Genomic DNA, 72,089 nt, shown 5'->3' on the forward strand with positions numbered 1-72,089 from the left:
AGATGACGTGCAGAGAGGAGTCAGAGCACGGAGCCCGTTTAACCTCTGCGAGCAGGCCCCCCAGCCTCTTACCTCCTGTGCTACTGCCTTGTACACACACACACACACACACACACACACACACACACCAATGCACGCAGGCACAAACGCACGCACACGGAGAGTCTCGACTTACCTGTGGATATTTTGTGCTCAATAGTTTTAACTGCCTCACAATTACTATCATGTCGTACTAAAGCTTCAGGGATACAGAATCATTTCAATTATTCACACCAGTCCTCTGAACGTGTTTTCCAGCGGGGCTATTGCAGGGATCAATTTTTCATTTTATTTCACGGCATTGTGGAGCTTTTACGCTTGTTTGGGCTTATGAGCGATGGTTCCTAGATTCCCAGTTTCCCAAGAAATGGAAAATAGATAGGAGGGAGGGGGGTTGAGTTAGTAAGTGATGCAGTGGAGAAGCAATGCAGGGCAAAGGATTCCCTAACCAGGCTTCAATTATTCACAACGCCTGCTGTACCCGAATAGCCAAGGACTGGCTTTGCATGATGAGGTGAAGTGCTACCCAGAACATTTCCTTGAATAAATACGCAGCAGTGATGTTCACAAGCCCCATGATATTCGCCTCATTGCATTTCATTTTCTTCTCTCCAAGATGAAGCCAAAATCTGTAAATTTAACTTGTCTACACGGGGCTCTATTCATTATCTCGTCCCCCACATTTTGTAGGTGTATCGGGGGAAATAATTCTCTCCAAATATTATTTAGTGAGTCGACTCGTTAAAGAGAATTTTACGCAATTGGCTGCTATTAACCAACGTCTAATTTACGCAGTAGGTTTTGATTTACAATATAGTTTAGTAGTTTAATTATATATATGAAAATGCTATTGTGTTTTGTAGCCTATTGTCTTTCTTCAAAGTAGGACAGTAATTATGATTTTGTCAGGCTGATATCGTTACTCCAAAATAACTTCTGTTGGTTGACGAGTGTACAGGGGATGCAGCTTGTAGAGATGAATCAAAACTTTAAGTTGATATACCTTGATAATGCCTGCACCTTTCATAATAATAATAATAATAATAATAATAATAATAATAATAATAATGTAAAAGTTGTAAGGAACAACGCCAAGACAAGTCAGTTTTGAAAATAATGTCCCGGGTGGGACTCAGGCTTGGCCAAGTTTTCGATTGGCCTATAATTCGTTTGAAAACACATTTCGATTATTTATCACAATAACGCACAATTGGCTCCAGGTCCCCCATTTTAGTGGTTACCAAAAATGTCACTGCCTGCGAAAAACGGGAAAAGGTTTGCTGCGTAAATCTGACATTTGGTGCTTAATATTGCCTTATCCAAAAACCACAAACACGTTGGTTTTAACAGCTCGTATATGGAGAAATAAAGCTTTAAATGGATTTTACCACAGTTATTTTCGGTTAAGGGGCCTTTTACGATGAAATTAAAATCACTGGCTCGACAAATCAGCAGCGACTTGTAACAGCCACATGTAGCCTCATGTTAATCTGAGTAAATTTCCAACATTATTTTTTCAGACATCCAGAATAATTGCATTTTAAGAAAAAATAAAAAACAACACCCACAAACACTTTAACACTTTTACGCACGCATGCACGCACGCACATGCACGCACGCACACACACACACACACACACACACACACACACACACACACACACACACTTTGAAAGCATTTTCACTATAGGCTATTAGAATTGGTGAGATGTCAATTATCCCAAATCATCAAAACACGAGACGTGAGCACGAGAAACTCCCACGCTGCTGCAAAGCTGCCTCGGCCACGCACACCGGCATCATCACCGTCATTATCATATTTAATAATACTGACGAATGAGCAGAGAGAAACGGACTGGCCCTTCGCCATTGTCTGCTTCTTGTTAATTCTGACTCTGCAGCTCTGCAGCGGCGCTGCCAAGTGTCGATGTTTTGGCGCTGATAACCAACTTTCATTAAAAAGGTGAGTGCAATGCTCTAGACACATGGCAAATGCACGACATACTGTTTTATTCAGTCTGTTTGGATGTGCTTTTATTCTAACAGTTCGGTAATATTGGTGATCTGCTTCAGTATTCTCTGTTGCTCTCATTTTAAGTCGCTCCGGATCAACGAGCGTCAGTTAAATGTCCAAACTAATGCAAAGGCAAAGTGGCAAAGAGTTAGCCTTCATAAAATCTGACAACCTCAGTCCTGCTTGTTTCTCTCCTCCAGGCAGGTCAGGTTCTCATTAGGGCTGAATGGCCCATAGTCAGCCCTGTTTTGGTAATGTTAGACCGTTTAGTTCCAGTAAAGATTAACAATTTAGTGTCTTTAACTTTAAAAGCTCTCTTTAAAAGAACTCATCTCGAAAATCTTTTTCATAATTCAAATTAAAGCAAAAATCTACCTGTCATTGATCAAGAGGAGAAAACTCCATAAAAAGGCCTAAAGGACCATCAAAAAGCATGTGCTTGTGCCTCTTGCCCGGTAGCCTTTACGCGCGACTGGCGACGCACAGACGCAAAGCGCACACACGTGGAGCGGGTCTCGCACTCTAGTGGACCCTGTTTGTTTCTCATCCGCGCGCCGAACACACACAGACCAACAACAAGATGAAATCCATCCCCCTTCTCGCTGGTGTGCGCCACAGTCCTCCCATGTCACCTCAACACTCGGTTAAAAAAAAAAAACAAAAAACACTAGAGCGCACGATGCACGGACGCTTTACGCACAAACATCTTTTGCATATGTTGCAAATCTGTAGCTTCATTTGTGTTGCTCAATTCTGTTGCGCATGCTCTTGTTAAAATGTGCATGACAGACTCCCTTGTTGCAGTCCACCGTCAGGTCATAGATAGTGGGACGTGCAAATATGAACCACGGTAGTTTAAACTATAAGAATCAAGTTATTCATTCTCATATTCAGATTTAAAATCTTAGTTTAAAAAAAGAACAATTCTGCCAACTGGAAGAGATAATTACACTTATTTCCAATGCAGTCTCACTTGTTCCATCGATTTTTAAATATTTTTTTAATATAGTGAAACAATGCAGAATGATAAAGCTCCATTCCACAAGTATGACTCGAATCAGAAAGTTACCGAGGTTTGCTGATTTTGCAAACAAGTGCAACTGTGTGCAATTATCCCATCCCCACTGGATTAATTTCTCTCTTCTCTAAGGAAAAAAAAGTTTGAAGACACAACATTAGATTTCAAAACTTATAACCTAATATTTCTACATATTTTCTGAACACATATTATTTTGTATTCGCAAGATATTGGCCTATAGGCCGTGTTTCAGTGCCATTTGACCTTCTCTATTAGACACCATGCAGTGACATCTGTCTATCAAGTCACAGGTTTATCATTAACTGATATCAACAGTGCACTGCTGTTGTATTGACTCAGGGAGTCTAATAACGGGGGGGGAGAGAGAGAGAGAGAGAGAGAGAGAGAGAGAGAGAGAGAGAGAGAGAGAGAGAGAGAGAGAGAGATCATCCTTGACTTATTATTAGGCTACTGATTAACGTGTATCAGTGCATGGACTTCAACTTGGGCGGATTATCTGCGGGATGATACTGGCATGTCTGAGGCCTGCTGGGTATTATTAGAGGGAAGCTGCAACAGTGATAGCGGAGCGATAAGCTATTGCTGCACCAAGCAGAAATACTGTATGTAAACGTGGGAAAAGGAACAGACAAAACTCCCAATCTTTTTCATGTCAAGGACTTGCAGGCAGTTACTCATTATGGGCCCCACAGACCAGCAACCGCCGCCGCCACCCCCTTCTGTTCCCGCTGGGTGAGATTTTGTTGCCGGGATCCAAAATATTTTCGTGTAAAAATAATGCGATTTAGAAAATAACTGCATAACCCTTCATATTAGATAACGTTAGGCAGAGAGAGTAGTGCATTGTGATGTGACCTATCATGAGAGAAATAATAGTGAAATTTAACAATCTCGACAAATACACGTTGATGTGTCATTTTATTTGGGCTCCAAGCGAGATCGAGCCCACAAAAAGCCAGCACGGGTCAGATTAGTTTTGACGCCCCCTCCTCCTCCCCTTCGCTACCCTCTCTCTCTCCTCTCTCCTCCCCTTCTCCTCCTCTCCTCCCTCTATCAGTCAGTGCGCCTGCTGGCACAGGAAAGATTGAAAGTGACACACTCAGATCGGAAGCCGGCACCTTTACACCGATCGATCCCGCCATTGACTCAGATACTGGTGCGCGTTTTTTTTATTATTATAAAATAAATTTTTACCGAGGTTTTTGTTTGTTTTCCTCTCGGGTTTGCCAAGTTGCTGGTGTTTCCGCACGAGCGTCTTCCCGTTTGTGTTGCGTTACGCGCTTTTCTTTTTTCCCCGTGGATGAAGCCATGAGTTCAGGAGGACAGATTTGCGCCGTAGAGACGCTTTTGATCTGAAATAAGGACCAAAAACGTGAAGAATAGGGAAAAAAGAGTCCAGATTGCACCTTTAAAGCAAGTTTGGGTCTGCGCTCCGGTGCAGTGAGGAAGAATCCCGGCACCAAGACAAATCACTGCTGGTCCTGAGAAAGACTCTTTCTCTCTCTCTCTCTCTCTCTCTCTCTCTCTCTCTCTCTCTCTCTCTCTCTCTCTCGCACACACACACACACACACACACACACACACACACACACACACGCACACTTTTCTCACCACTATACTTCCCCACAGACGATAAGCACACACATCCTCCGTCCATCTTCTGTCTCCGACCATCTCTCCACTCAGTCCGCTGCTCTGCGCTCCGCGACGCCACCGGCAACTTCAAGTTTATTTCTAATTTTTTTTTTGTAATTTGTGGATCTCCGGTCCGACTCCAGATCAGCAGTCCCGTGTGATCCATACCTGAGAGCCGACCCAAGCCCAGCCCTGGATTCAATACTCCTGATCAATGGACAGAGCCTCGTCAGCGGCCAGCAGCGCTACAGACACGCCGTAAACAGTGAGTAGCTGCAGCTCCGGACCCCACACAGCCAAGGCTCCACTGCCTGCATGCTCATCTGCACTCACAGCTGACCCCCAGTCACATTCAACATACAAATCATATTAAATTACATGAGGAAATACACTAATCCAGTCATAGCGATACTGTCATACTGACTTAAATTCAAACATGACGAAAGAAGAAGCAAATTTTTTTTTATAGCAAAGTGAAAGATGGCCTACAGGGATCCCATTAGTCTGCTCCTTAGATGAAACCACTGAAATTATTATTATTATTATTATTATTATTATTATTATTATTATTATTATTATTATTCGTATATTATAATAATATCAATCAAATTAATAATTAACGGATAATATTGTTATTATTACTATAATAATTATCGTTATTAAACGGTAACATTGCTAATATAATGAATATAATAATTTATTTGTTGTAATAATATATAGTATATTTACCTGGCTAATTGACCCGTGTATGCTGAGGTTCAGCAGTGAGGGTGTACTGGCATTGTGGGCTGTGTTAATGTAGCTATAAGTTTTTTGTTTGTTTGTTTGTTTTTTAAACTAAAGCTTATTTGTGTTATAAATATTAAAAATAAAATGCACATGCAGCAATTAAATCAAATACAGATGCAGCTTTTAAAAGGAAATTAAAACATCAACCCTCGATGTTGTCATTAATAAGAGGTTTATATATTTTTCTTTTTTAAATAATAGTTTTTATTCATTTGACCACCTTCACAACCTTATCCTGGGAGGTTACAGCAAAAGTTGTATACGAATTTAATTCACACAGAATAAATTTCATCAAAACTTTATAGACTCTCTGTAGGTTGCGTGTATGTGTGTGTGTGTGTGTGTGTGTGTGTGTGTGTCCTCCCTTTCATAAAAGCAACAAAACCTTGTCAGAAAATCATGTTACAAAATGACAACAATCTGTCCACTGTTTAACTTTTTAAATAATTACTGAACCGTCACTGTGGGAGTGTGGGCTGAGGGAAGTTTCTGATTAACACACTCTCGGTTTAAATAAAATCATACCCTTAATTTAAATAAGCAGAAAACAGCATATTCATCAGTAAACGAGACACATCATGAATTAATCATTTTAACTAACATTAATCTCTTGTTAGTGCAGCTGCTGGCGCCCTTTACCCGAGACAAAACCAGGGATACCAAAAAAGTAAAATTAATATCTGTATAGCAACATTATTGTCTATTCAAATGGATAAAAAATTAATATAGAGATACATTACATGAAAAGGCAAGGCAAAATAAAACGAGAGCTCCAATGCCACAACACGGGTCTGAAGAGGAAGTTTGAAAACGTTTGGACAAAAAAAGCCTCTTTACTTTCTGTAATCAATAGAGACCAAAGCCAAATGCGTTCGGCTAAATGAGAACCAGTCTCTCCGCAGACCATCTTGTCATGAGCAATAGTTTGTGCTCCGCTAAATGCTGAAAGCTCCTGCCAGAGATTAGGCCCCAAGTCTGTAGTAAAGGGAGAATTAAAGAGACGCGCAACTTTTGTTTAGCTGTGGAAACTCGTGTGGCTCAGAAGCCGAGTTTAACATGTCAGCTCAGACATGGAAACTACTGGGGAATAAAAGCCAGGTAGTGTTGGCCAGTTTACCATAAAACTAACACAACACTCGCTGCTCCTCAACATTGGTACTTTATTTACCCTCACCGGCTGCAGTATTTCGTTACCCTGCTCCTTAAGCTCCACACTTTACAGACACAACTGCATCCTCGCTTACCTTTACAAACCAGACTAACTCACTTTCCTCTCTTCTAAACAACTGGCACATCAGTGTTTTGGTTGTCAATTTACGGGACTGCATCAAAAAAATGGGATTATTTTTCCCCTCAAAGAAATCAGTCTTTTTAACACTTCTTGTTCAGCCGCATGAAGCGGATATAATTGTGTTTTTTCCGGATAATTTAACATCAGCTTGATATTCTCAGTAGAAAACAAAAGTAATGGTTTATTGAGTATGGTCACATGCAGCAGCATTAATAAAATTAAAACAACAATTCTTTATATGAGCCTACTCATCACTGGGAAAGTAATGTAAGTAGGCTACTGTAACGCGTTACCAGCCACCAGGCACACTGCGCGTCACCATTTTCTCCTCTCCATAACGCGTCTGTGTGTTTGAGTAACCCCTGATCCTCCAAAAAAAAAAAAGAAAGAAAGAAAGAAAGAAAAAAGAAATCCACCAAACTCTGTGAGCCGGCCGCGATGAAAAATGAATTCGTTTCAGTCAGCGTGATGGGAGACCTTCTGCACCCAGACCAGATTTCTCCCTGCCTGTTCAAAGTTTGCTTAGATGTTAAAAGTTGGCAGGGCGCACACACTTTCTCAGCATTTGAAGGGGTTGATCTGTAACGCCGTGTTAGTGCGTATCAAAATAGAAGAAAAAAAAAAACAGGTTTTATTTATCTTTCACTGTGCAGTAGGAGGCCTGGTTGTGGATATTTCCAGCTCTGGTGAGGAGGAGACTCAAGACCCTCATTTTGATGTGCACATTATCTCTGGTTGACAATTTGATGCACTTTATGCAGACTCTGTTGGCCTTTTAAGCTTGGCTTTTGACTCAGTAGCTAGAATTTAAAATATTTACTCATAATTATTTGCTCATTGCTCATTTAGGGATGAGCTGTAACTTCCTGCAAGGCAATAATGTCATTTTAAAGGCAGGTCCTCGTGAATAATGCTGATTTAACTCACTCTTGTTTTCCAGCTAAAACAATAATTTGAACCCCAGGATGAGCTGCACAGTGATAAATAAAACACCCTCTTCGTCAATCAGAAAATTCTCCCCCTCTTTTTTCAGTCTCATTAAAATATTGCAATATCACCCTCCTGCCTCCCCTCTCTCTCCCCCTATTGCTTTCCTGTGTGACCCCAGTTATCTGTTCACATGTATCAAGGGTGTGTCTGCGCTATTAAACTGCAGATTAGATAGTGGAGAAGGTCTGTGGGGAGAGACGAGGCGCACTAATGATACTCCTCTATCTGGCTACGGGACCCGTCCCACTCCACCTCTCGCCGCTCTGCATAGGCTCTCCCTCGCAGATAACTATAATCTAATGTCTCCTATTCAGCCTCGTGCATATTTCATCTGACGCCCCACGGCTTGCAACGCGCCCTGATGATGAATTCATGCTCTCTAATGGCTGATTTTAAAAGACGGCTGTAGTGGACAGCAGCTCTGCTTCTGTTTTCCCAGCTTGTTCTTTGGGGTCAGTTCGCCCTCTTCCTCTCCCCCACAGTTATTCCCATTCTGGTGAGGCTGGTGTACTGTTGCGGTGGATGGGTTTGGCATTGGTGTGTGTACATGGTATGTGCATTGGCATGGGCGTGTGTATGTATGTGAATGTGTGTGTGTGTGTGAGTGCAGTTGTTGCCTGGCCGCTGTTATAGTTATACCCAATGGCCTTTTGCATGAAGCTCAACAGCAGTCCATCACCTCCACATTTGATAGGCCTGTCTTTTAGCACTGTTTAAGGGAAGCGTGTGTGTGTGTGTCTGTGCATGTGTGTGTTTGCATGTACGCACATATGTGTTTGTTTCTCAGGGTCCTATTTGTCTCCTATGTGTGTGACTGGGTTGTGAGTCAGTGTGTGGTCCCTGGAAGTGTTAAAGCAGAGAGTCTGTGTAGCGTGCTGGCTGTGGTTAGTGTGGCCGAGTGTCTGTCTGTGTGTGTGTGTGTGTGTGTGTGTGTGTGAGCGAGTGTGTGTGCATCTACTAGCAGGAGGGACGAGGCCATAAAGCCCCACTGTTAACTCTTTCTCCCGTTTTATCAAATGAGATGTTTACGAGAGAGCTAAACAAGTTCGCCAGAAGGGCCTCGATTCAGTCTCGCCCCCTCACCTCGGTTATTTTCCTCAGTTTGTGTGTGTGTGATTGTGTGTGTGAGTGTTTCAGACCAGGCAGCCCTCTCCTCAGCACACCAAATTTGCACAATCATATTAATGTGCGTGTGTGTTTGCCATAAAGGTCTCTCGCCCCCTCGCTCCAGCTCTTACCCATTTCACCACATCACAACCCTCTCTCAGTAACACATCTGATGGCCATAAACAACAAATTCCACAATAATGTAACCCTCCCGAACAGCAATCATTCCTCATAAACAGTCACATAAAAACATTTAATTTTCATCTCCATTTTGCTTTCAGGATTTTTTTTTTTTTTTTGTAATTCTGTGAATCATAAACCAAAGCAATTACCCGTTATGAATGTGATCCTGGAGCTATGAGTGGAGGTGCAAGATGTTCAGACGCGGGATTTGGTTTTGTGCCGGTTGTTATGAGTGTGTGCAGTGTGTGAAAGTGTGTGTGTGTGTAGCCTGGCATACATGTGGAGAATGTGCAGTATGGAGCAGTGTGTGAGACTGAGCCGTGCTGATAGGCTGTTCAGCACATCTCAACTTCACTGCACAGCTTTGCGTATCTGTGTATGTATATGTACTCCCTGTGCATATACGTGTGTACCTGCGTGTGTGTGCGTGCCTGTAATTTGACATCAGGGCTTTTAATATCGCTCTTCCTCCTCTGCCCATCCTTTATCTGCGCTGTAGAGCCGGGGCATTAGCCAATAGCCTAATAGCCCCGCTATAAAAGTGCATCTTTAGCAGGAAGAACGGCCTATCTGGTGACATTTTCCTATAACTGACGCCTCTCCCGTTCTCCCTGCTATCAGTGCTAATAATGCCCTCATTGGCCGTTCTCGCTCACTCTCTCTGTCTGGTTTGCATGTTTAAGGCACAACCCTTTATTAGTAGAGTCATATCACAACGGTTAGAGAGATACTGAGCTAAGCAGAGGACAGGCAGTTAGAGCAGGAGAGGCCGCAGCAAGGCTATGTGAGTTTGGCTTTTCTTCTTTAAGTGTCCACCCTCTGGTTCATTTGATTTGCTCTGTTTGAAAGCCTCACAATGCACAATGTCTTCCGGCAGAAATGTTTCGTGGAGATTCAGCTATTAATCTCATTCAAACAAGTTTTATTTTTGCCATGCGCAGGTCAAACACGTTATCCTGCTGCAGAGGCTGAGTGTGTTAACTTTTGTGAATCTCTGTGCATTATGGGTTAGGGTTTGTAAGCTCCAAAGCTGAAATATGCCATTTGCTGCTCTTTGTTTCACCCACAGCTTATTACAATGGGTGCTCTGAGGGAGCGTGTGTGTGTGTGTGTGTGTAAGTGCATGCAAGGAGCTGAAGGTGATTATCCAACAAAAAGACACTAAGGATTCTGCCTCGTTCCATCTTAAAAGCTGATTGCATTTGCTGAAACTTTATATTGCTTTAAATTCACATTTAAGCCACCTGTATCATCCATATTTCCTGCTTCATCAAAGGCATGACTCCATAAACAGCTGGATACGACTTTGGTTTACAAAAGTATTTTTCAAAAGTTCAGACGAATAAACCCCACAAAGAGCCAGCGAGAGAAAGGGAGACACGAGAGAGAATGAGCGAGATAAAAAAAAAACAGAGGGGAGTCAAATGAAACAGTGACTGAGGTAATGAAAAAGTGGAAATAGGAAAACAGTTTCTTGGACTCCTCCGAGTTCGCTCTGCTGCAGCCCCTACTTTACACTTCTTTACAACAGTCATTATACCGTATGTCTTTCAAATGGATGGGACTACCAATCAGTGTTTGTCAGGCGTCTGATTTGTAGAGTTTAGACTGGCTTTGAATTACATGTTAGCCTCTGTTTGTGTGTGTTTATGTCTTTGAGCTCGACATATTGTTTATAGGTGTGTTTGTTGTCATGTCGTACTCTTCCATTTCTTTGGGTGTGTCTGCATTTTTCCTCTACAATCTTGTCTTTGGCCCTCATTATGTATTTGTTATGTCTAGAACGTGTAATAATGTGGAATTTGATAGTGGCTTATTGTCAAAATGTGATGATGGCTCGGTATCAGAAATGATGTGGGACAAAAGTGTGTGTGTGTGTGTGTGTTTTTTTTCTCTAAAGAGCGTTTTTCTATCAAATATCAGGTTTCCTCATTGCATAAATATTTAGAGGTGAGGCTATTGCCCTTTTATTACCAAGAAGACAATGAGCGTGTAATAATGCAGAATATGATAGACGCTTATCTTCACATCTTGTTGATATTATCTCTCAGTATCGGCGATATAGTAGGATAAAAAAAACGGTGAGGAATGAATTTTAGTGTTTCTCTGATAAGTGTGACAGTTGCCCAGAGAAGCAATATGTTGGGAAATGTGTCATGACCCTTTCGTTATCAAAAAGGCATTAAATTCGTTCCCGTCTCCAAAGCAGAAACGTAACAGCGCCTCTTATCTCCTCTCTATTAACTGCCTCAGCTATCACGGTCCGTACGACGCAGCACAAATGGATGTAGGAAGTCAATGATGGCTTATGAAGTTGATAACAACCCAAAGTGACTCGGTGCTGGCCGCTGTGTTGCTACATGCATTAGTTTACTGGCCACCTGTGCCACTGATGTAGACCGTCATCAGAAGTTATCAAGTCTTGCCCTCACTTGTCTGAAGTGTGTCTTAGTGCAAGAGGTTATTGCTCAACACGCCCATAATAATTGTATAAAATAGATTAGCATTTATCAGTCGTGTTTCAGTATGAACGAACTGTGATATCTAGGCACAGACGCCCACACCCTATCTATTATTTACTTTACATTCAGCACCGTTATGATGTGGTTAAAATGTAAAGGCTGAATGCAGAGAGAAGGAAAGACAGAAAGCGGGGGAGAATGTAGAAAAGTCAAGAAATTAAGACAGCTGCAGTACAGGCAATGAATGAATGAATGAATGAATGAATGAGGATATTTTGCTGGACCGGATAGGAAAGTCAGAGCAGTGAGAAGTCGGGACGTCCCGGTACTGAAAACAACGCCCCGTGTGGCTCCCTGATCCACAGGCTGCTTCCTCGCATTGTCTGAATCACACCTTAATATTTTATAAACTATCACATCCTTACACACAATATATTATTCACAACTCCATAACACAATTCTCCACTACTGGAAAGAGACTTTTATTTCCAGAATTTGCGGAGCCTGAATCCTTCATAGCAGCTGCAGTTTGCTGAATGGGACTTTTTGTTGTTGTTGTTTTGCTTCCCTTATGCAATAACTGTCCTTAAACCTTTCTTTTTAACAGCACATGTTAATATCCACATATCATTTTAATGCAATTACTGGACTGAATTTCAAGAGATCTGTGTTTTGAGCTGGTACATGTAATCTTTCAGATGCCACCCAGTGTAGTGGGGACAAAAATGCATAACATGATAACATGACTTATCTCTCTTGGGTCAAATGCCAAATTTAAGTAAAGCAGGATGCTTTCAAAGATCCTTAGATGCTGGGAAGTTGTGTGTATCTGTTAGCATGTGTGTGTCTGTCTGTGTGTGTGTGTGTGTGTGCCTGTGTGTTTGGAGTGAGATGGTGAGATGTCGGCGAGGCCAGGTCTTGATAGGGATCGCCAGTAGCCGTAGCTGTGCACAGGCTCAGGTTAGGACCTGTAAGATACGGGGCAGAATCTCCTAATTTAACCCATTCATTTGGATTAAAGGGGAGTTTGTTAAAGGAAGAAGTGAAACTGTGAGACTCTGTGGTATGAGATTATCTCCGCTGATGGCTCTTGGCTCAGCTTCCCTGTAGTCTGCAGAGGTCACCGTGCACACTCAAGTGATGTTGGACAGATTGCCAGGGAGAGTTACACACCTTACCTCGCGCCGAAGAGGAGTTTTTAACAAGCCCTTACTGGAAGTGGCTGTCACAGGCGGGCTGCGTATTTCACTCAGAGTTACACTATATTCTGTTGTTCTTTACTGTAGCTACAGCATTGTTAGTGGTTAGATTTATATGCAAAGGCTCCCTGTTCCTTAGCAAGCCCCACCATGTGAATTATAGCTACCACTGTAGTCGCACTCGAGCACATTGCTTTCCACTCAGCGTAGCTCTTTGAACTTTTTTTTTTTTTTTTTTTTTAATGCCGCTCTTATTAAACTCTGCCACTTGCATTTTTGGTCTCTGCCTCCCACACTTTTTAATCACGCCAAGGCTAATGTTTTTAATTTATTATTCATTTTTGAAATTTTGCCCAAGCTCTTAATTCTTCTCAGATTGAGGACGTTTTTTTTTTTTTTTTTTTTTTTTTTTTTTGGGGGGGGGGGGGGGGGGGGGGGGGGGGGGGGGGAGGGGGGTCTTTTTTTTTGTGGCAGATTGGTATTTTTCAGCAGGGCAGTGTTGCAGAAATGAGAGGTGGAGAGAAAGAGAGACAAAGGGATAGAGGGAAGACGGAGAAGAGAAGAGAAGAGAAGAGAAGAGAAGAGAAGAGAAGAGAAGAGAAGAGAGAAGAGAAGAGAGAAGAGAGAGGGGAGGGAGGGAGGGAGAGGGAGAGACCGCAGTGTGAAAACATTGTCTTTTTTGTGGAGAGTCATGACAGCCGGAGCAGTAAAAGCTGTAAAAACTATTAAGAGAGGGAGGCAGATTCTAATCAAGCTCGGTGGAATATGCCACACTCAGACAATAACCATGGATTCCCCCTCATTTGTTCTGGTGAATTGCCCGCCAGTGTCTGTCAGTGCGTTGACCTCTCTGTGTTTTTCCACTCTCATATCTGGTCACTAACTTGATTTCCATCCTCTAATATGAAAACCGTCCTCGCTTTTGCCCTCCTCTCTCTCTCTTTCTCTCTCTCTCTCTCTCTCTCTCTCTCCTTCCCCATTTTCCACTCACAATTCCTTGTCCCCTCTCTCTCTCTCTTCCTCTCTGTGTCTCTGCTGAGGGTCACACATGCTGGCAGACGTTGTCCAGGGACTAGTATGTAAATAAGAGCAGTCCATTTGGCCTGAAAGAGCTGGCTGCTCTTTGATACTTGGCGTGTGTCCTCCGTCTGGCCTGGCAGAGTTTCTAATGGCATTACCCTGTATTAGATGTTTGGCTGACACTCTCTTATCAGGGGACACTAACCCAAAGGGCACACACTCTCATGCATGTGTGTGTGTGTGTGTGTGTGTGTGTGTGTTTGGGGGGCAGAGTAGCGCACATGTACAGTACATATGTACTCATTTATAACAATGTATACGTAATCATGCTCACCACACACACATACAAGCGACCTTACGCCATCCCTGCCTGCCCACAGAGCCCAGTTTACATTCTCCACAAACACCGATGCACAACCCTCCCTCTCTCTCTCTCTCTCTCTCTCTCTTTCTCTCTCTCTTTCTCTCTCTCTCCCTTTATGCTGTCATGGCTGAAACCAATCCACTGCTGTTGCCGATGTTTTATCTCCTGCAGCTTATTCACTGTCTGTGTGGCTGTTAAATCAAAACTACCTCTTTTGCCTCCATAAACGGGCGCTTCCACAAATCCAAACAGGGCGACAACTTCTCTCTTGTCATTTCCCCTCAATTTGTCTAGACTCGTTATCCCTGGCTGGAGCTCCTCCGGGAGTTTGGAGGGGGATGGAGCGAGGAGGGGAGAGCCCCATCATGCAGGACAGTCCTGAGAGGAGGGGAGGCAGCCCGGACCTCGGCAGCCTCCCGCCGCCGGGGAAAAAGGGCCGCTTGGAGCTCAACGGGAGCCCCACGGGGCCGCGCATTCGCCACAACGGAGCCCCGCAGAGACCGCTGGGAGGTGAGCGGCACTCTGAGTGGTGTGTGTGTGTGTGTGTGTGTGTGTGTTTACAAGAGATCTGGATGCTGGAAAAAAAAAAAAAAAAAGAGAGACAGTTCTGTGTTGCTCAAGAGAAAAAGAGGCGCTCAAATTCCTGTTGTGGTTTCTAGGAGTTTTATTTCTCCAGATATGAAAAAAATGAATTGATCCTCATTTAAAAAGTAATTGTTGACTGGAACGTTTAAATGCACACACACACACACAAGACGATATGCCTCCAGGTACTCTGCAGTAACAGTACCCTTACAAAATAGTGGCTTCATCATCAGCATTTTTGAACAATCAAGAGATAAACATCTGGTGGCAATTATTTTCCAAATGGGATGCATTACACTTCTGGAATGAGAGCGTATTCGCATTCGTTGGGTGGTTGCAGGTGTCGAAAACAGACAAAGCAACAAGGCTTGTGCGATTACAACATTTCAGCTCGGGTCATTTCGCCCAGGTGTGGTCGCTTCTTGAGCCCTTTTTTTTTTTTTTTTGCGATGTGACGTACGCACAGAGTCCATCTGGCCCCGCGATAAGCCTCCTAGCTGCCGTGAGCCCAGTGCGGTTCAGTCCACTGTCAAGTTTTCAGAGCCTCGCTGTGAAATTCACTTGTTGTTTATACACTGTTTACTGAATTGGCTCAATCTATAAGTCTGGTGGGAACTGTATAACACTGGACTTCGCCAAATAAAGGGGCAATGCCATATAAACATGATTTATGCAACTCCCTCCGGGTGATCGATCCCCGCATTCATTGTGAAAGTGTGTTTCTTGTGTGTGTGTGTGTGTGTGTGTGTGTGCGTGTGTTTATGTCTCGGTCTGTGTCTGGGTTTGTGTTGCCACATGGCTGTAGAAGCTTCTCAGTTTCACAGCGAACTCGAGTTCCACCACAGACAGGAGAGAGAGAGTGAGAAAGGGAAAACAATAAGTTAAAGAGAAGAGAACAAGTGAGCGCTGAAATATAAAACAGAGGACAGAGACATCTTTCCATGTGAATGAAGCTGTGAGAGTGGCAGCGATCGAGGGGGGGAGAGAGAGAGAGAGAGAGAGAGAGGGAGAGGGAGAGGGAGAGGAAGGAGGAAGGGGTTTCCTGTGCCGAACGGATGGTGTGGATGGTTGGCCTGTAATAATGACGGGTTGTCTTTGAAGACAGGAAACTCGACATGTCTCCTCCAAACCACACTGCTGCCATGAGGAGGGGGCCACACACACACACAGACGCACACACACACACACACACATTTACACACCAAGACTGCACTGAAACACACAGATACACATGCTTGCACACACCACAAATACACATTCACAAGCTCGTATGCACCGACACACATCATCACATGCATTCCACGCAGCTCGTGCACATACATCCATTCTGACACACACACACACACACACACACACACACACATAACATACATATGCCATTCTTCTATCCATGTTCACTCATCCCCATACATATTAGAGGGATTATGGGTTTGGGGCATCGTCCAAGCCAGAGCATCCCGAGTCAGCAGGCAAAATCGGAGGATATAAAAGATGAGAGACTGAGGTGGGGACCGAGGTTAGAGAGATGAGTGTGGGACAGAGTGACAGAGAGAGAGAGTGAGTGAGAGAGAGAGAGAAAGAGAGAGAGAGAGAGAGAGACAGAGAGAGTAGTGCCGGTCGGAGGGAGCTGCTCTGTGTTGACAGTTATATTTCCCTGTTGGGGGAAATTCACTTACTTGAATTGGCACGGCACTCCAGTGTGTAATTCACTCCATGAGAGCCTGGAGGACTGGGAGCAGGGTGATTAATGAGGAGGAAATAGAAATATAGGAATTGACTGATTAAAACAAGGAGAGGGATGGGTCGGGGGGGTGGGAGGGTGCTAATGCTGCTGCACCTCATGTGCATGTATGGACGAGCGTATGTGTGTACACTGGCACTCCTGTGAGTGTGTGTTCATACCAGTGCATACAGTGACTGTGCATGTGTGTGTGTGTGTGTGTGTGTGTGTGTTTGGTATTGTGTGGTATGCATGTGCTCTGTATTATTAGAGCTGGGACGCTGCCTAATGCTCTCAGTCCATCATTTCTTTTGAGGGCTTTAATTAATTGCCAGTCGACAGGTGGCCCAAAACTAAAAGCCTTTTAGGAAAAAGGCTGATATTGGAGAGGAGGGAATATTATTGGTGCAGAGAGACAAAGGGACAGGGATGCTGAAGGGGAATTTTGGGAATACCGCCATGGATATGAGTCATAAAATTCGAAATAGTCCTTTCTTATCAGCCTTCAGAAGAGATTTTTCAATCGCTTGATATAGTAAAGCCTGACATTAAAGTGTTTTAGACTAAGTGAGCTGAATATTACATTTATAGTTATTGTTGTAGTTTGGCCCGGTGCTGTTTTTAAGTTTTAATCTCATCAGTCTGAATGCCTTTGTCAGTGTTCATGTCTGTTGAGTTTATTTTATTTGACATGGACATTACAATATCATAGGAGCTGCAGCATACAGTTCAAGCACCAGATGCACTGCATTTAGTGTTTATGGTGAAATCCTAATTTACAACACCTGTCCGCAGGAGGCTTTTTTAAAAGTTAAAATAGATGAAAAGGGAAAAGACAAAACAGGAGGCTTAAAATACACATGTGACTGTGCAGGGGTGTGATTCTCCTTTAGCCATGATTCAACACCTCTATTGAAAGCATTAAAATTATGACATACTTTCAACTGACAGTCAGCAGACACTTCCTAAGTTTTGCTTCTTTAACAGAGAAGACAGGTTGTATGACATCTCAACAATTTAACAGGAACCAAAACCTTTTCATATCAGGGTCCCCGGGGCAAAACCACTTCAAATGTCTGCAGCTTAATGAAAGTCACTTCAGGGAACATGCACGAGTTTGAAGACTCCCAGTAGACTGTAAAGTTTGCCTGCTCACATGTTTGCATGATGCTCCGGTCTCCTCCCAGCATCCAAAGACGTGTAAGTCTGCTGGAAGAGACATGACAAATATCCCAGAGTGTGGTGTGTGAGGCATCAGCTAATGCGGTTCCCATTACAGATTAAAATAGATAATGAAACAGCAGCTATACCGAGCCCCAGTCTGCTGAAACATGTGAACATATGTCTCGGCCGACAGTTTCTCCGTGATTGCTTATATTCATCTGACACAGTAATTAATGTAATTGTCCTAAAACGCAAACTTCCACATCTTCCTGCGAAACAGCTCAAAACAAATCATCAAAGCATGTCAAGGTTAAACTTGCCCTGGTCTGTGCATGTGTGTGTGTGTGTGTGTGTGTGTGTGTGTGTGTGTGTGTGTGTGTGACAGCTCCAGTTTGCTGCATTATCCTATTAAATGTAAAACTTTTCCTGGGAATCTGCTCTGGCCACACACCTGCGCTGAATTTGCATAACTTTGAAAAAGACCCATTGTTTCCTCCTTTTATCTTCCTTTTATTCTCTCCCTTTATCATCGAACTCATAATATTAACTAATATTTAACATCACTGTTTTCTATTAAAATCCTGCTAATCACATTGCCGTAGCCTACGTTTAATGCAAAATATGTCTTTCTCCACTTTTATTACACTATAACAAAGCAGTGGCTGTTTTCACATTAGGTCTTTTGTATATTGTCTTTGCATATCTGCTAAGATAGCCATTACTGTCTCTGTCTATCTCACATGCCATTAGATACGATGCCTTGAAACTTCTACTGTGTGGTGAACTGGTGAAATGGTTACAGTTTTTATGATTCCTAATCATTTATTTTACAAGCTGGAGTGCATAGCAGTTAATTGAGAATTCTTTCATAGATGTTTTAATAATCAAAAAAGAGACTAAGGATGAATACGATCCAAGTTTGCTGTGCACAGTGTCAGACAAATGTAAAGCTTAAAGTCAAATATGAACTGAATCAATTTGTTGTTTTCCTTCCTTAATGCTTTCTCTCTTGTTTTTTTGCTCTTTCCTCCACCAGGTCTGATGATCCCCGTCTTCTGTGTGGTGGAGCAGTCAGATGGAGGGATTCAGACGGATGGATGCGAGGGAAGAGAGGAGCACGCAGAGTTTGTCCTGGTCAGGAAGGATATCCTGTTCTCTCAGCTGGTGGAGACGGCTCTGCTGGCGCTGGGCTACTCGCACAGCTCGGCCGCACAAGCCCACGGTCAGTCAGAGAGCCACGACTAATGCCATCACACCTTCACCTTCGCCTCTCTCTCTCTCTCTCTCTCTTTCTCACAGCCCTCTTTCTGCTCTTTCCTCCTTACTTTCACACTGCAAAGCTTCATCCACTCCTTATACATGAAATTTGAAACAAAAATCAACTTTATCACTCAAGTTTTCAAAAGTAAGTAGGGTAGCAGCCTCAAAAAATGCCCTTTGTCCAAGCAAATAAAGGCCTGCTGTTTCCAAATAAATTCAATAGTATCCCGTAATGGCTTAAAGTAACAACCTGCTATTATTACACTACCTGCTATTGTTATATTTACAGATGTAAATAAGGCAGATTGCTCACTGATAAGACACAATAGTGATTCAATCTCTTGTCAGTCCATGAAAGCTTTTTATTAACATTTAATTTACATAAACACCTACTGTGTAGTGGGTTTTCCAGGAACCTCTAGCACACGGGAAGTTATATGTTATATGGTTCTGGTCTGCTGGGAATGAACAGAAGGTTTACGACTCAAACAAGAAAGCAAGTGCATAGAGAAGGAAGGAAGGAAGGAAGGAATGAGAGGAGGAAATAAATAAATAAATCAATAAACAAATAATAGAAGAACTAAGCAGTTGGTGTGAGCAGCAACCTGACAATGGTCAAAAGACTTGGCCACACTGTTTGATTGACAAGTGACCTCTGGAAAGTGCAGTGCAAATACGCCACAGCGATGACCGCTTAGCACCGGAGACGTCGCCAAAACCAATGGAACATGGATCTTGCGGATTACCACTTTAAACTCGATGCCAACAGGAGTAGGTGCAGGTCTCCGCTTTTCATTTTGCAGCGAAATCGTTCAAATACGACGAGCACCGCTGATAAAAATCTGTATGTCTGAGGGCAGGCTGCCTCTGCAACATGATAGTGGGGCTTCGTCCAGGGCCGTTTACAGTCATGTTTTTCCAACCAAGTGTCTCTCGCTGTGTAAACTTCTGACTCAGAATTAAATACCATACAGCTTACGGGTCAGGACCAGAAGGATCTTTTCAATGGGGAGAGACGTGCCTCTCCCTGTAATCAGCACAAGCTAGATGCGAGGTCATCTATTTAGAGCAGACACAGTGCGGCGCACATACTGTTACAGTGGCAATAAGCACAAGAATGTTAGAAAAACACAACTAAGACACAGACAGAGCCTGTAAAAGTCATTAAAGACACAACAAAGAGCCGGACAGGAATGTCTCCATAAGACGAAAATACAAAGTGTGTTTGTGTGTGTGTGTGTGTGTGAGAGAGAGAGAGAGAGAGAGAGAGAATGATCTAGGGAAAGAGAGACTGCCTCTGTCTTTCTGTGTGCGTCTAAGGGTGTGTGAGTCAATCAGTATATCCGCCCGCAAGCGTATGTGCCTTGTAAATATGCATACGTGCATGTTTCTGTGTGTGTGTGTGTGTGTGTGTGTGTGTGCGAGCAAGCACGTGTGTGTACAGTATGTGTGAGACTGTTTATGAAGCGGAGGAACAAAATAACTCTGTAATTTATTGTTGCACACATGGTAGTCATCTGCAACAGGACAGTGTCTTTTACTGCTCTCTATTCTCAAGTATGCAGAAAATTCCATCTGGGGAAATTGCTTCACATTCGATATAAAATGGCAACAATAGAGCAATAGTGGCCAATATAGTTATTGAAATAGACTGAAATGGTGGGCAGTCCCCATCTCTTTTGAAATCACACTCAAGTGTTTGCGGTCGTATCGTCCCCACAACAGTGAAACTCTATTTCTGTGTTTCTGTTTGAATATGTCAGAAGCTCCAAAGCACACGCAGATATACTGTACATAAGAGGCAGGGTGTGTGTGCATGTCTGAATGTATGAGTGTGTGTGTGTGTGTGTGTCTTCCCTTTGTCTCATAAACTTGCTGTCACAGTTAATCCCCTTTATAGCTTCAAGGCCAGCAGCTCTTATCAGGCCACCTCTGTGTTTTCTTCACACCTGAACCTGTTGCTGTACTCTTGACCTCTGTTCCCCCTCGTGAACCCCCTCATGTACCGGACGGCCATGTGCACGCCGGGAGGGACGCGTCCGACCCAGGATCCGCCAAGAATCGAAACGTTTCCCAGGATCCGCCGAGCCCAGCACCTCTTTTTCTGATGTGCATTTAACTATCGGCTCTAGAAGTAAACATTTCAAATAACATCGCCAAATTAATTTTAGTAGTACCCCGGTTTAGTTACTGTAAACAAATTAAACCGTGTTCAAGATGATTGGTAGCCTCTGCAGGGGTATTGTTAGTGTGTTTCTCAAAATTAAAACCACGTTTCCCATAAACTCCTTTGCGTTGTGTCATAAAGAAAATGTTTCATGCTTCTGCAGTCAAAGGTTTTCCCATTTACTTAACTGAAAAAGGACAAGCATGTTGTAGTGTTTTTTTTAATTCACTTATTTAAAAAAAAAAAAAAAAAAAAAAAAAGTGCTGCAGTTAGTTACCAACAGGGCCGTCGCTGACCATTTTGGGGCCCTGAGCGACATCGCACAGTGGGGGCCCCGCAAACCCAAACCACTGTCATTTTAACATCCTGGAATGAAAATGAATGACTAGGCGTACTTTATTATCAATAAAACTTTAAATTAACACAGTTATAATGTCATGAATCATAAAAAATAAAAATAAAAACACAAAAATTAAAAAAAAAAAAATCTTCATACAGAACATTTTTCCAAGCGTCCTCAGGTGTTCACAATGTTAATAATAATAGAACAAAACAAAATAATATATATATATATATATATATATATAATAATAATAAAAAAAAATATTTACATTTTACACTATTTACACTAACACTGTAAAGGCAGCGGAGGCAGCAGAGTCATGACAGTCAGTAAAACAGTTCCTGTCTTCAGTCAGGCACAGTGCCACACCACACACACTTTCTCTACTTACATGAGGTCTTTTTTTGCAAATAGACCCACATCCACGTGTCTGCTCACGCTCTGACCGTGGCAGTGACATAGACGTGCCTGATGAGACTTTACTCACCTGTGTGAAGGGCTGATGGTGGAGCAGGAGGAGGCTGTGTGGGCCTTGTGCTGAAAGAGAAGTAAAAGAAATATAACAGAAAGCTTCACATGCAAGTTTGCCCTGTTCCTCTACCTCTACAACAGGGTACAGACCGGTCACAAGCATTTAAAGGAATTGTTGTGAAAGTAAAACACACATTATTTGATTATGAGAAGACAAAAATGTGCAGCTGAAGCACAACGTAAAAACAGGTGTGCACTCAAAACCCTTATCCATCCAAATTACTGCAGCAAATTACATCACTTTTCTATACGTAACACAGAGCAATGTGATGACAATGACACAGAAGTCACATGTCCTCACATGGATCTTCACCTTCTTCAAAATGCTCCTCTTCCTCGCTTGTTAAACAGTCAGGAGCTGAGTCTCACTGTTGAGTCCGTCTTCAGAAAACATGACTTGCTCCGCTGTGTATCGCTTTTGAGCCGTGCTGCATTTATTTTGTTGCTAAAAGTATGTTTGTTGTGTCTCCTCTCCTCTCCCTCTCTCTGCCCCGTGTAAACACAGCCTGCCTGACTCGCAGCTGAAGCATTTTTTGGTCAAGTGGCTGTTGGTCTCAGCCGAGTCATTCAAGGCTTCTAGTTGCACTGACAAACACAGAATTTACTGTTTTTCACAGCATCTGGTTTGTGCTAATGGCTCACGTTTTGGCAAACTATTAAATGATATGTGGACTTTCAAGTGATCTCGATGAAATACCACTATTTTCAGCCAAGATGTTATGTTAAGTTATTTTTCCTCACTGAACAGTTTGTCACACGTGACGCACCCCAGGACCCTCACTTCAAATTGGAATTTAAAAAACTGATGATAATTTGTATTTTTACCTTTTAACCATGATAAATGGTTTGATTTCGATGACTTTTTAAAGAATGCATTAAGAGACCACCCTGTCTGTGAAAAACAAACAAACAAAAAGCCAAAAAATAAATAAATAAATAAAAAACATCCACCCCGCGCAGGGCCCCCTGGTGGTTAGGGTGGGCCATTGCAGTTGTTTATAATGCAAAAACGCATGAGCGGCCCTGATTATCCAACAAGTGAAGAAGGTGCTCCTTGGTGGGGTGGCGAGATTGAACCAGAGAGCTCTTCTTTTTACCAAAAATTAATAATATGTTATTAAAAGACTGTTTCTTGTTTTCACTTGTTTCAACTTTGCAAAAAATTTTAAAAACTCTAGCTGTTTGTGCTAGAGGAACAGCGCCCTCTGTCTGTTTTGTGTTGTAAAGCAAAACAGCAGATTTTCAGTAAAATCTGATCAAATGTCTCTCAATCTAAATTGCAGCATAGAGCCTGATAACAGCTGTCACTGTTCTCTGCAGTGGACGTTTTTTTTTTTTTTTTTTTTACGGCCAAAGCCTCAAAAGTTGTGGCAGTAATATACCGTGTGACTGAATCCTGTATCAAACTAATGAGAAAATAAACAGGATTGTAAAATGACTGCCTTTAACTACATCACATGATAATACTTACCTTTTTTATTATACATCTCTTGGGTGGATTCTTATACGTTTTGAAGCTGCGGTGAAAACGTAAAAAATTACACGCATTTTGTAGTTTTGTGAGGAGAGTGATAACGCAGCATTGTGGCTGCTGGAGAAATATTTTTTTTTAAACTTAATGTCACAACTTTGTCATATGGCATTTATAATCATAGCATTTGAACCATTTTTGAGAACAGAACAACTGGCAAACAGGATGCAAAAACATTTTTTGCCAAAGGTGAAAAATGGATCTGGATATAATCTGAGAGCTCTGAAAATGACAACAGCACTTGAGAGGACTGCTGATGTTAAAATGCCACATGTAGGACCTTTAAAGGGATAACCATTATAAAATCATTTTGTAATTACTGCCAGTATACAATGCCATTGAAGTCTCTAGGGTGGTGTTTAGCTCTGAAGGTGGCCTTGACTTTTTCACCTTTTTTTTTATCATCACAGATATCATCGCAGACATTGCGCAACCTCAAATTTCGCTATTGTTGGTCTTCCTGTGCTTGCACGGTAAACTAAAGCAGCACATCAGTGTCACCCTTTCATCCAGTTTAGTTTAGTTCAACCATTTTTTATTCTGGGACCTGAAGGCAACATTACTAGATAACATTTTTTTTGTGTAGAATCAACAAAAACTCGGGGATGCAATTAACAGCCTGTTGAAACAAGTTAGAGAAATAAACAATAAACGGACCCAGTGAGTTATTCTCCAACGAGGGCCTTAAATAGCCTCTTAAATTGTATGGCTAGTGTTTGCTATGGTTTGCAGATGAATGCCATTAGTAGCAGTTTTACCCTTAATGTTTTTGCCAAGTATCAGGGGAGGTCTCTCTCTGTCTCATCAGTGTGTATGGAAAACAGCGAGCCACATTGGTCCCCTGTCCACATCAATGCACTCCTCTCTAAAAACACCACACCAGGGGCTTCAAAGGCAAGACTAAATGGGACATCACAACTCGGCACAAACAAACGCTGAGAAGTGACTCGAGCACAGTTCACACAGTTCAGTTACAGTGTCATATTGTAAAAACGCACACAAATGCATGCGACACACACACACACACTTGTAAACTTTGTTTAACCCATGCAAGCACACACACACACATACACATTCCTACATACAGACACACTTTCACCGACGCGCACCGCATACAACAGCATGGAATACTGTGTACTCATGCCGTATCACACAGTCACACACACACACACACACACACACACACTTCCCCCCAGCTTCTCTCAAATGAATACTTTTTGTTTTTTAAAACAAGCGTTTATGTTAAATGAATAATTTCTGGCTTAAATTATACATTTTTTCCCCTGCGGTCCACAACCAAAATTACACAGAGTCCCAGCTATTTTCTCCCTGTTTGAATTGTGTCCTGCATTCTTGTGTCCCAGCGGTGTATTTAAAGTCCCCGGCGAGGACCACGGCCTTTCTTTAATTAGCCTGGCCCAGTAATTAACTGGGAGATATTGTTTATTTCAATTATAAGGGTCTGAAGGCTTTTATAGAATGGATGGAAGAAGACCTGTACTTTACGGCTTTAGGCAGTTAACAGTTAACAGTGGTCAGCGAGAGAGAGAGGGAGGGAGAGAGAGAGCATTGTCGCCGTGCCACGTCTAAAAAGGCCAAAAGGGGTCATTGGTGCCGACCATGTCAGCAATTTACTGGACATCTGAGTTTAGACCAATTGTGAATTGTAGTCTTGCTCCTCGTACAGTACTATTATATCTTGTAACGGGCCACTGGGTTTTATTGCTATTTTTCAAGCGGTGTCGTCCCGCTGGCGGAGAGCGAGGCCTCTAGCACATTGTGTCACAGAGGTGGTTTGGAACCGAGTGTTCCAGCGCAGAGGATCACTCCCCGAGAACTACAACATGACAGACGTTCAGCGAGAGGAGTTCCTCATGGTGCAATGCAAACGGATGATAGGGGTGAGTCAGGCGTATGGGGTTTCCCTCAGTGTGTGCCAGGGGTGGAACCTGGAACCAGTTTGGAAGAAGCCCCATGTGCGTGTGCAGGCTGCTGCATCCATTAAGACTTATTCTAGCATGGGACAATGGGATTACTGTGTGTACACGTGTATGTGTGTGTGCATGCGTGCATCCATGCGTGCAGGCCTGTGTGTGTGTGTGTGTGCGAGTGAGTGTCAATGAGAGAAGGCAAAGACGTGAGTGTGTGTTTGTGTATGGATTTGCGTTTGTGTGGATGGGCACACTCAGACATAATCCAAGCCACCAGCCGGCCACATGAAAGCGTGTTTTTGGGAGGCGGAATTTTAATGTGGAAATGGGAACAATGATTTCTACTTTTAAATGTGGACAAGAAGCAGAACGCATTCAACAGCCGACCAAAAATGATGGATCAATTATTAATGCGTTTACCATCACACTGTGTGAGCGTGCGTGGGTGTATGGGCGTGTGTGTGTGTGTGTTAGTTTGCGTGCGAGCGGGCATGTGTGCATGTGTCCACCGCTCTGTGTGCTGTCATGTGCCGTCTGCGAGCTCGTGTTTGTCTGCCTGGTCATGCGTTTGCTTCCACCCAAGTTGGCATCGGTGCTCATGTTTACGGCTTATTTTCAGATGCGTGGATGGTGCATGCTGATGATGGCCGGAGGAAACTGTGTGTGTGTGTGTGTGAGAGAAAAAGAGACAGACAGACAGAGAGAAAGAGAGAGAGAGGGAGTTTTTTCCCTCCCCAGTTATTCCATTGTCACAGTATTTTATTCCACCTCCTTAAAGTTTCATTTTTATTTGTTTCTCATGTAAAATTGATAGCGTGCAGAAGGAGATAGAAAAGCACATTTACAAGTTGTGAAGACAAATTCAAAAATTAAACGGCCGCTTTAATATGGAAAAGATCCCCATTTTCAAGCGCGAGTTGGCTCTTTTTAGGTTATTGAGGCTGTGCTTGAGAGTCGATGGTTCCTCTGAGGTTCCTCCCTGCCCTCGGGGTCTTGTCCGTCCTGTGCTTGTGGGGGGATTAAATGATTTTTCCTCTGTATGACCAGATAATGAAGAACACAGCCCTCCCCATGTCTGGCTGGAATCAAAGATACAACGGAGCTATAAACATAAGTCGAATGAAGAGAGAAAAGAGGGGGATCGGAGGGGGGAGAGGAGAGGAGGAAACTGCAGGAAGGAGGGAGGGGGGGACAGGAGGGGAAAAGAGAGGCGTAAGGTGAGAGAGAGAGAGAGAGAGAGAGAGAGAGACTTCTCGGGACCCGTCTGGGTCTCATTTAGACGATAGTAATGTGATTAGCATTGTTTAGTTTTCACAGCTCCAGCCAGTCCCCATGAATAACCTATGTACGTATATGTGCATGTGTGTGTGTGTGTGTGTGTGTGTGTGGGTGGGGAGTTTGAATGCGAGTGTCAGTGTGGGCGCGCAATAGGTGCATGTGCGCGTGCACGTGTGTTTGTGTGTATTCCGGCGCACGCTCCCGTGCATTTGTTTGGTCGTGATATTCCTGCTATAAAATTCAACTAAAGTTTGCCCATTCAAATCCGGAGGCTTGCATGAGATTTTTACAAGGTCACCGTATGCGTGGGTATGGGTGCGCTGCAGACCAACATACAAATACAAACACACGCTAGTCCACTCACACACACACACACACACACACACACACACATGCAAAAGTCTTGTTTAATTCTGGTGTTTTAGTGTTGGTGATGGTTGGTGCGTTGACCCAGACGCACCACAGAACCCTTTTGTCTCTGCTCATCCCCAGTGCTATAAAATGCTCAATTATGGGGTTGTGTGTGTGTGTAGGGCTGTGTGTGTGTGTGTGTGTGTGTGCATTAAAAGTGGCTGGCTGGCTAGGTAACTCTCGCAAGCCTGATAAGGTTCTAATAGATAAAGTGCTATCTGCTGGTCGTTGCTCTGTCTGCTTTAGTGCCAGAATAAACTGAGGGCAGGGACACACACACACACACACACACACACACACACACACGCTGTATGGATACCTACACCCAAACATAGACAGCAAACACACACACACCATCACAGAGACAACACAAACACAGACGGCAAACCACACACAGACACAGACACACAGACACACACACACACACACAAAGACAAATAAAAACCCTCATACACACATGCACAATATAACAATTAATATTAACAGAGCATTAATTAATAAATGACTTTTATTGATCTCTTATCAGCAGCCCAAAGAATTGTGGTAACATGGGCCGATCCCTGGCACAGCGTATGGTGGCCTGTAGTGGACAAAAGTTCAGAGGTTTTGCCGGTTCAGTCGTTCTGTCTCTAAACTTGAATGGGCAAACTTCATTTTCACATTTTCACAACAGCTGATAGGCAAGTTAGCTAAGTCGAGCAGAGAGTAGAGATCCAAGAGGAGCGTCTAAGAAAGCGGCCCCTAAAAACAACGCTCTCACACAGCCAAACTGCATTTTCAATTCAGTTTTGAGGGGAAAAAATATTTTGTCGCGGATTACATTTGTTCGTGATGTATCACAAATGCATTTGTAATCACGTAGTGTAAAGACAAAGTCCACATTAGAAGGATGTGGGGGGGGGGGGGGGGGGGGCAGATGATTAAATCAACACGGGTCACACGGGAGTCCTGGGTTCGGTTCCCAAGCGAGAGCGGTGTTTTCTAACCTTAACCGTGATCTTTTCCGAACCTGCACCAAGTAGTTTTGGCGGTTAAAAGCAATGAAACTGACTAAAATGCTGCTCATCAAGATTAGAAACAAATTTATGATACGTCAGAAACAAACAGCGCATTTCACACGATGGTACTTGACAATGTAGGGACAACAAAACATCCTGAATTTTGAAAAAAAAAAAAAAAAAATACAAGTAGCTGCAGAAATCTGTTTCCTTCAAAATGTAATTGAGAATTTAGTTGTATGGGAATGTATTTGTGTGTGTGGGTGATATTTGTCATTTGTTATAATACAGCTTGTCATCTTTGAGCATCTGAAAATGCAAATAAGAAAGTGTGGGGGCAGGTCACATCGATGGAGGATTATGAAATATCATCTCTGCTCGTCCTTTGACGTGATAATCCAGAATCCGAGAAACTCAGGAGCTATTTCTGTCCATTACACAAATGCAAACACACACACTGTTATTCCTGCGTTTCGAAGTTAGAGAGTCGTTTTTTTGTCTCTCTGAGCATCTCTGCTTCATGGAGGTTATTATGGGCAGCAGTGGCCTGGCACACGCCGCGCTGTGACCTGAGCCTCAGCGCTGCGATGATGTCATGGAACAAGAACACGGAGCGAGCGGACGGGGTTAATGACGTTTACCTTTCACTGTTACATCGACTCGCGCTCTTTCTCTGGCTTCTCACTCTGCGTTTCTCTCTGTCTCTGCGTCTTTGAGTCTGTGTGCGCGCGTGTGTGTGTGTGTGCGTGGAGGGGGAGGGTGTGTGCTGGTGTGGGAAAGAAAACGTGTGTGTGAAAAGGAACAAAGCAATATCTGTCTCTTCATTTGCCAGCCTCCGTCCCTCTTTCTGTCTCCTCTCCCTGTTTTTCCCCTTAAAGGAACACACCGTTTGTGGAAAATTGGCCTGCTGGGCAACTTACCTCTTAAGTAATGAGAACTTAGAGGCCAAAATTATTCATGTGTGCGCCGTAGATCATTCGCTCCGGTGCTCCGTGCTAACCTCTCGGCATTATGTTATGACTGACACGTTTGAACAAAAGAGCCTGCAGCAGCTCCAAAGCTAAACGGCAAGAAAACTTCTGTACAACGAAACCTGGTGGTTTTAGGTGGGAAATGTCACACAAAATTTGATGCAATTGCTACTATCCCCGTCTCTAGATATGGACCAATATAGGATCAGCAGCATTGGTTGATATCATCTTTAAAAAGCAATATTGGCATTGGTCCGATATTATTTTTTTAAGTCAAATCTGGCTAATTGTGAAACTGACACTTTTTTTTCCAGAACTGTGTCAGTTGTTAAATTAGCAACAGAATAAACTAACTAATAAATAAATACTAACATGGTGTTTTCTCTAAAAACATAGATTTGACAATCCCGTCTTAAAGGCTTAACCTCTTTTGCGTTTGAGTTTGCACTGTAATTCTCAAAGAACGCATAACAGCATCTGTATCTGTTTTTGTATTGGTGTCTGTATCAGTACTGGACAGGATGGGAGGATATCTTACTCAAACAAAAAAAAAATAATAATATTAATAATTGCAAGTGAATGAAAAATCAGTGTGCAGTGGATGAATACATCCCCCACATGACGTTATTCCAAAACTAAACCTAACTCATTTTTTAAGTGCTGTTCTTGTTTATTTTATTTAATTATTATTATTTTTTAAATAAATCTGCAGGTCATCTTTTATTGTGAAAAGGTTAATCTTCCTTCTTTGGATAATGCTGCTCACCTGCCATCAGTGCCATAACTTCACGTATGGTGAAGTGCTGGCATGGAGCGGCGGCGTGAATGATCTGTGGGGACAGGCGGATTATTTCGGTGTCTGTGTTCACATAACTTAGCAGGTCAGTCGACCGATGGGCCAGCCTCTCCAAAACGTGATGCGTTCCTGTAAGTGAATCCAGCTGCTCGAGCGGCGTTTTAGTCAAGCCCGCTTTTTGTCAGAACGTTACACAATGAGGCAAAGACAAACGCTCTTTCAGGCTGAAAATGAGAAATCCTTCCTCTCCGTCTCTTTTCCAGGCATCATCAAGGTGGGAAGGTGGAACCCGCTGCCCATCCACTTCCTGACCGACGCGCCAGAGGCCACGGTGGCTGACATGCTGATGGAGGTCTACCACATGGTCACGCTGCGCATCCAGCTGCAAAGGTCAGACTCAGAGCTCCAGAGGTCAGAGGTTGCATGGAAAGGTCATAGATAGTGAAAGTTTTCCTAAACTTATCTAACCACATTTAATGAACTCAAAGCGAAATCTGCACGGCATTGAAGAGCGCAGAGTGGGAAGGTGGAAATGTTTTCAATCTAAATCACTGGAGTTTTTATTCACCAATATTTCCCCCCTTGGATATTAAAGCCACGAAGGAAAAATTGTATGTTCATATTTTATGGACACAATCAGGCTTTTAATCCGTAAATCATCTGCGGTTGCACTGAATCAGATTCTTGGTCCACTGGGTGGCTGATGTCATTGCTGCTGATTGCAGTTCAAGAATTTACCATATCTATCAAATTCTGAGAGGGGCGATATTGAAACATTGTCGCTCCGTTCCTAGTTAGACAACCCGGTGGGGATTTATCTATTATCTGTCTGCGCTCGTGTGCCAGGAACTCCCAGTTTCCCAGAAGAATGAGTGAAGCGGGGTCCTGATGGACAGATAAAAACAGATAGACTCCAGATGAGAGGATTATTATTGTTATTGTCTTGGCACATACCAGCCAGGTTTGTTTACTTGTTTACGCGTGTGTATCCATGGCAACGGTGGGGCTTTGGCACACGTCGTGCTCGGTGTCTGAATGATTTATGTGAGGTTGCATTTTAAATAAAATAGGACAGGAAGGCTCCAGGAGGATGGATCTACACAGGAAATGTTGGTTTTGAGTTGAGGTTGGAATAGGAAGTTTGAACTGTCTGTTTCAATGCATTAACAAACGCACTGCGGTTTTTCACCAAAACATACATCACTGGCCAGACATATGTGAAGTTATTTTCAAATAGGTGGTTCTGGTTAATTACTGAATAAAGGTGTAAGCGAGCCCTCCATCCCTGTTTGTGTTTGGTGGCTGTAGTTTTGCCAAGCTGGAGGACCTGCCCTGTGAGCAGTGGAACCACGCCACCGTCCGAAACGCTCTCAAAGAGCTGCTGAAGGAAATGAACCAGAGCACTCTGGCCAAAGAGTGTCCTCTGTCACAGGTAACTATCGGCTACCGCTGCTGCCAACCTTGCACCTTTCACATTAAAACCACAAAGGGCACCCTGCTGTAGCTGTACTATGACCCTTTTTATCCTACACCTCCTGTGAATACAGTGGTCCCTCGTTTATCGCGGGAGTTACGTTCTAAAAATAACCCGCAATAGGCGAAATCCGCGAACTAGTCAGCTTTATTTTTTACAATTATTATAGATGTTTTAAGGCTGTAAAACCCCTCACTACACACTTTATACACTTTTCTCAGACAAGCATTAACATTTCCTCACTTTTCTCTCTTGTTTATACACTCTCAAAGTTCAAACCTTCGTAGAAAAATAAGTCCAGTATTATAGAATGAACGCATTCTGTACTGTACAGGAGACACGGCACGGAGGAGATTGATTGACAATGGTCTACAGTCCCTTAGCCAATCAGGACGCAGAACACAATGCGCTGTAAAAAAAAAAAAAAAAAAAAAAAAAGCATGCAAAATTGCACTAAAAAAAAATCCGCGAAACTGCGAGGCCGCGAAAGGTGAACCGCGTTATAGCGAGGGACAACAGTACTGGAGTCCGACTGGCTGCAGGATATATGGAGACATCTCAAACATAAAGTCCCTGTCAACAGTTTAATTCACCATTCAGCGCCAATGCTCAGCAGTACATTCAGCTCATATAAATCTTGCTCTAGCTAACCATAACAACAATAAACCCACCGCTACACTAAGCACTTGCATCATGTAACACTACATTAGCTGGTGGTGTTACCCTGCCCTGTCTAGATATTATATGACATATTCAATCAGTAATTTGGCAAGCCCACAGCGCCAACAATGCCTTGGCCAAAGTTGGTGGCGTCTCTGATGTGAAGCTGCTTCAGATATTAGTCTGGCCCGTACAAAAACAGTGCGGGCAGAAATAATATATGTTTCCGAGAATATTGCGCCCTAAATAAATTATCGATGCCTGTTTAATAATGTTTGGCAGGTGGCTGTAAGTGTGATTGTGCGTTTTGAGGTATAAGGATTTAACAGGCCCCCTGAACTGTTCTTTACCTCTCGTTTGCCCCAGTCAGGGATCAGTACCTTTCCCTGCCAACAGTCTCCAATACTCTGTCTGGACTCTCACATGAGGACTGAAGCCAGGCCTCCTGAGCTGCACTGGAACAATTATCAATATTAATTCTATGCAGAATGTAATGATCTAGTCTGATCATAAACCTTTCTACAACTCCATTTCCCAAAATTAAGTGTTGTCTCTCCAGCAGTGTTAAACTCCCCAGCTGCATCTTTAGTGCTCCATCATGCTCTCATAATGAACAAAAATATGTATTTTTTCCCAGCATGGCAGAGTGGTGTGTGAGATTTATGTGTGTGTATGTGTGTGTGTGTGTGTGTGTGTGTGTGTGCGTGCTGTGTTTAAATGGAGCTCTCCGTGTGGGTGTTGATCCCAACATCAATTGCAAGCATATGTGTGTGTGGCTGGAGATTCCCTCTCTGCACTGCACTGGCTGGAGTTTCCATGGGTGGCTTCCCAACATGATTAATGTTTGTCTATTTCTATTGTGTGTATGCGTGTGTGTGTATGTGTGTGTGTCTGTGTGTGAGCCTATATGTGTGTGTTTGTTTGCATGTGTGCATGCCTTGTGGTTGTTGCGTGTGTGTAAGCATTTCATATTATGTTGGTTATTAATTATCTTTCCCTTCCCTCCCTCTCTCTCTCTTTCTCCCTCTCTCTCTCTCTCTCTCTCTCACCAGAGTATGATTTCTTCCATAGTGAATAGCTCATACTATGCCAACGTCTCCACTGCCAAGTGCCAAGAGTTTGGCCGCTGGTACAAGAAGTATAAGAAAATCAAAGGTGAGCGGTCCAACATACACTATCCCAAAGCTACCACTGACATTTCCTCCCACATGCGCTTCCTAAAAAGCCTCTAGATTGACTCGTGACTGTCCAGCGGGCGGTTTTACCCCACAGTCCCGACTGGCGAAGTGGTGCGGGTCTTCACAAAACCGTCCAATATCTGTGATGATTGTTCTCCTCTTTAATCCAGCGCCTCACTATCACCCCATCAACCACATGAGCTTGTCCCACCGCCGCCTCCCCATCACCTCCTAGGAAGCTATAATCATCACATTAAAGGCTAAGCCTAAACAGAGACTTAAAAGAGGAGGAGACACACAGAGAGAGAGAGCGAGAGCGAGAGCGAGAGAGAGAAGAATGGAGTGATTGCGAGGCGTGCTGACAGAGGGAGGAGTGTTAGGTTACACTCTGCATTTCCACCATTCGTTTTGCTCTCCGTCTGGCAGAGGGAAACACACACACTGCTCAGCTCCAGATGTCTGCACGTGCCAAGAGCTCACTGCCCTCCCATTGGCTGTTAGGCCCGTCAGTCACAGCAGCTCAGGAAAGACGGATAGGTGAAAAAAGTTGGCCTGTTTGCACTGGTGTCCAGTTACTGAACATGTGCAGACTTCATTACAAAACATCAAATAGGTGATATCTATTATCTACTGTGTTTTACTTATTAAGGAAGATCAACAAGCACTTTAACTTGCTTTACTTTCATGCCATAAATCAGTAGGGTCATCTTTTTCAAAAGGTGGATATGTCATTTTGAAATAGAGCTTCAATCAGGCCTAATATTTTGAAACTGACCCCAACTATGGACATAAAAAATTTGTCCAACCCTGACTCTAACCTGACCACCAGCAGACAGAGCCTCAATAAAATCCAACATTTATACTGTAGAAACGTTAGGCTTACAATTAACTTTATTTTTATGTGTGCCTGTTACCCCTTCCGTTTTCAAAGATCAAAATCAAAATTTGACTTTAGGCTCTATCCGTCAAATCTGTCAAAAAAACCCAAATGAAAATGAAGTTTACATGCCACTTAAACAAATCATTTCATCAGTCCATGCCTCAAGGTATCATTTTTTAATCTTGTTAAACTTTTCTCTTGCATGCAATGTTTTGGCTCAGTTCAGCTGTTTGCTTTGCTTTGGCATGTGGTGTCAAATATTTCACTTTTGCATCAAAGTAAATTCACACAGCACCACAAGCTTTTATGTGGACCAGCACACATAGGATACCAGGCAAATATAGATTACATGTTAGACTACATCTATTTCCTATAGCCTCTATTGAAGAAAAAGTAGGAAAATTTAAAACTTGAAACGTGAAGCAAACAATCTGAAATTTCTGTCAGCCCGAACGTGATGCAACACAACAGGAACAGACGTGTCCCATCAAAATGAAACATTTCATATATTTATTCTATTATTATATTTATTATTCATATATTTGTACATCAGCATGCATCAACATCAGCACAGGAGGAGCTTCCCCTCTGACTGATCCTCTGTTTGTGTTGTTGAGCAGTAGACTACGTGGAGAAGATGTGGTCTGGAAGAGACGCCACTGACATCAAAAGTAAGGATGTCACCCATCCCGTCTTTCACTCATCTGCTCCTACATGTAAATCTATGTGCAGTTTGCTCTAACAGTATTTGTCTGAGCCCACTGACACCTCTCCTCTCCTCTCCTCTCCTCTCCTCTCCAGTTGAGAGAGACAGCCTGGCAGACTTCTGTGTCCTGGGACAGAGGCCTCCTCCTCACCTGGCCAGCCTCGCCCAGCTCACTCACCTGGGAGCGGGCAGCCCCCTCCTCAAGGCTGGATCTGGAGACCCCCAGGCCCCGTCCCAGCCTCCTCAGCAGCCCCCTCCCTCCCAGCAGCAGCCCTCACCCCATGGCCCCCTCCACCACAGCCCACCTCTCCGCTCCGGCCAGGTGCCCCCTCCGCCCCCTCCTCCCCCTCCCGGTGCCCTGCAGCCCCTGCTAGGCCCGGGCGGGCTGCTCTCCCCTCAGCTCTCTCCCCAGCTGGTACGCCAGCAACTAGCCATGGCCCACCTCATTAACCAGCAGCTCGCTGTTAGCCGCTTGCTGGCCCACCAGCACCCACAGGCCCTCAACCAGCAGTTCCTCAACCACCCACCCATCCCTCAAAGGTCATCCAAGGCTGGCGGGGACCATCCTGGCAGCAACCCCTCGGCCGCCGAGGTCTCCACTGACATCTACCAGCAGGTCAGAGATGAGCTGAAGAGAGCCAGTGTTTCCCAGGCCGTGTTCGCCCGTGTGGCTTTCAACCGCACACAGGTGGGAAAACAGGGCAGACTATGGTGAAGATAGAGGGGAGGCGGCGGGGTGGGGAAACGATTAGAGGGAGAGAAGATGATGCATCACAGAGAGGAAGGATAAGGGCATCAGGAAGAGGGCAAGCATGGAGAGTAACAGAGGAAAAGAGAGTTGCTCCAATGAGATTCAGAAAAACTGTTTCACCCAGTTAATCAACTAAAATACTAAAATACTGGCTAAGTCATACTTTCTTGCGTAAGTCTTGTTTTGTCAACCTTGTTTAACCATATTCTGCCTTCATTTAAACTCAAAACTTGTTAAAAATAAGCTCTGATTTGTGAAAAAAAAATTAACAAAATGGTCATTCAACACGGAATGACAGGTTGGATCATTTCAGAGCTTCAGATTATCCAATTTAGTTGAGGTGACGTCATTGCATATAAATTGTGTTTTATTGTGTATGGTAAGAACTGACTCATATAAGGCTGTTTATTTACTACACTGGTAAATACTGCCGCATGCACTTTTGGTCTCCTCCTGAGGGAGTCTGCAGAATTTCTCCTCTTGTGGGCATCCTTTTTCCTGTATTCAAAGTGACATGAATGCAGCAAACGATCGCCTTCCCCGTCATCATTTTAGGTGTGAAGAGAGCACCGCTTTATTTAATAGAGATAAATATGGCATCAATACGACGTCACGGATAGGCCACATGGGGGTTGACTTTTTGTGGTCACCCACCTAGTGGTTATATAAAGGAGATTAGCTGAAGCATGGCAGGACAGCATGCTGGGTAGTTGAGTCTTCCGCCCCGCCCTCCCAGCAGCAAAACACACCTGCCGGACTAAAGCTGTGCAGGGCGAGTTACCATACGCCCCATTAGAGCAGAGATAGTGTGAGCTGGCATATGCATCCTCTAGTATTGAATGTGCCAGGTGTGTTTTTGTGTATAAGGGTTTCATGTGTGTGTGTGTGTTTCTGCATATGTGTGCATGTGGATTTGCATTCATGTGTCCAAGCTATATGTGAATACTAATAATTATGTGTCCAGATCTATTAGAGGGAATTAATGTAAAGCAAAAACATATCCTTGCAAGGATCTCAACGTCAATGTTTGTGTTTGTGATGAGCAGGGCCTGCTGTCGGAGATCCTGCGCAAGGAGGAGGACCCTCGCACCGCCTCCCAGTCCCTGCTGGTCAACCTGAAAGCCATGCAGAACTTCCTCAACCTGCCCGAGGGAGAGAGAGACCGCATCTACCAGGAGGAGAGAGAGCGCAGTATGAATCCTTCAGTGGGCCTGCCTGCCTCCAACTCCTCCAGCCCCGGGGTTGCACGCCTCTCACAGGTAGGACCAGCCAATCGCTAGATAAGACCTGTGCCATCAATGCATAAGCATCCTCAATTATCCCCCAGTCACCCGCTGTTTTACATGTACAGCTAGCACCTTTTTCATGTCTTTTAGTCTTCGAAATGAATTATTACTGCAAATTCCACGATACCCTCGGCAGACTTGGTAACAGTTGGTTTACAGATTAAGATTTTACCTTCAAAACATCAAACGCGTTGTTGAAGCTGAAATTATACAGAACTAGAACTGCAACATTAAAATAGTTCTTATAGGTGAATGCACTGATAATGCCACACACTAAAAGGAACTACTTTTACTTGTCATACTTTTACTGCTAATACTGTACCTTAATATTTTTATCTAAGTAACATTTAAAACACAGGACTTTTGGAGTATTTATTAGTCGGTCGTCTTACATGCCGGGTGTCCTGTGTGTGCGTAGAAAGTGTGGGAGAGGAGCTTGGATGACCAGCTCACTCCTGATACCTGGGCCTCCATCTGGAAGAACAAGACTAAGATCTCCAACTCGGTGAGCAGCATTATCTGCAATCTTCGACTTGTCCACACAAAGTACAGCATGTCGTGTACTTTGTCTAGTCTGTTGTAATTTAAGGCAAAGCTGGGGTTTTAAAAGTTTTTTTTATCTTAAACAAATTCAACAGTTTATAATGAAAAAACAGCCTCAAAGCTCTCGTTGGGACATATTGTAAACATAAAAGACCTGACATTTAGATGTTTCTTTCCATCTGCACATAACAATTTAGGAACGACAATGATAAGAAATTCTCTCTGATGTCAGGGCAAATGCCCATTCATGGCTCTGGGTGCATTTGTGTGCTATTCTTATTATGTCTATGTACATTTATCTTCAGCATCGTTTACACTGGGGGAATGTAAGCTAGCTTGTCTGAACATGTCTTGTGGACAACTTCAAACACTGTGTATACAAGCTCTCTGAGAGCCAATACATGTTCATTCAAATAGAAACTACAAAGAAAGACAAAAGAGCGGGACTTAATGACTTTGATCTGTAAACAATATTCATGTGGAGACGTGCGCTGCAGATGTGCAGCTGATGCACATACAATGAACACTGTGTCTGTTCTCAGAGCAACTTGGCCCGATCATTAGCTGATAACCTCTCCGCTCATATATAAGTCTCCATTAGTGAAGAAAGATTTAGTTTGAGGAACAATCTCTACCTAATTTAATAAAGAATATCAATCCTGTAGCATTGTAGCTAAATTGTTAAGTAATGTAGTTAAAGGCTGTGACTTCATGGTCTTTAAATCAGTGCAACTTGCCTGAGAGCTTTTCTTCTTTTCATGTTAAAATATGGCAGATTTCCCTTTTGTCATTGCAGCCTCCGGCTCGCTATTAGTGGGTCCCTAATAGTGGCATTTGCTATGAATTTTCTTTTTTACTGTGTCCTGTCCCTGTTCCCCAGCCCAAGCCCTCAGGTCCGGCCCCTGACCTCCCTCTGAAGCTGGAGTCGCTGGTCAACATCACATCGGGCATTTATGATGAGATCCAGCAGGAGATGAAGAGAGCCAAGGTCTCCCAGGCTCTGTTCGCCAAGGTCGCTGCCAACAAGAGCCAGGTGAGGGAATCACTGGGAGCTACGAGGCCATGAAAGGTCCAGCTGTAGATCTTGGTTTGCTTTTCCTTCACCTTCAAGTCATGTACAGTAGGACAGTGTTATGGTTTACTACTTACCATGTGCAGTTTATCTGTGTAGGTATCAGTTTAGCAACTGCAACAGTACAAAGTAACCAACCAAAAATAAAGCGCAAGGGACTCCAACAAGGTTTTGAAGGATGGCAATTTGCAGGAGGTGGTGCATGTGGTCAATATGATATATATACAAAAAAAAATGGTTAAAACAGCTGTGGAAGCTATTTTGAATTGATAATTAGGCCCCGATTTCATAAAATGATGCAGCATGAAACGATGGAAAGGTACAGACTCAGTTGTCATTGATCACGTGTTGATGCTAACATGAGGCAAGCGATACAGGCGGACACCGCAGAAAAAAGTCACGCCTCTGCTCGTAGGTACACATGCCCAACCTGCCGCCATTTTTCTCGAATAAAGTTGACTCATCCTAAACCTTTGACCGCGTGACACGGACATCGCTCACTCAGTCGACCAGTCAGTGGACACTTGGTGCATTATGTTATATCTAGGCCTATGATCCAATGGTGAAATTCACCAAACTCAGATGGGGAAGCCAGAGATTAGCAATACAACAACGGCAGGTGATGACAGGCAGGTGTTCAGATCCAGAATGATTAACAAATGAGCAGGGAGAGAGTTAACGAGGGTAGAAGAGACTAGAAAACACCATAGGGAAGGAGGGACACACACTCAAGGACAAGACTGGGATTATGACACTGAATATGTCATACACTGTTCAGAATATCCTTTAAAAATTCTGCACAGTTTCTTAAAAAACCATCAGCTGACACCTAATGATATTTAAACAGCTAAATATTCAGAAGTCAGTGTTGATAGTGTGATAGTGGAGCAACTAAACCGATGATTAATTCATGAATGTGGTTTGAATATTTTGTATCAGCGGGTTATATTTCAGGAGCTTAGCATGTGGTCATGAGTTAGCGAAAGTGTGAGCGTGAGAAAGGCAATATGTGCGGTGTGTGTGTACTGTGTGCTTGCATGTGCTTCTGTGTGTGTGTGTGCGAGTGTGTGTCAGGTTGTGGTTAGCGAGGTCCCCCAGGTCTGTGGGTCTGGGGGTGGCTGAGGGTCACGGCTCAGTGCACCCATCTGCTGCAGCTGGCCACAGAGAGAGGGAGCGAGAGAGAGAGGGAGAGAGAGAGAGAGAGAGAGAGGGTGAAAGGGGGAGTGTGTGTGTGTGTGTGTGTGTGTGTGTGTAAGACAGTGAGAGAGAGAGAGAGATGAAGATGATCAGCCTATTAGCGGTGCATGCTGCTGGAGGTGGCTGGTTGAACACAACAGCTGGTGTCACAAACTGGACCAGTCTAGCAGAGATAATTGAATCTTCTCCATCCTCTCTCTCTCTCTCTCTCTCTCTCTCTCTCTCTCTCTCTCTCTCACTATCTCAGTCCCCCGTCTTCATCTCCTTTAACATCGCTTCACATTTCTAAGCTTTATTTTTTTCAACTTTTCTTCTTTTACAAAAGGCATCCTCCCTCATCTCACTCTTGTCCACCTTTTCTACTTCATGTTCTTCTCCTTCACCCCATATTTTCCACTTCAACTTTTTTTTTTTTTTAACTTTCCCTTCATCTCTTTATCGTTAACCTTCTCTCTCTCTCTCTCTTCCAGGGTTGGCTGTGTGAGTTGCTTAGGTGGAAAGAGAACCCCAGCCCAGAGAACCGCACCCTGTGGGAGAACCTGTGCACCATCCGGAGGTTTCTGGCCCTGCCTCAGGCCGACAGAGACCTGGTGTACGAGGAGGAGTCCAGACACCATCACACCGAGAGGCTGCACACCGTCCTCCACCTGCCACAGGACACACAGGTAAGACCCAGAAACCGACACAGCCGCTCCTCCACACCAGACGTCCACCTGCATTCCATATCTGGATTGCATCGACGTTTTTGACGGAGCTGGATTATGTTTACACCTGGGGTTAAAGTGCGTGTCCGGTAAACACACTGAAAACAGATTTCTCTCTCTCTCTCACCAGATTGCAGCACACTTCACCTCATAATATTTACTTCCTTTACAGTTGACGGTAAACACTTCGTCTTGCTTTTTCCCTCCTACAACAGGATCCTTATAATTCATTTTTGACAGGCGTATTATAATCCGAGCCGCCTGCCACCGGTGCGATTTGTGTGCTTTCCAGCTGAACCGAGGCACAACAGTTCAAGTTCCATTCACCTGGTTAACATATCTCGATCGGAGGCGAATTTTATTTACGCTTTTTTGTCAGTTTGTTATTAAATGTGTATCTTGACGTGCTCCGAAGGTGGTTTGTGTCTGGGCTGCATTCACACCTGGATTTTATGCGTTTGTGCCAGCGGCTGACCGATATGGGTTTTTCAGTGGCTGATGCTGATATTTAGAGAGCAGGATGGCTGATGGCCGATATATAAAGCCGATATCATGTTGTTACCGTATTTCACCAATTAATCGCCCGGGCGTTTAATACGCAAAATCAACTTGGACCCCGGGCGTTTAAAAGAACCAGGCGGCTATTCGCTGCAGGCCTTTATTTATTTTTGCACAGACCTGCACCAGGCCATTATTGTGATGACAGTTACCGTCCAACATATTTACAGTTGGTCGATTTAAGATTACGGTGCACCCTTTTTTTCTAACGTTAGCTAGCGCTCTTATTTTGACAGAAAATGGAAGTGCCGCACAGTTATTGTGCGGCTAACTGTTTACTTCTGCAAAAATAAGGTGAATAGCCTTATTTTGGGTTACCTCAATATAATGCAAATAATCGCCCCGGCGGTTATTCGGGTGGGCGTTTAATACGCAAAATGGGTGCAGACCCCAGGCGTTTATAAGAACCAGGCGGCTATTTGCGGCCGGGCGATTAATTGGTAAAATACGGTATCTATTAATAATAAAAACAAATGAGACACAAAATTGCTGAACTTAAATGGACATTTATTTAACACTAATGTTATTGTCTGCATTGTCTCTGTTTGCTTAAGTAGATCTCTGCAGTGCATGTATTTTACATAAAAAAAACTAAATAAATATAATCAAAAAACTAAATTAACAGTGCGAAAAAAGAAAGCAAAAAAAAAAAAAGTGTGAAAAATAAATAAACTTTTCGTGCATTTAACAGCAGCATCGGCCTCGTGAGCACAGGCATCGATCAGTTTATCTCAAAGTGGGGATTTTTGTGAAGCTTAAACTGTCAAAAATGTACAAACCTCAGCAGAAACAGCGACACAGATACCCAACATCATCCATGGCCCTCTGAGGCGGCAAAGAGCTTTAATTGGGAACTATTTCCTGCCGGCAAACTGCATCTATCCTGTATCTATTCATGTCTATTTTGTATCTGCTTGGATTTGTATCTCTTTTGAGTAAACTGCCCCTTTAATGCCAGGTGTAACAGGAGTCAGTGAGTCCCTCCTATCATCAAAACAGTGCATGCCTACACACATAATGGCACACATTCTGCAGTAAATGTTCACACACACACAGACACATGCACCCACATATGCACACAGATGAACATGTGTACTCCACAGCTGTTACGTGTGTGTGTGTGTGTGTACATGTGTGTATCATGAACACACAAACACATAACGATCAGAATATAATGGCAAATAGCTAAGAGGGGTGAAACAGTGTACTTTCCTTCATATCATTCTTCAGTTCCTTCTATCTCTATTTTTAAGTGTGCACTGTATTGTGTTTGATCTACTTGTGTGTGTGTGTGTGTGTCTGTGCATGTGTGTGTGTATCCCAGTGGAATGAACAGTAAACAGTGTTGGTGGGTGGTGTGGCACTGGAGGAAATGCCCCATTAGTTTCTGAGGGGGGAGGCAGAGGGTGAAGGAGGAGCAGAGGGAGTTGAGGGGGAGATCGATGCAGGAAAAACACACTGACATGTCGGCCTCTTTCATAAACCCTCTGTCTGTCTGACACACACACACACACACTGACACACACACACTGACCCCACTCTCTCTCTCTCTCTCTGCCACTCATCTCCCCCTCTTTGACTTCCACAGCGCATATCCACACACCCTTACAAAGAAATCTGTCATCTTCACAAGCCGTTTAGTCTCGTGTTCCGTTTTTAAAATCTTTTTCTTAAAACCGCTGTGAGATAATGCCAGTTGGTTCCAATGCAGTTTCACTTGTTTCAGGATTTTTTTGTTTTTTTTTGTTTTGTTTTGTTTTCTGGGAACAATTATAAACATGTTGAAACAAGGCAGAAAACGGTGAATCAGTCCACCAGGATTACGAAAATGACATTTGATTCAGCGAGTTGATCAGCACTGGAAACAAGCAGCTTTTTGTGTGTGATTTTGTCCACAGATAGATAGATAGATAGATAGATAGATAGATCGATAGATAGATAGACTTTATTGATCCCAACCAGGGAAATTCTGGTGTTCCAGCAGCAACAGTAGAAACATATAATAAAGTTAAATAAAATAGAATAAAAGCTAAATATATACAATAAAGACTATAAAGGCTAAAAACTAAAAAATATACAATAAGGGCTAACCTAAGAAAAAGAGATATGAGATGTGAAATATACAGATAGTAATGAATATGACAATACACAGATGGAATTGAAGTATATACATGATTGTGTAGATAAGGAGAGTTAGCATGAAACCACGAGAACCAAGAACCAAGTGGCAGAACCGGACGCCCGGTACTGGGATTCAGGAACTGACCGACTTGATTCGGCCTCTTAAGGAATCATCACTTCCCCTCCAGTCTGAAAAACAGTGTGACTGTATATTAACCTAGGATGTAATATACAGATAATAAATAATAAATAAACAGTTAAGGTGCTGAGTAGTGGAGACTAAATAACTCGTGAGGAAACACTGTATAAGAGAGTTTAGTAGTAGATGCTGCACATATTTGAATAAATAATGATAATAAGACTCTTCTTCTTGTTGGGCACCTTCCACTCAGAGGTCAGAGGTCAAGGCCATGCTTCAGACACTGGGAGGCATTCGGGACACCTCAGCAGGCCAGATGCATGCCGCCACACGGAGCCCGAGTCCTCTGGTGTCTCTAACCCACGCGGCCACCCTGCCCCCCCGCTCCACCCCCCCGCCCAGTGCAGAGCCGTTTTACACCACACACACCACAATCAAAAACAGGCAAAAATCGAAACTTCCCATTAAGCATCTTGACACTAATCACATGGGCCGTTTTTTTGCAGCTCCACCCACCTCCAGTCCACCACGAGGCCTAGCCTCTCCCCTCCCATCCAGAGCTGCGTATTAAAGGCTGATGGGAAGACTGGGGGGAAGCTGTGGTGGCACCATTAACACATTCCTACGCTCCTCCGACACACACACACACACACACACACACACAGCACAGACTAAAAATACAGTTTAGCCCCACAACAACACCCATGTCATATCCTCCCCCTGGGGCAGGAGACAATGAGAGATGAACTGTACTGGAAGACTGGTGATTTATTAATGGGAAATGAGGTGTATGTGTGTGTGTGTGTGTGTGTGTGTGTGTGTGTGTGTGTGTGTGTGTGTGTGTGGATGTGTGTGTGTTTGTATTTTGCTGTCTTCAGACCCCCCTCTTCCACCCAGATGAAGCCCCCACCAACCTCAGGCTCCAGCCAGCCTGCCACCACAGACCACACATGTGTCCCATCTGCCACACACACACACACACACACACACACACACACACACACACACACACACACACAAAATTTCGCACTCATGCTCAGTAATGTGAGTACTCTTTTGTATATGGACAATAAGGGGGTAACTAAAACTAACCAACCACAGAATACGCATGAAAAATGAATGGAGCACTGCCCTCTGAGGCAGAGCTGTACATCCAGCCAGTGTGTGTGTGTGTGTGTGTGTGTGTGTGTGTGTGTTTGGACCATACTATAAGTACAGTAGCGTGAGCCACTTCTGCATGTTTGGAGCTCAGGGAGGCCTTTAACTGTGTCACAGGATGTCTGTTAAAGTCTGCAGGTGGTGTGTGTGAGTCTGTGTGTGTGTGTGTGTGTGTGAGTGTGTGTGTGTGTGTGTGTGTGTGTGTGTGTGTGTCAATAACCTCAGCAGCATCACATTTCTCCACATTTCAGGCCTGGCGTTCAAGCTGCTTAGCTCTTATTCGTACAGCTTTAACAGTTAAGTGCGTCCCTCGGCTAATTTGGCAGAGTCTGGCCTTATGAATAATTTCTCTATTGTTTTTGCTAAATTGATTTCTACTGCGAGTAGAGGGGTGTTTTTGTGTGCATGCGTGTGTGTGTGTGTGTGTGTGTGTGTACACTCAAGACCCCTCACTGCGGCTGAGACCCCAGGAGCGGTGGACTAGAACAAGATGTAACAACTACTGTACCTTTCCTCCTCGCTCTTTGTCCTTCTCTCTCTCACTTCATTCCAGAGGTGCCTCGTTGGCACGAGATACAGAAAAAGCTCATTACCAAAGCAAAAACAACAAATCGCTGTTGTCATGTGAAAACCTCGCAGCTCCAGTTCTGTTGATTTCATGTTTCACAGTACAGCTGAAGCGTTAAACGGTTCTGTATGGGTTGAGAAAATATTCCAACTTCTTGGGTTTATGAAACCGTTTAAAAACCCATTGCACAATGTGAAAACCCCACTGTCACAAAGCCAAAGTTAACATTTCGGAGATGAGATTTTCACCCAGCATTGACCATATCATAATCACTGAGCCAATTCAGTGAACGTGACAATAAGTTGACATGACAATCGAACAATTACAACAAATGGTCTAATGATGTAATGTGAATCTCCGCAACTCGGCCAATCTTGAGAAATGCACGTTCAGTTCAGTCTCACTGAACTTTATTTTAAATTCTCGACGAGACCCCAAGTTTTCCAGAGATATCAAATATGTCCTGCTGTATTAAAAGGAAATGTGTATAAAATGATGCCAAAACATCTAGAAAGTTTATGTGAGTGTTAGTGTGATGGAGCTCCAGTCAATCGCTGCAACCAGTAGATTGAAATATGCATGTGACACTGTCATACAATATGGAAAAATGTGTTTCTCTGACTCTGAAGCAACTTCAGGGGGGATTTAAGGGACAATCAGAGTTCAAGGGGTCCATCGGTCTTTATCAGGAGACAAATTTATAGAGTTGCATTTGATAAATGTGCTTTTGTCGTCCTCAGTATTCTCAGTATCCTATGTTATAGTTTTTCATTGGAGGAAAAAAAATCAAAGAAACTAAAAATATTGTTTCACTACAAAGGTTGAATTCAGGAAGACAAGTTTCTCCTCTCAATAGTTACATTGCATGAGGAAGTGCTGCTCTCTCTCCCTCTCCCTCTCTCTCTCTCTCTCTCTCTCTCCCTCTCTAGTTATCAGTGCATCCTGGTGGCCTCTTATTCACTGTCTCTGGGCGGGGTTTGGGCTTTTTGCATTGGTAAACCACAATTAAGTTAATTGTTTAATTGCAGACAAATGGAATGAATACCACACACAGAGTGAAAGAAAGAAAATTCCACCAATGCGAGTGCATGCATGCACATTAACACACAAACACACACATTAACACACACACACACACACACACACATAGACCCACACACTCAACTGAGGAGGAGCTGCACTCCCACATTGCCTCAATTACTTCACGTGTATACAGTTTTTCATCAAAGACACACTATTTTACAAGGAAAAAAACGCACAGTGACTCATCTACTGCAAGGGCTTGATGACACAAGAGTGAGAGACAGAGTGCGTGTGTGTGTGTGTGTGTGTGAGAGAGAGAGAGAGAGAGAGAGAGAGAGAGGGAGAGAGAGAGAAGCAAAAACAAACTGATTAACAGGAAAGGTGAAGTCATGCACAAAACCAACAGAAAAGTGATTTTTCCTTCATTACATATTTATCTGTGTGTTAATGGTGTCTCTGGTGGACACACACTGTCCCTACTCGCTTAAACCACACGCACACACACACACACACACACACACACACAGAGAGAGAGAGGGAGAGAGAGAGAGAGAACGGCCCTGGAGGACCAGAGCTCATTAAGGAGAAGATGAATATTTCATGTTCTATAATTCTTTCATAGTTCTGCACCGTAATTTGCCTTGATTTACGTTTAAAAGAAAACTTTTTCATTTTAATGCAATGCACTCACAACGTTGCCAGCGGTGGGATCGAGGAGAGAGAGCCGGAGTGAGAGAGAGAAAGGCAAAGAGTGAGACAGAGCGAGGGGGGGGTGGGAGAAAAAAGAGAGCAGTTTTTTAGGAATATTGAATCATGCCATGAGAAGAGCTGGTCTGGCCCAGGGGCTCCAGCGCTTGTGGTTTTGGGAGAGCAGGGCTGTATTGTGTTGCTCTAAAGTGACATGTAGTCTATTCCAAAGTATAACGGTCAGAGATGGGGAGGAGTGAGGCAAGGCAGGGAGGGATGAATGGGAATGGGAGCAAATGAACACTGAGGAAACTAGAGATTTTAACTCGCGTTTGTCCTTTTTTGGAGCCAAACACGCCTGCTGTGGGTCTTGTCGTGCCCTTGAAAGTTCATAAAAACCCTGTGAAATTAAAAATGATGGGGGATGAATAATAATAATATGGTAGGATGACCCATTTTTGCATTTCACCCTGTTCACTTTTTTTTTTTCTGAGTTGTCTAATATTGGTAACTGCGGGCCGCCGAAGGTGAATCATGGGATGCCATGACTATAAGATTTTTTCCAGGCTTTTTCTAGGCCAGAAAAATGATCATATTTCTCTGATTGTTCCACTGTTTACATTACGCACTGTTTACCTTATGTGATGGTATATTATCATTTCAAATCAAACAAATCTTAGAGGTTTAAGTCTAGTGTTTATTTGCCAGGATGCAATGTAAATGTATTATTTTAGACTTAATTTCTTGCAGTCCAATGAAATTTCCCTCAAAAAGAACCAAAATATCCCTGAAAACCAGATCAAGGGGCTCACTGGGGCAAAAAAAAAAAGATTAATTTCTTAACCTAAGCCACAACCTAAATTCTTTTTTTTTCTTTTCTTGGAAATAAAAAGGAATGACCTATATTTATCAATATTTGTACCTGTTCCAATCTACTCTCTATTATACGTCACTTAACTCTACTCAAGTATCGCCTAAGGAAATGCTTAGAGAAATTATCCAGGGTTTATCACAGATGGAGGATCGAGGTCAAGGAGGGCGAGGCAGCAAGGAGGTGGAGGAAGGCTCAAGCAGCTGGGATTTAAAGGTGTAAAAAGGAGGAGTTTGGGTGGGAGGGACTAGAGGAAGGGAGGCGGAGGGGGTGGAAGAACGGGACAGAGGGTTGTAGAGACGGAGGATATAGGGAGGGGGGCTCTTGGCATCGGCTCGATCGGGGCTGATTTGGACGTGGAGTCATGTTGGCTTGGCAGGGGCCCACTTCATTAGTGTCCTGATGCATTAGAACTGAGGAGAGAGGGGAGGCAGAGAGAGAGAATATAATAGGAGGGGAGGGGGGTTGGAAGAGGAGGAGGAGGAGGAGAAAACACCGGGTGGAGAGGACAGGGGAGGAGAGGAGGAGAGGAAAACAGAAGGTATGAAAGGAAGAGTGGAGGCAGAAGAGAGGGAGCCAGGCCAGGAGGAGAAGGCCGGGAGAGGGAAAGGGGTGAGGAGTCTTTCGAGGAGGACTGCAGAGGAGCCAACCAGCCCAGTGCGCTTGGCTCTGCTCTCTGCCGCCGCCACTAACATCATCATTAGTGCATGAAGGAGACCAGGCCCCGCTATTGGTGTGTGTGCCTGAGTGTGTGTGCATTTGTGTGTGTGTGATCGATCCAAGAGTCCTTGCTGTCAGCCCAAATCAGCATAGAAACGATGAGGGTCTGTGAATGGGGGGGTGGGGAGTCGGGGGGGAGAGGGGAGGTTTCGCAATCCCCTGCGTGATTTACCCTCAATTTAGTTATTAAGTGTCTCAGTGTCTCAGTGAGTTTGCATGGGAGATGTTTGTGGCTGTGTGGTCCTCATTAGGGCAGGGTTAGATATCTTTTTCTGGCCCCTTTTCTCTCTCTCTTTCTCTCTCTCTCTCTCTCTCTCTCTCTCTCTCTCTGTCTGTCTGTTGTCGGTTTTCCAGCATTCTCACAATCTTTTCTTAATGTCTAAATCCATCACTTTGCGTGGCAGAAACAGATGATGGGGGCAGGGAGAGAGAAAAATAACTAAAAACCTACTCACTTCCTGTAAATTGCTCATCACCCTCCTCCCCCTCCTCACCAAAATAAAAAAAAAAAAAAAAAAAAAAAAAAAGCCCCCACGAATGAAATCAGAGCAATTTCATGGTCTGGCCTGCCCTCGATATTATTTAAGTAATACCCTGTTATTATTGAAGAGAGGGAGAGAAAAGCGAATGACTATTATCTTTATGTGGGTCCTTTAATTTTAATGCGCCACAGATTTATAGCTGGGCATTCCAGTGGGGAGGCCCCTCCCTGCTCTTAAAGCCAGCGGGAGGGACACGACCGCAACGCTCTCACAACAGCCACTACCTTCTGACAAACAACCAAAGTCCCCACTTTCCCTTCCAACACTTCCATCCTGCCCTCCTCAACGCTGTCAACTCCGGTCTCGACAGCCAGCGGCCCTCGCTCAGCCAGAGCACCACCCATCAGAATAACAAACACATTTCCACACCTACCCTCATTGTCCCTCTAATATATTACTTATACTTTCCCCTCCTCTATACAGCTCCCTGTCCCACTCTCCCTCTTTTTTTTTTTTTTACCACTTAGCCCTTCTCCATCATTATTTTGTCCGGCAAAGTGTTGAAACAGTTTTATCCACTCGGCCACTCATCTTTTTCTCTGCAGACACCATTTCGCCTCCCCTCGAGTTGTTAATGATCTAACTTTGACCTAATTACTAGCCGAGGCAGATTCAACTCCTTTTTGGACCGTCTTGCTTTCCGGTAATGAATAGGCCTGTTAAAAAGTGATGGGGTGTCGTAAGTTAGTCAATGAGAGACTTCCAGGCAGACAGTTGGTGTTATATTAGAGCTAATCTTACAGACATTGGGTCAAAGGTATACCGGAGCTGGTTAATAGGCCGTGACACTTTGTGAGCTGTGAAACACTTGTTCTCACCCTCTGCTCAACCTTCAGCCCCCGGCTACTGTGTGCTGGACACACACATGCACCACAGACACACACACACACAAACGTCTTTAAGCCATCTTGATGGATGCATTGTAACCCTGAAGCCAAAATTGTGTGCTTTGTGCATAAATTTAAGAATCTGTAAAAATATCAGTGAAAGTAATGGATTATTTGATGTAAAAATACAAAAGCACTGGTTGAATAATTGTATGTTATGATACAGAGAATTAGCTGTAATGATCTGTAATGAAAATTTCCAGGCTGCAGTCTTGATGAGGGGTCACTGTACCCCACTAATCAGCTCTTTTGTCTCTCTCGACAGGCACTTCACAGGCCTCCTCCAGCCCCACTCAAGGAGCACCACCACTCTCCCATGCGTGAGGAGCCTTTATCTGCCCCGGTGCCCGAGGAGGGCTCGCAGAACGTGGGAGCAGGAGCGACAGGCGGCGGCCCGCCTGGAAGCATCAGCAGCGGCGGGAGCACCAAGAAGCCCCGATCTCGCACTAAGGTAGAGTCTCAGTGTTTCACCCGTTCAGGACGGTTTCCTCAACGGGCCAGTATCTCATAATATGATCCGATACTCAATATGAAGTTCACACTTTCATACAGCGTTACAGTGTAATCAATAAAAGTACAATGATAACAAAGTGCAACTGTACAGAACTGTGTTCATTTGTGAGCCAAAAATCTTTCCAGCAATGGCACTACCTTGCCAATTGTAAGTGTTGTCATGAATATAATAGAGATGATTTACAATGAAATAAAATGTAGGATAATATTTACCTAATATTACAATTATTTTTTGGAAAGATGATACATATTGTCAGATTTTTGCATTGTGACATTTGTGAATTTTGATATGGTGTCCCATGAAAGCTTCTTATGTCCACTGACTTTTGATGCATTATTCAAAGTATTAGATCTCTTTTTTATATAATAATATTCCACTATGTTCATGTCTTGTGAATGATTATCAGCTCAAAATATTGTGTCCAGAAATGTGATAAATATAAAAATGATTTATCATCATCTCCCTAATTGGGACCTGTCCTCTTTCTATTCATGCTAAGATAGAGCCAGACTGCATGATTTTCAAGGCTGATTTGGCAGAGTTGTAGTTGTATTCATTATGTGAGTGTGAGTGAAAGACCAAGATCTTTCTCACTCCAATCCCAGCCGGCTAGATCGCAATTCAAACAAATATGTGTGATTTTATCAGGCCTAATCTTTCCATAATTGTTAAGCATGCAAGTCAAAGACTGAAGATCACAACAGGAATATTCGACAGCTGATGAAAATTGTGAGCCGACAGGAAAAACAAAAACATCTATGGGCAGATAACCACAGACTATTTGGCTGCAGACAGTTCACATCCTCTGTCACACTTCTAATAGCAAACATTAGCTAGCTAGCACAAACTCAATCAACTTTAGCTACCTAGCAAACACTGACAGACAGCCTAGTGTTTCTGAAGATTAGCTAAACTAACCCCGGCTTTTTCTGCAAGGGATACAGCCCATAACGCCGAGCTGCCCTCTCCATCCACGGCTCGCACCACATTCTTTGTTCCTGTTTCTTCCTCTTTTTGTCTGTGCAAATCCCTGCAGAAACAACAGCAGCGACAAGCCATAGTCATAAAAATAAAGCAGTATGACGTACTATCTGTTTTGCTGTCAAAAGTACCGTGGGAATAATTCTTGCAAATGCAAAAAAGTGCATCCCTCTGTGCTCAGTCTTAAAATTAGTTTTCCTCAGAGATAGCAATTATGTGTTCGCAAAAGATACTAATGTTGCTCTAGATTCAGATGTTAAATGTGTGCTGCTAAATATTTTGAAACAAATCATGTCCTCCGGCACTGGCTTAAGCTTCTTAACTCCCCCTTGTGTGTGCTGTAGATTTCCCTGGAGGCGCTGGGTATCCTGCAGAGCTTCATCCAGGATGTCGGCCTGTACCCAGACCAGGAAGCCATCCACACCCTGTCAGCACAGCTTGATCTGCCTAAGCACACCATCATCAAGTTTTTCCAGAACCAGCGCTACCATGTCAAGCACCACGGCCGCCTCAAGGAGCTGGGCGAGGGCGCTGCCGCCAGCGGAGGGGTGGATGTCAGCGAGTACCGGGACGAGGAACTGCTCTCAGGCTCTGAGGACCCCGAGTCCAGTGAGGACGGAGCTGAAGAAATGTACCAGTCCACAGAGGGAAACGGAGGGAGCACAGGAGGAATGAGCCAGGCTCCAGCCTCGTCCACCTCCACCTCCACCTCCAGCCAGGCCTCCACCGGAACCAGTGTGGCTCAGGAGGAGGGCAAGGACAAGGGGCACGGCCGGCCTGGTGGCCCCCTGGCACCCGGGAGCTCCTCATCCAGTCCCAGAGAGCAGGCTGACTACCAGAGATAGAGACTGACAAACAGAGGAGAAGACAGGGAGAACGAGAGAGGGAGAGGGAAAGAGGAAAAGAGGGGTCCCGTGATAATGAATTGAGGAATTGGGGATGAAATGATGGATGAAGCAGCCACGCAGAAACTGTAGAGGAGAGAAGTGGCTCTGTAGGCGTAGATTGACAAAGAAATGATTAGACACAAATACTGTACATCATATAAATTCATATTCATAGTGACAATCTCAGACAGTCACCTGTCAAAATTTGTGGAGTGATAAAAATTACAGTGTTACCTCAGTGAAATAGAGCAGGTGTGCAGTATGCTGTGACACAGCAGATGATGTGTAACTGTGAAAGACAGTTTTCCCAGAAACTTTTGAATATTTCACCCACAAAGATTTGTTTTGGGGGTAGAACTATTGCCGCACATACATTCAACCCACAGACACGACAAAATCTCAGAAAAAAATAGGGAATGATCACACCCCTCTCTTAACCAGCCAATCCCAGGAAGAAGAGGCTCTCCAAGGAGGGCGGGATTTCATCTTCGCTCTGGCCAGTAACTGTTGTCTTTCTCTCTCTAATGTCTCTAGCACACAACACACATGATGTATTCCCTAATTCAGGGGTCGAAATGGCCCCGCTGACTGACATTTATGAACAGGACCCTGGGGCCTACGGAGACCTCCACAGTCTCCATAAATCCTCAGGACACACACAGACTGCTCTTGGCTGCCTGAGGACTTGGATGGACGGCGGTCGCTGTTCGTCTGCAGGCTGCATTTCATGTAGCGAAAGGATCCGACCACCCCGTTACCCCCTCACACACACTCCCCGCCGCCACACATCCCACCACCGATCCAATCCAGCACTTATGTCCTTCACACAGACGCTCATATTTGGTGGAAGTGACGTACTTTCTCTCGCCTCCCTCTCCTCACTCTCGCGAAAAAAAAAAAAAAAAGCTGCGAAGGTTAAAATGACTCGTTTTGGAGCACGGGGTCATTTTGGCAGAGGAGAGCGGACTGACATCAAGTGTCCCGACGTGCAAAAGCCTCCGAGGAAGTGGCGTGGAGGGATGCTCAGGGCTGTGCACCCGATGCTCCGAACCTTTCCAGGCACCACCCACCCTCGCATGTGTGGCGAGAAAAATGTCAAGGAAGGAAGGACAGAGCGGAGATTCAGCAACCAAACAATCAGTCACTTTATGTGCGGTATTCCACCCGTTTCACTCTTCCTGTCCTCTCTCTCCATCTCACTCCCTCCCCTCATCTTGCTCTTTTCCTCTCTCTAATTGGTGCCCACAGTCTTGTGTTTCACCGCACCTACCCGCACTTAAACTTCACCAACCCTATTTATTGCTATCTTTATCCATGATTATTATTATCATTATTGTTATTATTGTTGTTATTATGGTTGGAATTGCTGTCATCGTGTGCTATTTTTAGTTTTTATTTCCATGGTTTTAAAATATTGGCTTTCAGAAAGTGGCGGTTGTTTGGGTAACAAGAGACATAAGAGCACACTGCCCAAAAAGAAAAAGGAAGAGAAGGAGCGGAAAGTGAAAGAAAACGAAAAAGAAGCAGTTACTGAGTGTTATTGAGTAAAAAAAGAGTCCTGTCATGTTGTATTATGCCAATTCTTTTGCGACCCTGTTTCCCAAAGACAGTAAAAAAAAAAGAAGAAAAAAAAAGAAAGAAAAAAAAAAGAAAGACTTGGCTACACAGGAACCAAATCCAAAAGAGTAAAAAAGAAACGTAGAGGAGAGAAAACTGTGCTTTTTGTGCTGCAGATGATGACAATCTACTTTTTTGAGCCATTACAGAAACATGGCAGGCTTGACTCTGTTCTTCACTTTTAATGTATGTAAATACCCAACATGGGTCAAACTGTAATTGATATACTTTTATTTTTTATTTTGCTGAGTGACTTATGAGTGTTTGTTTGAGCCAGTTTGGAGTGCCAGAACAGTGCTGTTTTATTTTTTGTTTGTTTTGTTTTTTTGTTTTTTTTTTTGGTGGGAGGGGGGTGGGGCAATTCAATGAACTCAATTCAATGCATTGTGCCAGGTAACTTCACTCAATCACAAGAATATTTAAAAAAAACAATTCAAACTGTATTTTGTTCGATGTCTGGTGCAAATGTGTTGGAATATGTGTTCAAACCCGTATCTGAGAAAGGCTAGCTGTATGTCGGAGGATTTCTCTTTGGACTACGTCAACCGGCTGCTACACTCACACAGATGACCTGCCTTTTGATTTTTACCATTGACTCCAATCACGTCATTGACATCATTGTGCTTTTCTGTATGACAGGAATCAGGGTTTAGAGTCAGTCGCATTTCAAATGAAATCTTGGTTCATTCAATGTTGAAGTGAATTAAAATTTGTGAATTCAAAATTGCCTGTTTATTTTATTTATTTATTTATTTGTTTATTGTGGAGAACATTATAAAATTTTAAATGGCTCTTTCACACCCCTTACCCCACCACCGCCGCAGACACACACAAACACAAAGCCAACTAATACCACCATCATGCACACACACACACACACACACACACATATTGTAGCCGGGCCAAGCCTTACTCCAAACCAATCAATTAAAGGTCTGTGTAAAGCCACAGGGGCTGGGGTTTCTAATAAGAGGCGGTGCGTGGGGAGTGACAGTAATTCACACAGAAACTGTGCCAGCACTCAGAGTGGCTCTCTCTCCTGTCCCGCAGGATTAGGGCTACTGGAAGGCAGTGGGGCTGCTGCTGCGCTCTGAGTGGCTGAGACCTGCTGCACCCTGGCACACACCAGGAACAATAAGCCTGGGCTGCATTTTCTGTCAGTAATAGTCACATTCTTCACTGTTTTTAATGAGAGAATAAAATATGAGGACTCAGCTAGAACATGGAGAAAATGGCTCGACGGTCAAAAAAAAAGTGGCGAAATGAAAATAAATTCTTTCTTTTTGGGTGACTAAATATCTGCAAACAGAAGGATCTGCTGCTGAAACTGTTTGGTAAATCGGTGTCGGCTGTTGGTGCGTGTATTTGGTGTGAGGTTTTCTTCAGATTCATGAGTTTAAAACATTGCTCAGGCGTAAGCTGGGTGCTCTGCCCTCATTACACCACACGAGTGTTTTCACTGTGTACTCAGACTGTTGTCCAAAGCCCATCGTCCGCTCTGAACTCAGAGCAAAACACAAAACAAGTCTCCTATCAAGCATGCACAAACCTATGTACATGCCATACTCAATGTCCTACATCAGCGTTTTTTTAAAGCTCCATTTTCCCCATCCACACCACGATGTCTAACTGGTGTTTTCAAATGTACACACTTTGGAGAGCATTTCCATTTTTACAGGTGGAAAACACTGGCTTAATGTAAATGGAAAGCCAAAGCAGGAAAAAAAAAATAGTTTGGACATGGCTTCAGACACAAGGGTGAATCAGGCACAAGGTATACGGCTTGTGGTGTCTTTACTTTTAAACAAGACAGAGCCACTGGATCTGTGATTAGGGCCATTTGGCATCCCTAAAATCAACCTTTGTGTAATTGAGTAAAGTAAAATGACTCACCTGCTAGGCTATTCTACTAGCACAATCAGCCACACATGCACACATGTAACACACACACACACACACACACACACACACAGTACCACTACCTTTCTAATGAGTTCCAGCTCTGATGAGATGTGGCAGGGCAGAACAATGCTGGTGTTTAACCTGCCACTAGGGGCTGGGTCAAGCATTTAGAGAGCGAGTGTGTGTGTGTGTGTGTGTGTGTGTGTGTGTGTGTGTGTGTGTGTGTGTGTGCGGGTAGGTGGGTGTGCATCTCTGCAGTGGTTAGCTGCACAGCGTGTGTGCGAGCACTCCTCTTACTCATTTACCTCATCCCGAGTCTTGTGAGTTGGACTTTCTCAGTAAACAATAGCAGCTAAGTGTTGGTGATGAGGCGGAGGTCAGGGTCTTCCTCCAGGCGTCCTCTCCACTCGGCTCGTCTCCTCTGAGTGACTGGCTGCAGACAATCAGTGCACGCTGCGACGCTGCTGCCACAGTGGGATATTTACACCTGCTGAGATACACCAACGCCTCGCCGTCCCCTCCACAAGAAGAGTCTGCCTTCCCGTCTCCCTGTCTGTCACTGTATTCTCGTGTAACACTGATCCAACCAAGCTGATTGAAAGAATGAAAGAATCACGAAAGATGTCCACTTCCCCCACAAACTTGAACATGAGGCACCGTGGACAAACGTGTTGCGGAGAACTTTGCAAACATTGAAAAGTAAAGGCCGTTAAATACAGCGAGACCGAATCTTGTTTTTCATTTTAAGAAGGAACGAAAGACAGAAGTATGTTTCTTCTTTGCATTTTTTATGGTTGCATTTTAACTTGATCAGGCATCTTCTTTTGCTTAACTGTATTAGGCTGCTACTGATAACTGTAAACCATAAATATGAGCATGGCTGGTCAGCATTATTATAATCACGACCGTCCCTGTGAATCATAACTTCTGGAATATCTAGGTTCGTCTTGCTTCATGTGTGCTTTTTTTTTTTTTATTCGCAAAGATTACCCCATTTATGATTTATTGTTAAGCCAGCAGAGGCCAAGCAACATAAATACAGTGCTGTTTTCTAGGACTCTGTGCCACTCTGTTTCATTTTTGTTTGCACAGTTAATATTTTCATAATTCAATAACTAAAAAACAGTCGACTGCTTCTTTCTTTCAGCATGAATCATTCTCCTCTGATAGTTTATGTCTGTACTTCCAAGTTAACCTTGGAATGACTCGTGTTGTGATCTTCAAAGGCTTCCAGACTATTTCAGAGCACCCAGCCTTTTGAACAATGTTGTGCATTGTGTATAAACTGGAAGAGGGGCTGGCTTGAGGAAAAGGAGGAGGGAGTGAACGACGTGGCCGCAGGAACCAAATACTGCCTCATTTGTACATGAAGGCAATCAAAGAAAACCCGGAATGGAAAAAATACTACCCAAGAGGCTGTTTTTGGGTGGAATTTACTGGAAATTATGGATGACAATGCAGCTTCCTGTGTTTATGTAGTAAAAAACTACTCTCTTTAAAGCACTGTTACCAACAAGGCCACGATGGAGATTCTAGAGAGTTACAAATAAACTTCATCAAACTGCGGCCTCCTCAAAGCTGACAAACACATTTCTGCTGGGAACATGTTCTTTTTAATAACCCATGCTCATCAATCTGAAACCCACAGAAAGATAATATTATGCAAAATTTAAATGGCCAACAAACTTAATCTGAATGGAAATTGTCCTCTCACCTGCATATTATTTTGGCAGGGAATTGGCCTGAATATTTTCTCACACTCACAACTATTGTTTTCAGTAATAGTGTTCGATATGAAGCAGGTCTGCCTGTTGATGCCTCTTCTCTCACCCCTCTGGAAAACACGACACCAGCCTGAAAGTCATTTCTGGAATGAATTCATGCTCATCCTCATGACGATTACTCAAAGATTGCATATTACGTCTGTAATGCTGAATGTGTTTAGCATTTTGTGCGTTATGGGAATACGGGAATGATTTTTCTCACTGCATCCCTTTTTTCACCCGTCATTCTCCCCACGACCAATACATGCACACACACACACACACGCACACACACACAGTGGCCCCCCAAAGTGTTCTCTCTCTCTCTCTGCAGTTTTGCGGTAAGCACCTCTGGTTTTCATTCAGCACCAACAGTCCCTTTCTCCTCCCACCTCACCCCCAAATCTCCTAATTCAACTCATTATTCGCTCAATTGGTCTTTGGGCTTTAACCCCTCCTGCCTCAGGTCCTATAGAGCTGGTAGTCATTAGCAGACAGGATTTGCAAAGCAGAGGGTAGCAGTTCACATACACACACACACACACACACACACACACACACACACATAGGATCATAAAGAGTCTAAAGGGCCAGAGGGGTGTCACTGCAGTAAAAGCTATATCAGCGTCAGACAGGGGGTCCGTCAGCACTTGGATGGGAGTCAGGTCTGCTTGGTTAGGACAGACAGGCAGATAGACAGACAGTAATGTGCGCGGCGAGACCACCCAGAGCTCTGTGGTTCACAGAGATGCTAGCTGCGCTCTGTGTACACTCGGCTGATGGGAGCAGCCGCCTCGCTGATGGCTTCTGGGAAATCGCTGGGTAAACTGGGGACACTCATTTGGACTCCCTTTAAAAAGAACATTTCATTTGAAGGCAAACTGAGCCTATAGACATTTGTGGTGCATTTGGCAAGAGAGATCACGGTTATGATCCTCTCACCCTCGCCTGCAATCCAAAGAATGGAATAGAAAAGGAACAGAAGTGAATCAGGCATGTTGCAAACGGTAAACTCAACTCTATTCCCATTAACCTCCTTTTCATATGTGAAATGGAGTTTTTCTAACCTTTTTGGGGCTGATATAAATCAATTTGACGTTAACTCCAAGTAAATATCACATTAAGTTGGATCAAACTTAAATTAAGGTATATGAATGTGAGTGGAAAATATAGTTGATTTTTGTTACTATTGGTGTATGTTTTTTCTTGCGATAATCACAGACTAGAGATCATAGTTTACCCATAAGTTTTTGGGGGTTTTTTTGGATAGAAGACTTCCTGGTATGAATTTGTGGGCAGTGGTCTCGTGTGTGTGTGTGTGTGTGTGTGTGTGTGTGTGTGTGTGTGTGTGTGTGTGTGTGTGTGTGTGTGTGTGTGTGTGTGTGTAAGAGAGAGCAAGAGAAAGAGAGAGAGAGAGAGAGGGAGATTGACAGGTGTCGGGGTACCCAGGGCCCCTCAGGCAGCTGTGAGGGCACCACTGCAGGGTATTAGGCCTGATAGAGGGATGATTAGAGGCCATTAGAGGTGAAGAAGGAGGGAGGGAGAGAGTGGGGGGTGGTGGGGTGGCAGAGAGACACAGCTGTCGGCGCTAACTATTATTACCCACAATGCAGCATCAGAGAGGAGGCTCTCGACGGAGTGGGCTCACACACCTGTGGCCTCCCGCTGCTGTTGGGAGAGATGCATGGATACACTCACAGATAGCCTGTGTGGGTCAGGTGCATCCACGCTAACTAATATCCATGGACTAAACATGCATGTATCCACAAATGAAGTACGCTGAAACTGAATCCTTTGCTCTTTAAGGACCAAACCAGTTCAGTTTTGACAGTTGTGGTCACAAATATTGATTGCATAAAGTTTCAAGTCATAGGTATCTCATGAATTCGTGGCTGGCATACACACTCACTAGGATTTACTGGTTTACTCTATTATAATCACTTAGAATTTGTGCATTAAAGCCAAATGTGTTCCACCAACTTTTCACAAGATGGAATTAGCCAGGTGAAAACTTTCAGCTTTCACATTTTTGAGCATGAATGGCAGTGAACTGGGGTAAGTTAGCCTTGACCTCTAAGCTGCCAAAGTATATTCTGTACACAATCAAGCAACTTATACATGAGAAGGACAGATGCGAGCATGACTGTTGGGGATAAGTCAAAATAGCATTGATTAATTAAATCTTTTAATTCATTAAAATTTCAGCCAGTTTTTATGTGTTTGGCTGACTGACCTGCATATGACAAAGACCTGACACTGTGAATTCACCACATACAAACCCAATGAGATTGTTTCAGCCAGAACGAGTGAATGAAGAAGGGCAGATGAGAGGAGACTAGAGGGCAGAAATGTGACTTTCCATGGAGGGATGTCCCACGAGGCCTTGCTCTGGAGCTGCGGAGTAGCAGGGCAGCTGGTGGGCTCGTGGCATGGCAATGTCGTACGTCAACGCTAATGCACCGAAGAAACAGAAGGCAGCGGTGGCAGTCGCTCGGGAGGCAACATGGATACAAACAGTAAACAACAACAGACATTCAATTAGCCAAATGTTATGGGGAGATTAACAACTGGTTGTCAAGACTGAGCCTTTCATCGGATCTTTGGTGAAAATGGCTTTTGACGTTTCATGTTGATCAGAATACTTTCAGATGTCGCTTTGGGAGACCGAGGGAGTCCTACTAGAAACCACAGTTGTGTTTGTTTGATTGAGCATGTGTGTTGGGTAGAGTGAATTAATTTGGTATGAAGCACGCTTGAGTCTGCTGAAAAGTGGAATATGGTAATTTCATCTGTAAAATGTTGAACGCGGCGTGAATTAAAAATGACACGGGTTGTGTGGGGTCAAATTTGTCTCGTCCAATCAGGGTCTTTGTCAGGCAAGATCTTCAATAGGAGAAGGCAAACAGCTGCTGTGTTTAAAAATAAATCGCACTCAGCATTTCTCTAAACCCTGGAATAACTAATCTGGACTGGCACATGAAAGATACATGAGGGCAAATGTAATGATTTCATCCATCAAAGGATTTACTTAAACAGTTTGAACCAAAGTCTTGGATACACACTTTGCACTGAGAGAGGATTGTTCCCCCGCAGCTGCATCCACGCAATAATGAGGATATTGAGGGATGGTGTATATGAATAAAATTTCCGAAAATATGCCAGAGGTAAGTGGAAACACTATTAGTCCCTTATAGTCTGTAGTTCGTAGGTTTGTCCATAGGTCACATTGTAGTGATATCTATTTAATTTAAGGTCAGCATACCAAACTTGGAATGGCATTATGTGATATTCGCCCTGACCAACTTTGACAACACTTGGAGGGATGATGTGTCTTATATCTGATTGGCCAGAGGTGTACCTGCATCATTCGTGGGTGACAATATGTTCCACATGTTTTAGAGGCTGTCAAGGTAGTTGATGCAAGGTGTCAAGTGGCAGCGGTAAACAGATCTGATTGGGCTATGATGGAGAGTCCATGACGAAGGTCGAGTCATGGGACCATGAGATCGGCTTTCAGTGCCGTGCCACCCATCACTCCTCCCCTGGGCGTTGCCCCGGTCTCCCTCAGGCAGTGACAGTGGGTGGGTGGGAGGAGTGAGGAGCTGGGTGAGGAGGGGCAGGTGTGTGTTGGACACAGCAGCCTGGGGCAGTCCCCAGCCTGCAGGCCTCCACCACGCACAGCACTGATGCTTCTTGACAGATGGGATGCTGCAACTGCTGGAATGAGGCAGAGATGAGAATAGCAAAGCAGACCTGGTCAGCTGACATCATTACTGATGAACAAACCTGGTCACAGACACATATAATGAGAAGCTCTGCAGTCTCACTCAAGTGGGCCTTCGGATTTTGTGCAAATGCAAAGAATTGAAAGAGGCAAGGCATATTTATTTACATGACACCATTCAGACACAAGGCAACTCAAAGTGCTTTGCATTCTATAATATGAGCAAGGGAGAGTATGTAGATGTTGAATAGAAGAGGCCCGAGAATGGACCCTTGAGGAACTCCACGTTATTTTTGTTTGCTCAGATTCATAATTATTCATAATTAACACAATAGTCCCTATGTTGTAAATATCATTTCAACCAATTTAGCATAGTGCCAGAGAGCCCCACACACTTTCCAGTCTGTCTAGCAGTATCTATCTTGTCAAATGCAGCACCGAGATCCAGTAATACCAAAACCGAATTTTTTTTAGATGAATGTTATTCAGAATTTTAACAAATGCATTCTTAGTGCTGTGTTGTGGCTCCTGAAAAGGTTTGATATGCACATGTAGTTATTTATTACTGAGGCATCCAGAATACACTTTAAAAAAAAAAAAAAAAAAAAAAAAAGAGGGTTAATAAGTGCAATTTTCCAGGCATATGGAAAAAGACCTGACTGGCAAGAACTATTGGCTACGAGACTGTTGGTTTAACCAGAAGCACATCCAGATCGGTTGGGGGTGTCGGTCTCAAGCGGGTTTGGGCCAGACCAGAGAATATTGTCCACATAGTCATCAACATCAGGCTCATTATATCCAAAAGCTGCTCTGCAACGCGTTTCATGTCTCTTTGTTCTGATCGTCAGCCTGTTCCAATACAGCAGTGTGGGAAGCAACAAATGGAGTGTCACTACATTTTTCACCCTCTTGTATTCGGTAGAGATGAGAGATTCTTTTCCAAGTTCTGTAATTTTCTGGCTGCGCTTGGCACAGCTGGTGCATTCAAAGGAGGGAGAAGACAGAGGAGGCATCTTTCTCCCAAAACAAAGCCTCCAGCTGTTGAACTCTCCTGAGAGCTTAGACCTGGTTAATGCTCTCTTCAACTCTCATCAGCTTGTTTCTGTCAAGTTATTTCCTAACATTCAACTGACATTATCCATTATTTCTTTATTCATGATTTATTTTTTTTGTTTTTTTTAAAGTATTGTATTACTTAATATTACACTGTTACAATGTCACACACATCACCTTAGACACACTAGCGCATAATTGCCACTTATTGGAAGTAATGTGTAATGTGATTAGTAACTGTAATGTGATTACTGAATTTAGGAACAGTAACATGTTACATTTTCTGACTTACAGACAAATATAATGTGATTACAGTAAGACGTTACAAAGTACAGTAATGTGTAATGTGTTACCCCAACATTGGTCATCATTTCTTAGTGAGGGTCATTACCCTGAGACATATTTTAAAGCCACAGTTAATATATTTTAGTGCCTTCTACATAGAAAAGCTGGTCTAATTTCCAATGGCAGTGGGTCTCGCCGGGGAAAAACAGTCTCACCCTCACTTCTCCTCAAAGAGATTAAATCTGAAAACTTCTGAAGATTCAAGATTCAAGATCCGCTGTATTGTCCCACACTGTGGAATATTTGAATTGGGCTTCCACCCATGCTGCATCCATAAAAAACATCACACATGAAAAAGGCAAAAAAAGAGACATAGATTAATGTTAATAGATAAAAAAAAATAAAAATACAGTACAGAAAAAAAAGTACAGAAAGGCACTACAGCTGGAAAATAGCCGATCATCAATAGATAAGTAAGACTGAAGCTCGTTTGGTTTTTATATTGATTTCATCCATATTTCATCTGCTACAATTTAAAATTTCTATTGGAGCCAGGATAAAAGTTCTTTAAATCTATTCAGTCGACAACATGTTACTGTAAAGCTCCTCCCGGATGGCAGGAGCTGGTACTCAGTGTGTAACACATGGCATGGGTCGGTTATTATCTTGTTGAAGAACAAGAAAGCTCTAATTGTCATAAAAGACTGCCATAGACTTCTGATCATCACCATGAACTCTGAGTCACTGCAGATGTTGTTGTAGTCTGCTACAGAGGCCATCGACATGTGCTCTCCAGGTCAGCGAGCGATCAATAAAACACCAAGGTAACTGTACGAGGAAACTTGCGAGATGGTTTCATTGTGGATCATCACAGACCTTCATCACCCACTCCTCTATGATCAAACACCATCTTCTCTGTCTTTTTAACCACAGTCACTTTTACAAGTAATCTAGTTGTTAGAGTTGAGTATTTCACATTCGAGAGGTAGCAGAAAGTAGCAACGAGTAGGAAAACTTGAAAAATCAAAGGGCAAAATGGAGAGCAAGAGCAAAAGCACCTGCACTAGTTGATCATAAACATATTATTGTAGTAATTCACTGCATCCTCACAGCATTTTGACTTTTTTATATGATTAAGGAAGAGAGTTGCTCCTGCACAGGTTCTCGTGACTTGCATTAAACTTTATCAACAAAAAGGACCTTTTTCATAATCTTTCAGAAGTCCTATTATAAGAAACACAAAAGTCTTTTTTTCCTCTTCTTTTTCTTCTTAGCAGCAGGAGTATTCTTATAACAATATGTTATCAATGTAAATATTTATTTTAGCTTGCTACATGACATTGTTTATTTACTGTATTAATCTGTCTTCAGTTTACCCATTTTCTCTCTTCCCCGACCCCTTTATCCTTTTTTCGACATTTGTTTATTCTCTACTTTTCTCTCTTTGCCTAGATACCAATAAATAATTGTTAATTAAGAAAAGAGGATCCTGAATGGAAATGTTAGAAAAGTGAGCAACTTTCCATTAACTTTCACACACTTTCACACCTTGTCATATACTTCCGCCCCTTATTATTGATTATCTAGATTTGGATTTGATTTACTTTTCCTTGGACCTGGATGTTGTTGCTCCATCCCCATTAAAGTAGCTGCTGTCAGTCAGTAACCGGCTCCTTCAGCGTTCGCGAATGTTGGTGGCGAATTCTCATTAGACATTAACTGCATCAGTAGCCTATTGAGCAGCATGTCCTGCTTGAATGGGCATCTGTCACTCATTGTCTCTGCGTGTTTACCTTAATGCATCCAAATGATAAAACCGCAGATTGGCAGAACCTTAGTGTTTGTCTTCAGCAATTCATTCTGAACAAAGACAAACAAGAATCATTCAAATATTTACTACTGTGAAAATAAGTAATGACTGGTGGCGTGGTGGGCACTAATGTATCTATGTGTATGTGTGTGCATGTATGTGTGTGTGCGCGCTGATGAACTCAATTCAAGCTGATTGCATCGCCCTCCCACACAAATCATCATTCTGCTCGTCACCTCTTTTACCAAAAACAACACGCACACACACACACCTACACACACACACACACACACACTCACTCACTCACTCACACATGCAGACATTAACATGGGCACACAGTATTCAATATTCATCAGCACAAGCTGTCACATAATGGGCTCCTTCCGTTGGAATAGTTTAACGGCTGACAGAACAGTAGTACACACTCTCTCTCTCTCTCTCTCACACACACACACACACACACACACACACACACACTCACACACACACAAAGTTCCTCTACCATGGGGGAAATAACAAAAAGAAGAGAAGAGAAGAGAAGAGAAGAGAAGAGAAGAGAAGAGAAGAGAAGAGAAGAGAAGAGAAGAGAAGAGAGGGCTTGGATGACTTTTTTATTTGTCCTGACATTGGAGACATGCAGTGTTTAGACTGGCCTTGACCCATAACCTGACCTCAGTCCCATTTGTGCAGCAGCGTTTACAAAAATGCCAGTTTCTCCTGTCCTGTATATGGAGAGACAGCTCTTGTGTACGTGTTGTATCTCAGGTCTCACTTGTGCATAAGGAGGCTGTATTAGCTCACCTGCTCAACAACAATACCACCCATCCCCACTGTCACGCTAAATTAGCGTCCACTGGGCATGTTCACACACACACACGCACACAAAGACACATGCACACACACACACACACACACACACACACTTAGAGACGATACCAGTGATTGGGTGATGACAGCGTGTGATATGACTGCGCTCCTGTCTGCTAGGTAACGATGCCTGTCTGTTGATGCCAGGGTGGATAACATTCACAGCTCCACTCTGAAGTCTTTCATCCACTCCCATCCGGAACACACACACAGAAACATGAATGCACACACACACGCATGCATACACACACACACACATAAACACATGCAATCCACAGTTTTCCTCTCACTTTGTTTGTGTGCTGCAGCGGTTAACCTTTATCAAGTTTTACAAGCTCGGAAACAAAAAAAAAGCGAAAGGCTTCCAGAGGCTGCATATTTGAAAAAGTGCCCTTTTCACTTTTGAGCAGCATATGCATTCGCGGAGTGAGTCATTGTTCATGTGTCACATTGCAGGCTTGTTTGAGTGGGCTGCCCCACTGGAGAGCGCTGGAAAAAACTGCAGACTGGAGGGCCAGATGATATCATGGGCTGGAGTGACGTGTTGTGATCGGTGACTGCTGGAACGCAACCACATGTGACGTGGGATAACTAGTTAAAGGTGAAAGGAAGAAAGAAAGAAAGAAAGAAAGAAAGAAAGAAAGAAAGAAGGAAATGGAAAAAGAAGACATGATCATAAAGCTAGCTGCAAACACATAACTCAAATCTGCCAATGGTGACAAAAGCACTCACTCACTCATTTTCAAAATTCCCCTTCCTTCATCACTCACTTATAATGTCCTCACCCTGCCTCCTCCACCCAGGCCGGCCTGCAGGTCGGTCATTTTGGCCACTAATGGGTGAGGCCCGTTTAGTGAATAAACAGGCCAAGGAAGTCTCTTTAATCACCGTCCCCGCCCTCCTTTCTTGTTTGTCACCTCTCTCTCTTCCTCTTTTCCTTTGCCCCTCTCTGCTCCTCTTCTCTACCTGCTCCTCCTCCCCCACCTCCACACGCTTTCCTTCTTTTCCTTCCCTTCTCCTCCTCCTCCTCCTCCTCCTTTAACTGGGCCGTCCCAGTCGGTAGGATCAGGCCCAGGCCTCCTAGCCTCGCCTCCCAGACAACTGCAAACAATTAGGGAAATTAGTGGCTCCAGCATCACCATCAGGAGGCCTGCTTGTTTATAATTTAATCGGGGCGCATGTCAAAACAGTCAGGGCTTGAGAGAAACAAGATGCGTCGGCGAGATGAAATTCAAACTGCCAGCCAGCTCAAAATATTAGGAGTGTTTGTTTAATAGCGTGCGACCAAGTGGGTAAAGGCAAAGTACAGAGAGAGGGTGGCGGGAGGAGGGAGAAGAAAACGAGGCGGAAAAAGGAAAATAGTAATAAAGAGAGAGAGAAAAAAAAACAGCAAAAGGAAGAAAAAAAAAGCAAACGAAAACGTGTTCATTGAGATTTTTTTTTTTTTTTTTTTTTTAAATCCATCCCACATTTTGTAAATTATTGCATTTTATTTATTTAGTCTGTCTTGCTCACACCGGTTCCCTTTCTCTCCCCACCTCCCCGTCTCTCATTTAGCAGCGCTCTGGGAATTTCAAACGCTTGGATCGGTGCCGCCTTTCAAATTCATTATAAAAGCTTTTTGCTAACTAAATAGAGAGAGAGAGGGAGAAGGGAAAAAAAAAAAACTGCCACATTCATCTCTTAGCCCCCTCCTCCTCCCTCCTCCCTGCCCCCTGACAATATATAAATAAACTAGAGTGACCTGATTGAGATGTAAAAGGCAGGGAGTTCGCGCTGGGACCCATACGTTACTCCCCGACATTAACAGTAGTCTACTCAGCCGACACATGGTGGTGGGAGTATGGCCACTGGGCAAATGGTGAGGTTAAAGCTAATGCCCCCCTCCCCCTCCCCTTTAACCACGCCGCTGTGCCCGCGCCCTTGGAAAGTATGGGCTATGGTTGGCAGAGCGATGATACCGCCACAAAATGGGTATATTTCACATAGACACTCCCGCACTGTGGTAAACATTAATGTAAAGTATTATCATATTTGGGACGCTTGCCCATTTTTCTTGCCCAGATTCAGCTTTTCCCCCTGGGCTCGAGATGGTGTAACCCGTCAGGAGTTCCTCGCCTTAACCCGAAAAGAAAAACACAGAGGCGATGGTTTGCTCAAGCTCTTTGAGCAAATCCGAAATTAGAAACTGTCAATGAAAAAGTATGTCTTGTATGATGGCCAAACAAAATAGACAACTTATCTTTTGCGTTTTCTACTGCATGGAGTAAACCATACACCATGATGGAAACTGGGGGCTCAGTATTTTTGACAGCGGAGTTTTACACTGGAAAGTCTTATAGCCCGCACAACCCAAACAATGATTACCGTTTTGTTTTTTTTGTTTTTTTCATCAATACCTCATACTCGTTTTAGAAATGTGCAACAAAGAGATGCAACAAAAAAAGTCATTCAGAGCATCACTCGTTATGGAAACAGTGAACAGCGTTTGCATTCAGCCAGGGTTGGAAAGTAATGGAAAACAAGTAATGGCGTTCAGAACACCAAAATAAAGTATCTGCATGCAGCTCATCTCACATTTTGAAACACCGTGTTCACATCACAGTTATTTTATGAATTGCAAGGGGGAGTTATTCTACTTTTAGAATTCTTCCTCATTTTAATTAACAAAATCACACAATCACACAACTAATTATTTTCAAATCAGCGTACACATTTACATCACAGCTCCTCCTTTCATACAGCAGATGGTTCCACACTTTGCCAGTTCTACATACTAACATCATTAGAACTGGGAGTCTTTGGCTCATGGAAATAATTAAAGTATTTCAGGTAAAAAACAGACAATGGATGGAAGTTAACAGTGGAATGTAAACCCTGCCTTCCAGACACAAAATCCTCAGCTGCATCCAGGGACTCCATGTTTACATAAAACAACAAAAATATCTATTCTGGCTCTCTGACCCTTGCGAGTCAGAATTTAGGTTAGATTTGGCTAACATTCACTTCGGCCAATGTTGCACCCAGTGTTAAGTTAGCTATGACTTCATACTGCGATGACTAAACTAAAGTACAGTATAAAAAAACACACCGTTAAACTTTCACCTGCAATTGGAGCAAACATGGCCACCATAGGCTATAGAAACGAGCAAGCTAGAAAGAGAATGAGGTGTAGGAGCGGCGTAGCGACCCTGGAAGAGAGACAGCAGAGGTGGTCGAGCGAGCTAGACAGTGAATGAAGTGAGGGAGAGAGGGGGTATTAAATCACCGCAACCACAAGAGGTTATTCATCATACGGTTATAACTGTGCACCAAAAATATAAGGCTGATAGGCCCAGTGGTCTGTGAGATTAGCCATGGACAGACACACACACACACGCACACACACACACACACACACACGGGACCAAACACATAATCTCCCCCAGGCTGCCAGCTGGCGGAGATAATAATTTTTCATAACTCAAATGGGGAGGAAGCTTTTCCACACTATTCTTCTTGAAATCAGCCACAAAAGGTTCAAAACAGATTGTTTCAAGAATAAAACTGTGCCAAATTATCAAATGAATTGCTAACATTACTTTACAAGAGGCAGCTCACCAAATTTTATCCTGTTTCGATTTAGAGTTTAATGGGTAAAATAATCAGCAAATTGTCTATCCAGAGCAGCACTGCATTAAGAAAGATGCAAACTGGCAACATCAAGGAATAAACTATATTGTGACATAAATAATGTTGACAATGCTGCACAACTTCACATGCTTTTTCACAATGCATGATAATTGTAATGCAGTAGTAACAATATTTTATTAGTGTCTAACAGTAAAAGATAATGTAAAAGTATCTTGAAAGTAAAGATACTTTTTTCAGGAATGCAGCAAAGTACATTAGTGGTTACATTTAGGGCAGTTTGTTCAGTTTTCAGGTTGTAAATACTTGTTCAAAGTATCCTGCCCAGCCCTGTGTACAGCTGCGTGAGAGGAGGGCGAGGGCTGAGGCTCAGAGTCCTGACGATGACCGTCCCAGTGGAGCATCATTAGGCTGATGGGAATCACAACAGGGCCCTAATTGGTGATAAGCTGATGCACAGTGAAAGTGATCCAGAGCCAGGGATCGCGATAGCAGCTCAGACACACACAAACACACACCACAGTCCTACGACAGACACCCCAACAAGCAGACGTGCAGACTGTGTGGCTGGCAGACTTGCAGGGTCCTGGTCAAAGAGCAATATTTCGAGAGCATGACTGCATGCAGCGTGGCACCAAACTGCTTTCATTACGCCAGCCTGCTAGTCGCTAATGTCTCTTTCCCCTGCTACTGCACTACGGCCAGTCAGACAGACACGCAGGCCCTGCCCATCAGCCGCCAGTCCACGCAATCAGCCGCCCACTATCAGCTCTGTAATTGGATCAGCGGCACGAATGTGATTACAGCAGGCGTATTTATTTACATAATAATTATTACCGCCCTCCCCAGAGGAGCCGGTGGGGGAGAGAGAGCTGGGAGGGAGGGGTGGAGGGGTGGTGAGGGGGTGGGAGTGGGGGGGGGGACATCAGGAAGGGTGAAGAGTCTTGTCTTCCTGTCCAGAGAGACAGACATGCCAAAAGAGAGTGGAATGGGCAATGGAAATGTGGAGTCCTAGGATGTGGTCCAAGGAAACATTTACTACTTTTATACCACAGCAAATGGATTTTACATGTTTTACTTTTTCCCCGGTATTACCCAGTGAAAAAAAAAAAAAGCACGGGACACCATTTACATGAGCATGTTTCACCTCAGAAAACCCTGAGCGTCCGTCATTACAGCTATGAATGTAGGTCCTGTCCAAAAGATGGCGATCTATTGGTAATTTATCATATTGCAAAGTTACACTGAGGGTATAATGTAGAGCATATCCTGAATCATCATGCACCCTGCACAGATCCTATACCGACTGGAGCCAAAGGCAACAACTCCCCTGAACTGTTGCAAGGCTCAGAATGCAGAACTAAAACACATTTTATACTTAAATAAAGAAAATGGAGTTTCTGAATTTAAACTGATGCAATTAGATGAATATTTGGTGTTGAGAGGGTATCAGTTAGCTGCCCAAGAATCTCACCAGGTCTGTGTAAGGTCAGACACTGATTTGGCATGCAAACCGATGCATCAGTATAAAAGCTTCAAGGTAATGCCACCATGTTGTTTACCTGTGTGTTAAGTTTCACTATGAAATGCACTTGCTGGGTTAAACCATTGACTTTATTACACAATAAAGAAAAACAATGCATGAAAAGAAGCCCCCAGTTTCATCAACAGAAAGACTTTCTCTGTTGCAGGTGATCCTGTTAGTGTATGAAGTCTGAGATGAGGCTGACCAGATTAGCGTGCAGGTAAGAAGCAGATAAAGAGGAACCAGGTTAGCCATTAGCATGCTGATGGCAGGGACCTCAGTTATTACAGTCTCTGTCTGGGGGACGCAGTTTGGCATAATGCCAGGCGACATCCACTCCAAACTCCCCTCCTTCATGCAGACATGTACTGTACAAAATGATGTATACGGCACAAACACACACACGCATGCACAAACACATGGACACAGGCGCTTGATTAATTCAGTCTCATAATTTTATAGAGTAGGAGCGGGCTTTCCGATATTCCCTCCAACATGGATTTCCCATTTGGCCAATGGACGGTGACGTGATTCATTTTTTTTTACTGTTTGAACAAAATTCTGATATATTTTGTCCCCGCTCCTCTGAGAATCCCTCTCTCCAAACCAAATATGAATACAACTCTGTCTCTCTTTCCACTCTCCATTTCAATAACAAAAGCAGTGAGACAGAGAGGGAGAGGGAGTGGGACAGACAGAGAGGGATGGCGGGGCTCTGGGGACACGGTTGCGTTTATGTTTGCTGCCATTGAAGTTGTCCGAAGCCTGGCTTTGGTTGCTGCTTAATGGTGCTTAATCACGGAGCTCCTAAAATAGGCCATTATATCAGCGTTGAGCTCTAGTGTTACACCGAGCCCTCAGGGCCTGAACAACAGAGCTTTTGTTAATAAGCTGCCATTAATCAGATCCATTACGGAAGCCATTGGTCCAACAGGCGGCACCACGGCTGATAAATACTTCAAGAATAAAAAACAATTTACTCACCTAGTCTAAACCAACTGATATGAGTCTCTCTCTCTCTCTCTCTCTCTCTCTCTCTCTCTCTGTGTGTGTGTGTGTGTGTGTGTGTGTGTGTGTGTGTGTGTGTGTTAACACAGGGGCTGGGTGGGACAGGAACCACGCAGGCTGACTAAAGAGACCCAGAGGACTGGTAGCAGAACGGTTGTGGTGTAAATATTCCTCAGTGAGCTGCAGATAGAGATTAATACTGCACACTGATCATTACGGAGATGAAAAAACAAGTATCTGGCAACCCTCGTCGTCTGGGAAGGTATATTATGATCCTGTGCAGATGCGAGTCGGCCCCGTGTAACTGTGCAGGATCGAAGCTTTTACGCCATTACTCAGTGATGGACGCCCATCAGCCGCTCGCTGTCATCACAAAGGCTCCTCTGGGGGCAAACACTGTCCACGCTAATGGGGGTTAATCAAATATCTGGCAACCCTGTTCCGCTAATAGCCGCTGAGGCTGCGTGCGATTGCTTTTGCGCCGTCAGTCACTGGTCAGAAGTTTTCAGTGTGTGAAATGAACTCGCCACAAACATGACCATAAAGTCGACAGACTATTGAAGCACAGAAATAATTGCATTGGTATTGAAGCACGAAGTCACTCCTTCTCTTTTATCCTCACCGGCTTTTTCCCCCGATCATTTTCCTCTTTGAAATTCTGTGACTCTGTTGTTTATACACTTATTATGTGCACTTCTCAACTTTCTTCTCTCATTACTGCCAGTCTTCTTAATCAGTTCTGTCTTTCCCATCAATCTCTCCTTCCTTCCAGCTCCACCTATCTCTCCTCTCCCTCCCCCTCTCCCCCCTTTTGCCTCTCCATCCTATCTGTCTCCCTCCAGTCAGCCAGAGACAGACACAGGGCTCTTCATAACAGATAAAGTCGCTAATTCCATTAATTATGAACCAATATGTTACTCTGTGTGTGTGTGTGTGTGTGTGTGTGTGTGTGTGTGTGTGTTTCTGGAGTGGTTTGGGTG

At 43.6% G+C, this 72,089-nt stretch overlaps 1 protein-coding gene across 4 annotated transcripts; it reads left to right on the plus strand.

The window, feature by feature from the left end:
• Positions 1-4,178: 4,178 nt before the first annotated feature.
• satb2 (SATB homeobox 2) lies at positions 4,179-53,546 on the plus strand. Of its 4 annotated transcripts, none has more exons than XM_030080845.1 (14): positions 4,179-4,992; positions 14,427-14,642; positions 18,638-18,823; positions 30,082-30,208; positions 31,127-31,250; positions 33,005-33,107; positions 34,631-34,681; positions 34,812-35,404; positions 36,514-36,726; positions 37,172-37,258; positions 38,177-38,329; positions 40,036-40,230; positions 49,788-49,994; positions 51,383-53,546. In XM_030080845.1, exons 2-14 carry the CDS (start codon positions 14,471-14,473, stop codon positions 51,881-51,883), a joined length of 2,712 nt encoding a protein of 903 aa, XP_029936705.1. In that variant the 5' UTR covers positions 4,179-4,992; positions 14,427-14,470; the 3' UTR covers positions 51,884-53,546. The 4 variants fall into 4 exon arrangements, with proteins under 4 accessions (XP_029936705.1, XP_029936708.1, XP_029936709.1 ...); XM_030080848.1 differs by having other exon boundaries at positions 49,809-49,994; XM_030080849.1 differs by having other exon boundaries at positions 34,812-35,332.
• The last annotated feature ends 18,543 nt before the right edge of the window (positions 53,547-72,089 follow it).

The sequence above is a fragment of the Myripristis murdjan genome, chromosome 21 (genome assembly GCF_902150065.1).
Source record: "Myripristis murdjan chromosome 21, fMyrMur1.1, whole genome shotgun sequence".
NCBI classification, from domain to species: domain Eukaryota; kingdom Metazoa; phylum Chordata; class Actinopteri; order Holocentriformes; family Holocentridae; genus Myripristis; species Myripristis murdjan.

Coding starts and splice junctions, on each gene's coding strand:
- satb2 (XM_030080845.1), top strand. CDS start 14,471: ATGGAGCGAGGAGGGGAGAGCCCCATCATGCAGGACAGTCCTGAGAGG. Junction 14,643..18,637: donor CCCGCAGAGACCGCTGGGAG/GTGAGCGGCACT, acceptor TTCCTCCACCAG/GTCTGATGATCCCCGTCTTC. Junction 49,995..51,382: donor AGCCCCGATCTCGCACTAAG/GTAGAGTCTCAG, acceptor TGTGTGCTGTAG/ATTTCCCTGGAGGCGCTGGG.